A 71633-nucleotide genomic window follows, 5' to 3' on the forward strand; every position below is an offset into this window, starting at 1 on the left:
ATTAAAATATTGCTCTAGTAAAGATGGTGTGACAATTCATATGGCAATCCACGGGTATTTTTATGCTGACGTGACAATATTTATTTTATATGCCACTACATCAACAAATAATTTAAAAAATAAATTAAAAATTAAAAAAATTAAAAAAAAAAGAAAAGAAGAAGAGCACATGCAAAATGTCATGTGAGCTACCATGTTAAAAAATTTAACGTTTTAGTTCACATTTCCGTTAAAAAAACAACAGTTCAATTTTTTTTGAAATTCTGATGGTAAAATTCAACTCATTTTAAAATATTGAGACCCAAATTTAACTTAAAAAATTCTTATCATATCTGTTCTTTTTTATACAATACCTATAACTATCCATAGCTCATCTCCAACCTTTAAATATCCTCACTCAAACCCACATCTTTCTGCACTGAAAATAATATCAATACTAATCGAGATAACCCAATCGACATATAATATTTCTTTTTTACCCATCATAACAATTATAATTAAACATAATTTTCAAATTTAGTTCAATTAAATCATACAAATATTTATAAAATGTTACATTCATAATAAATTACCATAAATTTTATTTTTATTTAAAATTATATTTCATTTATCTCTAACCCCACCATAATCCTTTTGCCCTTTACTATATAATCAATGATTAATCTAAAAGCCTAATGACACACCAACAACTGGGCGATACCTTTAAGCTTTTTATTTGATTCTAAATTATCAATGAAAAGACTACTTACGTGTTTTTTTGGCTAAGAAATAGTAAATTTCACTTTCAAAAATAGGTTTAACTACTAAAAATTAATTCGAAAATCATTTGATTTTTAGTTTAAAAAATGCAATCAATCGAATCCTTAATTCAAATAATAATAATTAATTGGGTTCTCTGAATTATTATTTTCATTAAGACCTCTGACGGACTGTTAAGTGCTTATATGGCGAGTGATATTGAGGTTGAAATAAAAATTTTGATGATGCGATGTCTGACATGAAAAAATGTTGATTTTGGGGACTTAAATTAATTTTTTTTATTATTTTACAAGGGCTTAATAATTTTAATAATTTTTATATAATCGCTAAAAAACAATTAAACCCTCGTAAAATTTAAAAAAAATTAAGCCCTCATGTCAGTTGTTATATTATCAAAATTTTTATGTCATCCGTCGCGTTAGCACTTAATTGTTCATTAGGAGTCTTAACAAAAGTGACGATTCAAAGCGCCCAATTGATTGTAATTTTTAGATTAAGGACCCAATTGATTGCACTTTTCAACTAGGGGCTCAATTGATTTTCGAATTATTTTCAAGATTCATCTATAGGCCTTAAAAATATTTCATGTTTGGATCATGCAATCACATTTTGAGAATATATTATCTTTGAATAAACCTGATTAAGAGCAATCTCATTTAAGTAAACTCGAATATCTGTGTACGATGATAAGGCACATTGCACTCTCAAAGAGAGAATATAAGTTCAAACTTTAAAGATGATATTGTTAAAGAGGTAACCCTAAACCTTAAACATGAATCATAAAACAACATAAAAGATACTAAAAAAACCCAAATTAGTAGGTACCTGGGCCGACTCTCTTTCGAAAGAAATTTTTAAAGTGTTGTCTACCGAGTAGCCAATTAAACCCTTAAATAGTGGGGTTATTATATCCAAATTTTATCGTTTAATTTCGAAAAGAGCTCAAATAGGTACCTACGATACCTTCACCATATAAAAATCTAATCGTTTACTCAACATACGATATTTCAAAAGCTTTTTTCGAGGAAGAATCAATCCCTCAATTAAAAAGAAGCAGCTATTATGAGATTTTATAGTGACAAATGATCATAATAAGCATTGTAAGGTCATAGTGGATGGCTGGGTGCAATCATTAGTAATAGAATTATTCTTTCTTTTTATTATTTTATTATTATCATCATCATCATCATCATCATTATTAAGTTGAAGGTTCTTTTTTCCTTAAAATTATTATTCACAATTTTCAATCAAAGATTAAAATTAAAATTAGTACCAATATTTTTTTATAATTAATAATAATTAATATGTAATTTATTAAACGAAATTAATATAATGAAATATAATTAATAATAAATAAGTGTATGAATTAAACTAAGAAAAGGGATTGTATAAAACTGTAATTCCACGCCATTCTTACATTTTTCTAATAGAAGAATGACAAATCAGATTTAGAAATAAAAATCTAATTTATCATTCTCCTATTAAAAAGGATAAAAATAACGTAAAATCACAGTTTCATATAATTATTTTTCACTAAACTAAAGCTATTTTATGTTATTCCAAAAACAATTTAGAAGTTTTAAATATTATAGTACAAATATAAGAAGGTAAAGGTTGGAAGAAATAAGTCAATTATTCCTTCTTTGAGGCCAGTCTAGTTTCCCATTAAAGGAAGCTTTAATTGTGTCCTCAGTTTCTATTCTCCTTAAATATTTTAATTTTAATTCTTTTGTATTTAATTTTAGGAATTTATAAATTCTCTCTATTTATTTGATTTAATAATTAAATAATTTTTATTTTGAAATAATGTTATATCAACTAGACTTTTGAATACTAAAATGTAATTTTTAAATAAAGAAGCAGATAAACTAAGTTACTAAAAATAAAATAAAAGGAACTAAGGTTATGTTTGGTTTATGAATTTTTTTAATTTAAAAAAATTATTTTTATTTTTATTTTTTAAAATTTTTAACCAAATTTGTTTCCTATGTATTTTCCACTTAAAAAAAAACTAAAATGAAAGTTATCTTTTTTTTTTAACAATCTCATTATAATTCTAATTACATTTGTTTTTTTTGACACAATGTCTAGAACTACTCAAAATCCCTCCCAAACCCATAAGTAGGAGGAAAATGTGCTTCAGTGCACTTAAAACCCACGTCCTCTTACATTAGCATCAATGCCTCTGCTAACTCAATTGGCAAGTCATCTTTTTTTTAAACTAAGTAAATTTTAAAAATTAAAAAAAAAAGTAAAATGATAAATAATCACGGTTCAATTAGCCAAATATACTGAAAAAAAATATTAATTGGAAAATAGGATGATTTTTTCGAATTTTAGAGAAATAGGTTGTTTTTAGAGAGAGTGTGTGAAAGCGTGTCTAGCTTAGCGAGCTTTTTTGCTAACATGTCAGGAAAAACACACCCAATTAGACGTGTTTTATTTGTAATTATAGAAAAGCGCATCTAGTTAGTTGTGTTTTCCTTGACATGTCAGTAAAAAAGCTCGCCCAACTAGATACGTTTTCACACACACTCTAAAAAAACAACATATTTCCCTAAATTTAAAAAAAATTAATTTATTTTATCAATTAATATTTCTTTTTCAAATATACTCAGTCAACAAATACAACTAAAAGAACCTCTAAAAAGTTGAAAACCAGTGAAACAACTCTAGAATAAAATAGAAAAATGGTGGTGATTTTTTTTCCTTGAAGGAAGAAAGCATCAAACTTTCAATTTTCAAACTCAGTGACCTCTCTATTTGTCTTGTTCGTAATGAAATTTGCATAATGACGGCAAATCAGATCAAGACAATTAATTCGTAAAAACTAATATTATTTATTTATTTATTTATTAATTATGTGAAAACGCCAGAAGATTCCCATGTTTAATGTCTCTTTCGACTCTTCCCCATTATTCTTCATCAAGTAAACAATTTCTATATAACTACGACTATGGGTTCCATCTAGGTTTCTCCTCCACTTATTGTTGGTAAAAATATTGTGCGTTAAATTATATTTTGTTTTCTTTATTCGAAAATAAATTAATTAATCTTTGTATATTAGATTTAAAAAGAGATTCATTTTTTCTGTTAAAATTTTTATCTATTTGTACTGTTAAAAATTGGCATAACTAACAAAATAACTAGAGAATGATACGTGACGTACTACGTATACCTCATGTTGATGTACAATAACCAATATTTAACTAAAAAATAGATGAAATTTTTAACTGGAGGGCAAGTTTACTCTTTGATTTAATGTACAATGACAAAATTGTCTGTTCTTTAGTAAATGGAGGCAAAATGCAATTTTACTCTCGGTGAAGCACCAATTTTTAATTGGAGGACAAGTTTATACTTTGATCTAATGTACAACGAAAAATTTGTCCATTTTTAATAGAGGGGGACAAAATACAATCCTACTCCTAGTATAATGTTTTTACCATTGGTTATTTGTTTGTATCAAGTTATAAAGTAAAAATTGAAGTTTAAAATAGAGTCTATGCCCCTTTACATTTTATACATTTGGAATTTAGTCCTCTATTTTATTTTTAGAAACTTAATTACTCTATTTAATGGATTTAAAAATTCAAGTTCAATTGTCATTACTGTTCAAAATTTTCTATTAAATCTATTGATTTGATTTTTAAAATTTTTTTAAAAAATTATTCAGTAATCATGTAACGAAAGAAACGTTGAAAAGATTGATGTGGATTTTTCTTAAAAAAAACCCATTTGAACTCGTCATTATAATTTTTTTTGTTGGAACAATATTTTTAAGATGTCAACATTTTGATCCAAATAATTAACAATATTAATTATTTAGACTAACTAATTACATTATAAAAATAGAAACCAAATTACATCAAGAATTAAAATATATTGATTAATTGTCAAGTTTTTGTATTGTATATATATAAACGCAGTGTTTTAATGACAAAGTTAACTTATTAAATAATTAAGTTAATTAATAATATTTTAAAAATATATGGATGAAATTATGCGAAGAAATAAAATATAGATATTAAATCTTAAATATAAACTTAGATGAAAATTTAATTATTTTTTATATGTAAAAGAAAAAGGAGAATATGATGATACATGTGTCAATACAAAAAAAAAAAACCTTTCGAACTTTCTTTTACACGTAATTATATTATATTTTAATTCATAACATATTTCATATAATTTATTATATTAATTTATTTTAAAATTAACGTATTTATATTTGTTATGTGCTCAAAATATCATAAATTTATATTTCATCTCATTTATTTAAAATTAAATAATATCGCGTGAATTAAGTTTTAGCTCGATTGACATGGGTATTGTTGTTAATGTAGAAGGACGTAGATTCAAGTGGACTGAAGCACATTATCCTCCTACTTATGGGTTGAGGAGAAACTATGGGTAGTTCTAAATATTATATTAAAAAAACATATATAAACAGTACAGTTAAAAAAATTAAATAATGTGATATACATTAATATAATTAATATAAATATTATATTTATATTCAAAATATTCTATTCTAGTTCCATTTAGTATCTTCTTGTATATTGACATGATGCCAAATGGCAAACCAGCATCTGACCTAAATACTTTTTAATTACAATTATTTAGCCACATAGGGGTTAATCACTTGAAAACATAGATTTTATAAAATATTTTTAGTGGGTTTTATAAGATTTAAAATTGTAAATAGTTAATTGCAATGGTAGGTGAAATGCTTACTATTTGAAAAGTGTTTTATACTTTTTAAATTAAGGTTTGAGCTTGAAAAAACAAAAGAAAAGAAAATTCTAAAAAGGAAGATTAAAGTCATTTTTAAAAAAATAATTTTAAAAATATATTGTATACGTCAATTGAGTTTTAGTTAGGTTCACATCAACTTTGTTATATCAGTGTAATAGAACATAATTTACACTCGCTCAAGTATATTTTATCCTACTATTTAAGAGTTAGGGAAATATATATCATATAAAAATTTAAATAAGAATAAAATTTTATGAAAAAAATTAGTTTCATATGAAAATTAGTTACATGAAGTTTAATTTGATGCAATTATATACATGAAAATTTGATTTTAGTTCTATTATATACATAAAATTTTAATCTTGATTCAACTGTGTACGTTTAAAAAGTAAATATATCAATTTATTTTTATGTTGGATAAATATAATAATTTGTATATGCAATATGCAAACGTAAAATAGTACCACGTCGATAACAGTGTTAGTAATTTGCGAAAATTGAATCAGATCAAATATTATGTATACAAAATAAAAGTTTATGTATCATATTGCACATTAATCTAAATTTTATACACAATTTTAAATTTGATCCCTTGAATTATAAAAAAGAACTCCTATTTTTAAAAATTTATCTACACAATAATATTTTTAAAAAGAAAAAGCTACCAACAAGTGGTTGTGTGCAATGATAAGACACATTGCACTCCAAAAGAGAGAACAAAGTCTCAAACCTTGGAGAAGAAAATGTTGGAAGGGATAGCTACAAACCTTAAACATGGATCATGTCACACAAGAGTGTATGTCCTACATGTTAGAAGCAATGGACTACAAAGTATAATCAACAATACTCAAAATATTAATTTAAACATAAAATTTGACAAATAATATACCCTAACCCATTTAATATAAAGAAAAATTCGAAAATCATGGGAGTCAACTTTCTTTCCTATATATACCTTAACCCATTTCCCTTCTCTTCCCATTGAAAATCTTCTCAAACTCTCCACCACATGGTTGGAAAGGTGTCTCAAGCTGTTCCCTTCATCACATGTAACTATAGAAGAGATGGACTAATATGTTAGATTGGATGCTTTTTTTGGTAGGAGGAATGCAGTTGCTAGAGAAGTCTGATAACAAGGTTCATACCATATATCTTCCTTTATTGAAGTCTTTTGAGTTTGTCGGTACATTTAGCTAGGTACAACGACTCTAGTGTATTGGTAAAATGCAAATTGCAAGACAACTCGAGAACCAATCAATGAAATAACAATTGTTGTTTACTTCTACAAACATGGGCATGGATACAAATGCTATAGTCAGTGTTACAAAATTTTTTGTCGAAAACACTTATGGTAGGCACAAGAAGCAATTTCTTAACAAAAAATTAGCATAAATATCTATTTATGGAATACAGATTCTTATTTAAAGAATCTGAGTATATTAACAGCATACCTATAAATTAAGACTCTTCCTTATTTATTATATGTTTCTATTTTCAAGGTTGTAAAACTTTATTTAACAGAGTCGTTACTTTCTTATAATAAAGTGAAAAGAATTTATACTTGTGAGATTTGGGTCTCTCTCTAACGAGTTATAAGGTATCAACTCCCTTTAACAAGTTGAATTCTATACATGATAAGTCACTCAAGAAAAAAGAACAAGGGAGATAATCCCTCTCCTTAATGTAACTTAGTTGTAAACTGTCTAGTGACTCGATTCGTATCCAAGGAACATAACAAATTGGTATCGGAGCCAAGCACCATGGGCAATCAAACATATGAGGAACTAAAGGCTTTGTTCCAAGAAGCGATTACGAACTTTAAAGCTAGAATATGGAAGCTAGAATCCATCAATTGACACAACAATTGGAAGTGGAAATAACGGTGGAGGAATAGTACCACATTTCACCAAGTTAGATTTTCCAACTTATGACAAGTTTGAGGATCATTTGATTTAGCTTCATTGATGTGAATAATTTTTTGCCAAGCAATGAACACTAGAGATAAATCAAGTCAGTCTAGTAGCCTTTCACTTGTTGGGTATCCTACAGTGGTATCACGTTACCCAGCTCCCAAGAAAGACCTTTATTTTTAGATTGTCAATGATATCGCGATATTCGACTCTGGATATCGCGATATCATTGTTGTGAGGGGACAAAAAAAAGACATCAGGTGTTGTCTTTATCCAATTGAAGCACCAATCAAAATTAGACGTCCAGAGGAATTTTGGTCACTAAAACTTAGGTTGTAATCAACTTTAAAAAGCCAAAAGTTGGCTTAAGAAAAGAGAGGTTGTAGTTTAGGTTAGAAAGCTTTGTAGTTTAGGGTTTCTCTCCATCTTTTAGTTTAGGTTTAGGATAGTTTTCTTTTTCATAGTTTAGGGTTTCAATTCTTTGTTTGTTTCTTTATTTTCCTTGTATTTTCTTAGTTAGTTAAGTTAGTTTTTTTACTGTAGTTAAGTGTTATTTGTTTAGTAACCCTTTAAAATTTCTTTTAGATACATTTTAATCTCACTTTAGTGTTATTCAGCCTTTAATTTCTTCTATTAAAAATCATTTTTTTAGCATTTTCGTTTATTGTTCTTGCTTCCATTGTGCTATCCAAGCTTTTGTAAGAAAGCTTGGATTTTTTATTCACCTTTAGTTAAGTTTAAGTTAATGCTTTATTAGCTTGATTATTTGTTGTTTGTATGTTTAGATATGAGTAGGAGTAGCTAAATCTAAGGTGGTTGGTTGATGAAAATGTTGGGTAGTTGATTTTAGGGTTTAAGGACTAAATTGCAAAATTTAGACTAAATTGAATAAACTTCAAAACTTAAGATTGACGTCCTAAGGGAAAATCAAGATAAGTGAGACCGAGAGGTAACATAACTGGCACAAATTTATTAGTCTCGGTTTAGCCGGTGAGATCGAGAGATAAACCAAACTAATTTGTTTAAGTTGGTAAAGTTGAGACCGAGAGGTAAAATGGAACCAATTTATGAGGGTTAGTGATTTAGATCCCTAATTTGAAGATTAATTAACCACATGGAAATCAACCAACCACTGTCTGTTATCGTATTTAGTAGTTTTATATTTTATATTATTTACAATCTAGTCCTTTTCTGTTGTAGGTAGTTAATTAGTTTTAATCAACCTCATTTATGGCCTACCGTAATATAGTGCTTTGCGAGTAGCTAGCTAGACTCTTTTCTTGCATGCATTTTTTAAATAGAAATCACTAAATCCTGACTCCTTTGGATTTGATTCTTGAAATACTCTGGTATTCTATTGTAACACTATAAATATTACAACTGCCCCACCACACTTGCAGACACCGCAAGATAGTATATATTTTGATTTCTTTGTTTGTTGTATTTGTGTTGATTTCCTCCCGTCACTCGCGAGGGCGATCACGATGCCAAAATATTTATGCCTACTAGAGATGAAAAAAGATTAAGAAAACTAAGTGTTGGCTCAATAATTTAAATTTGACATACAAAGAAAGATTAACTAAGAAGGATTTAGACAATATTAGGTAATAATGATAACTAATAAAGGGAGGCTTGATTTTAGTGAAGTAAAATGAATAGAATAACCTTATCTATTTTTAGGATGTTAACTCAAATAAACATTTTTCCATAACCATCTCAAACCTTTAGGTCTCCTATAAAAAGACTCATGTTTTTCATCTTTTTTTCTCTCCATAGTACAATACAAATACAACAAAGTTGACTATTAACTAAGCTTTTCTTACCATATTGTTCAAAGCTCGAAGGCTATAATTGATCTTAAATTTGTTGTCATCTATCTTTTTATTAAAGTTTAGGTCATTCGACTCATATAACTATATAAATCTCAACCTTTTGTTATTAACTAGCATAACAAAAATGGTGTAAACCCTAAATCGATCTAAACTCAACACAACCCTATTCCCTATCCCATCGAACCTCTTTGTAATAAATCTCAACCTTTTGTTATTAACTATCATAACAAAAATGACGTAAACCCTAAATCGATCTAAACTCAACACAACCCTATTCCCTATCCCATCGAACCTCTTTGTAATAAATCCCAACCTTTTGTTATTAACTAGCATAACAAAAATAACATAAACCCTAAATTGATCTAAACTCAACACAACCCTATTCCCTATCCCATCCAACCTCTTTGTAATAAATCCCAATATTTTGTTATTAGCTAGCATAACAAAAATGACGTAAACCCTAAATCGATCTAAACTCAACACAACCTTATTCCCTATCCCATCCAACCTCTTTGTAATAAATCTCAACCTTTTGTTATTAATTAGCATAACGAAAATGACGTAAACCCTAAATTGATTTAAACTAAACACAACCCTATTCCCTAACCCATCCAACCTCTTTGTATATAACTAAATATTGCATACCCAATTAAAAATGTTATAAAGGTTAATAGTATTTTAAATCGAAAATTTATTTTACCCCCCCCCCAAAAAAGTGCTTTAAACTATTGATGATACAAAGATGAGCAAGTAAAGTGAAACACAAATTTTAGAGATTGAGTGTGACCAGTAAAGTGCAATATAATACGTGCAAATTAAGGAGAGGTATAAGGGTTGGGGCAAGTTGCAATTAACCCATTCTTTCTCTTTTGGGTTTTCTTCTCTTTTGCTTTAACCTTTGCATTTCTCTGCCTCCCTTGTTGATGAGGTCACTTTACCCTTAATATATATATTGCTTTATTGTGAAAAATAAATAAATAAAATCTCATCACTCCTCAGTCACCAAGTACCTCTTTTTTATTCAATTCCAAAGGTGATGACAGTCTGTTATGGCCTTTTCTATATCTGCTGATTCCTGAAACTCTTTTATCAGCAGCTTTTTGCTTCTGTTTCTTCTATATCTGCCTTTGCTTTGCTTCCCTAGGTAAAGTTAACAGCTTTTTTTGGCTCTATATTGAGCTTAGACACCTGGTTTTTTTTTTGATTTTTTTGTTTTTTTCCTATCTTGGGTTTTCTCTCTTTTGATACATAGTCAAGTTTGTTCTCTGGGGAGGGGGGTGTATGGAGACTGTGATCTGATACCTCTTCAGATGCTGTATCTAGCACTGTTTTTTTTTTTAAATTTTGATCCATGATCTTGGTTTGGTTTATTTAACTTTCAGGTTACTTAGTTTAGTGCTCAGTGTTTAAAGGATTGGGGGTTTTTCTTTTTTGTGCGTGAAAAATGAGTGGAGCTGTGCTTGTAGCTGTTGCAGCAGCTATTGGTAACTTATTGCAAGGATGGGATAATGCCACCATTGCAGGTAATTCATTTACTTCCTTAAATTGTTATACATATCTAGTTCAACATAAAAAAAATCAGTTTTTTGGACTAAAAATGATAGCTTTCATGGGTCAAAGATCTATGGTGAATTTGAGGTGACTGATGATCTAATTGGATTTATGGGGTTGCTCTTTCCTTAATTATTAATTTATACAGTTCTTCTCTACTTCAGTGTAAAGGGTGTTTTGCTATCTTTCTAGATTGATATCATGTTTGGTTTCATCAACTGCTATATGTAATTCAACATTGAAAATTCCTCTTTTGGACTAAAATGATAGCTTTCATATGTCAAAGATCTATGGTGGTGATGATCTAATTGGATTGATGGTGTTTTTCTTGACTGTATGATTAATATGTACAGTTCTTCTCTACTTAAATGTAGAGGGTGTTTTGCCATCTCTTCACATTGAATAATTAGTTTTTTTTTATCAAATTACATTGAATATTAGTTGATTCAGTCTTGTTGGACCAAAATGATAGATTTCATATGTCAAAGATCTATGGTGAATTTGAGGTGATGATCCAATTGGATTGATGGGGTTTTCCTTCCCTTAATGATTAATATATATAGTTCTTCTCTACTTCAGAGTTACGGGTGTTTTTCCATCTCTTTAGATTGATTAAGATATGTATTGCAACATCGAAAAATTCATACTTTTGGACTAAAATGAAAACTTTCATATGTCAAAGATCTATTTGTAAATTTGAGTTGATCTAATTGGATTGATGGGGTTTACTCGATGATTAACATATGCAGTTATCCTCTTTGGTTTCATGAACTGCTATGTATATGTAGTTCAACATTGAAAATTCAGTTTTTTGTACCAAAATGATAGCTTTCATATGTCAAAAATCTGCGGTGAATTCGAGTTGATGATATAATTGGATGAATGGGGTTTTTCTTCCCTTAATGATTAACATATACAGTTCTTCTCTACGTCAGTATAAAGGGTGTTTTGCCATCTCTTTAGATCAATTGATTAGTTATGCTCTTTGTGTTCCACGTTGCAGGTGCTGTTCTATACATAAAGAGAGAGTTTAGTTTGGAAAGCGAACCAACTATAGAAGGCCTGATTGTAGCCATGTCTCTTATTGGAGCCACCTGCATTACTACCTGCTCGGGAGGCATATCGGACTGGCTAGGCCGCCGTCCAATGCTAATTATCTCGTCTGTTCTTTATTGTGTTAGTGGTCTTGTAATGTTATGGTCTCCTAATGTTTATATCTTACTTTTGGCAAGACTTTTGGATGGTTTTGGGGTTGGTTTGGCAGTAACTCTGGTCCCAGTTTACATATCTGAAACTGCACCACCCGAAATAAGGGGGTTGCTAAATACCCTTCCGCAGTTTACTGGTTCCATCGGAATGTTTTTGTCATATTGCATGGTTTTTGGAATGTCATTATCGGAATTACCGAATTGGAGATTGATGCTTGGAGTTCTTTCTATTCCATCTCTTATATATTTTATATTAACCATTTTCTTCTTGCCTGAGTCTCCAAGATGGCTCGTAAGTAAAGGACGAATGATTGAGGCAAAAAAAGTTTTGCAGAGACTACGTGGCAGGGAAGATGTTGCTGGTTAGTTCATCCTCGGTCTCTTTTAATCTTTCCTCTACCTCTATTTACATTGCGCTTGCCATCTGAAGCTATCCTGCTGATGGTACTAATATTATTTGAAATGAACAGGTGAGATGGCATTGTTAGTGGAGGGACTTGGTGTTGGAGGTGAAACATCGATAGAGGAGTATATAATTGGCCCGGCCAATGAGGACATAGAAGACCAAGATATATCAGATGATAAGGATCAAATCAAGTTATATGGACCTGAAGAAGGTCTTTCCTGGGTGGCCAGACCTGTCACAGGACAGAGTACTCTTGGTATCGTGTCACGGCATGGAAGCATGGCTAGTCAGAGCGCTCTTGGTCTTGTTGATCCTCTTGTCACCCTCTTTGGAAGTGTCCATGAGAAGGTTCCAGAAACGGGAAGTATGCGTAGCGCACTTTTTCCGCACTTTGGTAGCATGTTCAGCGTGGGAGGTAATCAAGCTAGAAATGAAGAGTGGGATGACGATATTGTTCCCAGAGAGGGCGAGGACTACCCATCTGATGGTGGTGGTGGTGATTCTGATGACAATTTACATAGTCCTTTGATCTCAGGACAAACAACCAGTTTGGATAAGGACATAGTTCCAACTAACCACGGAAGCCTTACGAGCTTAAGACACGGTAGTCTAATGCAATCAACTACCGGAGAACAAGTTGGTAGCATGGGTATTGGTGGTGGTTGGCAGATTGCATGGCAATTGTCTGAAAAAGTAGGCCCAGATGGAAAAAAGGAAGGGGGCTTTAAAAGAATTTATTTGCACCAAGAGGGTGTACCCGGCTCGAGGCGTGGATCACTGGTTTCTCTTCCCGGTAATGATGCCCCTGTAGACAGTGAGTATGTCCAGGCTGCTGCCTTGGTGAGTCAGCCAGCCCTCTATGCCAGTGAGCTTATGAAACAGCATCCGGTTGGACCGGCTATGATTCATCCAGCTGAAACTCCAAAGGGACCAAGTTGGAAAGATATCTTTGAACCAGGAGTCAAGCATGCTTTAGTAGTAGGGATCGGAATTCAAATACTTCAGCAGGTAACTCAGAGAACCTAACCACAATTATCTTTCTAGCAAATGGCTCGAATAGCCTTTTTTGCTTGTTATCTTCATGTTTCTCATCTTAAAATCACTTCTTTACGGCTCTGCATTACATCCTGCTTTACTGTTTCAGGAATCAGTCGGGTTCGATGTAGTACACACACACACATGTATATATATATTGCCTTGATTGCACAAATGTGTGGTAATGGTGTACACGGGATAGTACATTTGCAATACTGTTTTCCGGCTTTGCATTATTGGCTTATTGAGGACTGTTCTTTATTCTTTCCTTTTTACATGCAGTTTTCTGGTATAAATGGAGTTCTATACTACACTCCACAAATTCTCGAGCAGGCGGGAGTTGGAGTTCTTCTTTCGAACTTGGGGATCAGTTCATCTTCTGCCTCATTGCTTATCAGTGGTATTACAACCTTGCTGATGCTTCCAAGTATAGCGGTTGCTATGCGGCTTATGGATATTGCTGGTAGAAGGTATGTTTTTTTGTCCTTTTCGGGCTCCTTTGAAATTATAAGAAAGCTCACCTGGAAACACTCAATATCTGTTGGCACTCAGAATTTAAAGATTTAGTTTTGAGCGGAAATTGCTCAACCTTTATTCGTGTGCCTTTCTGTTGGCATACTTGCGGTTATTGTCTCTAATTTTCTGATATTATGATGGTGGATTTTGTTGATTACCAATGTCTTCCCCCGTTGCAGGAGTTTGCTACTCTCCACACTCCCGGTCCTGATAATATCCCTTCTCGTCTTAGTCATCGGAAGTGTGGTAAAAATGGGGAATGTTGTGCACGCAGCGATCTCAACCGTTAGTGTTGTTCTCTACTTCTGTTTCTTCGTCATGGGATTTGGGCCAATCCCAAACATACTCTGTGCTGAGATCTTCCCGACACGGGTTCGTGGCATATGCATTGCTATGTGCGCCCTTACATTCTGGATTTGCGACATCATCGTCACGTATTCACTCCCAGTGCTGCTCAAATCAGTCGGTTTAGCCGGTGTTTTCGGGATGTACGCGGTCGTGTGTGTTATATCGTGGGTGTTTGTGTTCTTAAAAGTACCCGAAACCAAAGGCATGCCTCTCGAAGTCATTACGGAGTTCTTTTCTGTTGGTGCGAAGCAAGTTGCAGCTGCCAAGAACAACTGAGTTTGGTTACATATATTTGATGGATAGTTTGAAAGTTTTGACGGCTGTTCAAATTTATCTTTTTTTTTTCCTTATCATTTTATTGTCAATTAGGCAGTTCGATTTGTGTAGAAAGATTAAAAAAAGAACAAAAAAACAAACATGATTTTCTATTTGTTACAGTTTTCTAAATGACATTTAAAGTTTTCTTCAAATGCTCTCCTTTGGTTTGAAATTTAAGATTCAAAGTTTTGTTCGAGTTTAATCGACTACGAAGTAAACGTTTTAGCTTAATTCGAGTTGATTGTAGAGTTGTTCTAACTTAACCAATCGATAAATTGGGCTTGTTTCAACAATGGCGGCCGGATATTTTTTTTTCAAATAGTAAAAATAGGGGTTTTCTTAAAATGCTCATGTATGACATTTATATCTTGAACGAGTATGAGATATAACCCATGGATCCTCCAAACACGACAACTTGGAATAAAATAAACATACTCGTATCCGACACTCATATCTAACATAGTCATGAAGAACAGTGGTCCTGTAAAATGGCCAGTCATAAGAAGCAAATTTGTAGAACCACCACGGCCACCACTAGCAGCCACCGCTCATCCACCATCTTCACAACTATACATCAAATTGATTCAAGCACAGGGTTAAGTAGAAACAACAAAAATTTACTAACATCATAGGTAATTATCAGAAGCATGATGTCCCCACTGCATTCATAATAGCAACTTGCTTGGCTTGAGTTCTCATATGCATAAATTTGAAGTGAAATAATCCAGCTAATCTCACTGTTAAATAAAAAATAAACACATAAGCTCTTCATGTTAACAATCAAAAAAATGATTTCTAATACCTACTGGTTTGTGTTGATTGCTTTTTGACCTTCTATACTAATCTGAAATTAAATATATTTGTCCCAGGAAGGGTTTAGATTTCATGACATCAGAGACCTCACCAATCACAACGACCGATTTGCGTATGAAGCCCTTGATGATTTATGGCTATACCAAGTAAAAACTTAGACGTGTGCAGGGCTTATTTCAGTCAAAAATCCTCTCCCCCGTTGAGAATAGCAAGAATATGAAAGAGCTAAATACGCAGAGCAATCCCGGGATGACAAAGACTGTTCTCCAGCTTTCTGGACTAGAAAGATCTGAATATTCAGCTTTAGCAGCTTCGAGAAGCTTTCCAGTCATATCAACCCCAATGATCCCAGCTAGGGTGCCGGCTGTATTAGAGACACCCATTACAATTCCTGCATATTTGGGTGCAATATCCATATGATTCACTGCAAACCCAGCCCTTCCGAGCGCCAAGAAACCAAGAGCCACAGAAGAACAGAAAATGGCTCCAGCTGATGTTCTGAAGATTGGTAGTGTCATCAATGCAAGAGAAGAGACTATAAATCCTACAGTGTTCAAGAACTTCCTAGTTTTAGTCACGGACATTATTCTTTTGGTGATCAAGTAGTCAGCAAGAACCCCACCGATATTTGAGAATATGAACATGTTGAAATACGGCAACATCTTGGAAGAACCCATTTCCTGAAGACTGAGTTGGAGGCCCAGCTCAAAGTATGTTGGCAGCCAGTTCATTAATACATAAAGGGCATAGTGGAATGTGAAATTATTTACCACGATTGCCCAAACTGGCCTGCTGGCTAAAATTCTCTTCCATGGGATTTCGGAAGTTCGGGCTGTAGTTCCTCCATTCTCCACTTTTATCTTCTGACTTGCTTTGGTAGGTAATAAAGATTCTCCAAAACCAGTGGCAGTGGCTTTCTGATGCTCAGATCGAGGGGGGTCAGTTGCATATTTAAACCAAAAGAAAGACCAGATGACACCTAATGCTGCTTCTGCAATAAATACAGATTGGGGACCTCTGAACTTCACCAGGCTAGGAAGGACAAGCATTCCCATAGCTGCACCTAGGTACATCCCCGAAGTTGTAAGCGAAACAGATCTTGACCTCTCATGTGGTGGTACCCACTGTGCTAGGACAGTGTGAATAGAAGGGAAGATGAAACCTTGTGCCACACCAACAAGCAAGCGAGCAACAACCAAGATAGTGACTCTATTGGGATCTAATGGAACCAAAAAACAAGTTGATGACCATAAAACGAATGAGAGAAGAAGAACCTGCCTTCCCCCGATCTTTTGAGCCGCCCATCCCCCAGGTACCTGAGAACAAGCATAACCGTAATAGAATGTTGATAGTATTGTCCCTTTGCTTGATTGGTTAATCCCAGCAGCATCAGCTGCAACTGTGTATGCTATGGAGAAACCCACACGTTCTATATAACATACGCATGTGCTGACAAAGGTTAAAAGGACAATTAAGTATCGCTTTGGGAATTTCATCGACTTCATAATTCACTTTTATATAGGAATCTTTATTTTGTCAACTGTCTTCAAGCAAATCAACTATCTTAGGCTTTCGACCCCAATTAACAAGCATTTCATCAAAGACAGCAGTTTCTTCGTCACTGCCTCAAAGCTTCAATAAACTCCCAAGGCCTGGATGGAAAAAAAATCATTCAAATATTAAAAATGACGGGACAAAGCACCATCAAATCAGCCTGCAACAGCTAAATGTTACGTAGACATAAGTCAAGAAGGAATCCCTGCTTAATTTGCTTTATTTGTGAAAGTTCAAGTGAAAACCTTCACTAACTTGACTTCTTAGGGATGGATGACACATAAAAATGGTCCAAGATATCAGATAAAAAAATTGTTATGACCATGAAAAGAGTTTCCCCAGCATATCTCACCCAAAATATTGAATCCACAGATAGAAAAAGGGATAGAAATGACATCCATATTCAGACATAAGTAAAAGTTTACAAGCTGCAGTGTTTGCAAAAGCCAATCATGAAAATATTGGTCAACAGATTGTTGCAGCACATCAAAATCTTGTTGTAAAAGATTGTTGATATTAGCAAGAAGTAAACTTTGGCCTCTAGCCTTAACAAGTAATGTGATAAGAGAAGTTTCCAACCTAACTTAAGTGTTAAAAAATCATATAAAAGGAAAAAGAAAATGGGGGAAGCAAATGTTTTAGTCGTTCACATCTGAGCCTAAGAATCAAAAGAAGTTTATAAGAAGAAACTCATTAACAGACATTACAAACAATAGGCTAAAAACAAACAGATCTGATAATATGGGTCAAACCATCTAGCCAATGGAACTGATTGGTCAAGAAATTTACATTAGACGTTTCTAACTTTATGAAATTTGAACAATGGATGAGGACCAGCATTTGCAACTCCATGACACCATGATATTTTACCATTAAAAATGGGGTTTAAAATTTTAATCAATATCTTGCGAAGTGTATTGATTCAATTATGTTAACCATTATATCAAATATCTACTACATGAATGAACTAATCCACCCAGTACTAACAAATTCAAGAACAAAACAAACATTTTCAAGCCCAGTCCAAATACAGGAGGAAATGATCACTTCGGATCTCATCATATGAAACGGGGATCAAATAATCAAAGCGCTGAGCTTCAGTTAAAATTCGTTTTCTTTCCCTGAACGAACGAGAAAAACAAGAACCCAAAAAATCTTAGTAACAAACAACCCCACATTTCTTAAGAAAAAAGAAGAAGCAAGAAATGGAATTAATTGGGGAATTTCAACAAACAGAAGGAGAGCAAAATAAAACAAGGAGAGAAAGGAAGATTGAAACAAGAAAAGAAGAAAGACCCGAAAGCAGGAAGACGTTAAAAACATACCTTGTAAAATTTGGGTGTCATTGGGAATCCATGGAAGAAGCTAAATCCAAGAAAGAAAAGCACATTGGTAAGAAAGAAAAACCCTAAGACAGAAAGAGGGAGAGGGAGAGGGGAGGAAGTCAACGTGGTGAAAGTGCTTGTCCTACTGAAGAAAACTACTAAATTTCTAAAATTCACGTGTTCGTTTGCTTCTTCTCTATCGCTGGTTGCAATGCGATGTGATGCCCCCACCCATCTCATTCCAATTTTCTAGTTTTTTTCCTTCGTATTTTTTTTTGTTTGGATTCAAAGAAAAAGATGGAAATGGAAACTTGTTTCTAATTTAACCAATTTAAGATTTAAAAAAAAAACAAATCCAATCACATTTTAAGTTAAATTTTCTAATTTATCAAGTCGAATAAAAAAATGAGAACTGATTGTATAAAATTGTAATTTTAAGTCATTCTCTTTTTGTAATTTTATCAAGTCGAACCATTCCTATTTCTTTCATGAAGTAAAAAGTTAAAAATGGGAAGGAAAAATCTAATTTGTCATTCTCTTATTGGAAAAGGATTGGAATAACGTGAAATGACAGTTACATATAACTCTTTCTCATACTCAAATAGATTCAATTCATAACATAAGAATCTTGAAGCGCATTATCCTCCTGTTTCATGTTTTATTCATATAAATTATGCATGTCAAATTTGAAGTAAATTAAAAATGTCTAACTATCTGTTTTATATATAAAAAAACTTTCAATAATAAAATATATATTAACGTGGTAAATATATCATATTGATTCGAATAATTATATTGATAAATTTAACGATTAAAATATTAAAATATTAGTCGAAATATAATAAAAAAATATGAAACTACCTAATTTTATACCAATGTAAGATACTTTTTTTGAGAAAAATTATTTAATTTAAAGCCAGCACCTAATTTATGTTAAAATTTGAATTTGAGTAACGTTATGGTATTGGTCAAATTCAAGTTTTCATCCTTATATTATATTTAAAATTACAGATTAATCTTTATACTATTTTTTATTAGGCATATTTTTTTCCTCCTTACTATTATTAATATTATGTCTTAGTCCAAATTACTAATCCCTCGAAATTTCAATTTATTGGTTGATGTGATTTTTTTCATGAACATGAAACTCGAATTTTTATTATGTAATTTAAAAAATGAAATTTTATTACAAAAATTATTTTTTAATTAATTTATTTTTAAAAATATTTTAGAGCTCAACCTCATTTTGATTTTTTAAAAAAATTCAGATTAACCGACTAAAGTAATTTTATATCAGTATACTGATTTGGAATATAATTATTTTTTATAAATTAGTACTTAAATTATACTCTTTTTTTCATTTGGGTATCTAAACTTTCTTTTTGTCTCAAGTGGTATTTTAATTTTTTTTTTAAATTAGTACACTTGTTAGTCAAACTATTAAGTCTATTTTAAAAAAAATGCTAAACATACAAATTGGTGCCTAAACTATGTCATTTTTCTCATTTTGGTCTCAAAATATTTTTTTTATCACAAGTGGTACCTAAACTATTTTCCCCCTAAGTTGGTACCTAAACTATTTTTTCCCCCAAGTTGGAACCTTTGTCGTTAGTCAAACCGTTAAGTCTATTTAAAAAAAGATAACCAATTAAAGATTACCATGTAGCAAAAAAATATTATTTTCTTTGTATATTTATTAAAAAAACATAAAAAATATTTTTAAAATAAAAAATTGTTTGTAACCTCTCTAACCCGGCCTAGATGTTAGACCCAAATTCGGAAGATTACATCAGCCATCGAGATGGCCTAGCAGGGTTATCGGAGTTTTGAAAACAACCATCTTAAAACATTTGTTTGATTTAGTAGAAAATCTAGTTACACATCGTTTTATTTATTAGAATAACAGTCTAACTGTCTTAGTTAGCGTATGGTATAATGCAGTTACTAAGTAGTTGTAATCAGCTGCTGTATAAATATGTACGAACAATATATGAGTGAATTTCTCAATTCTTGAGATTTCAACATGGTATCAGAGTGTATTTCTTTTTGTTGATTGTTAAGTTGAGTTCACAATGGAGTCGGCTGAAAACTTTCTTAATTCGTTTGCCTTTGCATCTCAGAAGGTGGCAATACTTGTTGACGATGGAAATTTCTTAGCCTGGAAGCAGCATGTTTTATTAATGATTAAGACGCATAGGTTACAATCATTTGCCGATGTAACTATTGCTATACCACCACGAGTAGTGGTTGATGATGAGGGTGTGTCCAGTGAGAATCCGACGTTTATTCAATACGAGCAGTAGGATTCGGCGTTGGTAGCATGGCTTCTCTCAACTGTAAGTGCTTCTCTTCATAGCCAATTAGTTGGGAGTTCTGGCTCTGCTTTTGAGTTATGTGAAGCACTCATGCATTTATTTGGTAGTCATTCAACTATTAAAGCTATGCACTATATGTTTTTGCTCCATAGTCTTAAAAAGAATGATCTTTCAATGTCTGTCTATCTCGCCAAGGTTAAACATCTTTGTGACTCTTTAGCGGGTGTGGTCAGAGTATGCCTCTGGAGGAGCAACAATCAGCCATTCTCAACGGCCTTCCATCGGAGTTCGATCACGTGGTTTTGATTATAACCACAAGTAGGATTCCAATTGATCTTCAGGGTATTTAGACGACTCTTTTGGATGCTGAAGCCTGACAACAAGGGTATCTATCTCAGAATTCTTTTTTTTTTGCAAATCTTAATGTGTCAAACAAATCTAAGTCATCGGCGGCGATTGTTTCTTCATATGCTGGACAACCACCATTGCAGATGTTTCGCTCCTTTTGTGCGTTGGGTTTTTCTCGCCCTGGACATGGTCGGGGTCAGCATGGTGGCGGTGCTAGGCCGTAGTGTTAGATCTGTAACAAGATTGGTCATATTGCTTGGTGATGTTTCTACCGTTATGATTCAGCTTGAAATGACGGTGAGGCTGACAACCCTAAAATAAGGTTTGATAAGAGGAACTCTAATTGGGGTGAGCCTAAGAACTCAACTTGGGGAGAGACTTCTTATCATATGGGCCACAAGCCTTTTTGGTGTATGTTGATGATATTATAGTAACAGGTGATGCTGGTGTTGAGTTAGATGATGTGATTTGTTGTCTTGATCGAAAGTTCTCCCTTAAAGACTTGGGTGAGCTGAATTATTTTCTTGGACTTGAAATTTTGAGACATAATGGTTGTATGCATATTTCTCAACAAAAGTATGCTCGAGAATTGTTAGAGCGCGCCAATATGTCAAATGCTAAACCAGTAGACACTCTTATGGTGAGTTATCCCACTCTTACATCATTAATCGGGTCTCCACTTTCCTATGGAACACTCTATCAACAAGTTGTGGAGAGCCTGCAATAGTTGTGTTTGACCAGGCTTTACTTGTCATTTGTTGTCGATAAAGTCAGTCAATATCTGCATCAACCACATAATTTGCACTGGCTAGCAATGAAGCTTATTCTTCAGTATGTTAGGGGCACAATTGTTTATGGGTTGTTATTTCAAAAGTCAAGTATGAGCTTACCTGGGTTTTGTGATGCTAACTGGACTAGTTCTTTAGAAGATCGCAAGTCTACCTCCGGGTTTTGTTTGTATCTTGGTGATAATCTTATTGGTTGGATGTCGAAAAAATAAAGTGTTGTATCTCAGTTTACTTCTGAGTTGGAATATTGGAGTTTAGCAAATGCCACATCTGAGTTGATGTGGTTTCGCTCCCTAATGGATGAGATCGGTGTCAAGCTGAGTAGTACACCAGTCATTTGGTGTGATAATGCTAGCACTATCTCCTTAGCTACAAATTTAGTTCTACATTCTAAAGTCAAGCATGTTGAATTAGATATGCATTTTGTTTGTGAAAAGGTTCTTAGTGATCAGCTTCATGTGTGTTTTGTACCTGGTTGTGAACAGGTTGCTGATGTTTTTACTAAACCATTAACGGTGGGTGTTTTTTCTCATTGTTGCTGACGTATGCATGTTGTTGCTGCGGGTGTTCTTTCTCAAGATGCTGAAGGGGGAATATTAGAATAACAGCCTAACTGTTTTAGTTAGCGTCTAATATAATGCATTTAGTAAGTAGTTGTAATAAGTTATTGTATAAATATGTATACTATATATGAACAATATATGAATGAATTTCTCAATTCTTGAGATTTCAACATTATTACTCCTCCAAATCTTAATTTTAATTTAGCAGCAGAAAAATAATTTGTTTGCTTTTAATAAAAACCGGGGTTCATGTATACTTAATCAATAATCATAACATAATCTTCGAATAATTTAAATCAAATGTCATGCAAAATAAAAACAAACTTAAATCCTAAGTCTCATGTCATAGTTTGAAATAGAATAAAACAAACTTTAAAAATAGAGTAAATAAATTAACAAGTCTTAATAAATCGAAAAATAAAGACCGAGCTGAGACCTTTCGGGTGTCACGTCTACGTCCTAACCTGGTGGGTTATCTGTAAGGGTAAAAATTTAAGGGGGAGTGAGTTATAACGCTCTATGTAAGTTCATTCACAAGAAAGTTAGTGCAAACAGTTGGTAAGACACATTAAATAATATCGCATAAAATAATCACAATCAGGCACAGATCAGAGTATCTGTTTTTCAATGCAACCATCATTAATATATCAGAACACACAATAATAGTCCTTAGAATAACCAATTTTCATATTTGCCCACAATATACATATATTAACACATATATTGATATCATAACAGAATTTTCATATTTGTATGCACATGATTTTTAAATATGCAATACAATTTTAGTTTTTAACAGAATAGATCATACCCACCACTACACACCACAATGTGAGTTCCCCTGAATGTCCTTCTCCAACACATCGGGATATGGATAAATCACTACTGGTTTGCAGATAATAACTGTCAATTGGCTGTAAATTACACAACATAATCCCACAGTTGGAATCTGCCTTTGGCTATGGATACATAGCAGTACTTGTAGATGGAATCTACCTTTGGCTATGTGTAACACCCCTTACGCAAGACCGTTGCCGGAGTCGAGCACGAGGCATTACCTGACTTAACTTACTAGTTCGGAGCATAAAAATTTGCTTTTAAAATTAATTCACTCACGTTCATTCAATATGTCCCTCAAAGGAAACCTCAAGACCCTAAATCATGCAATAAAAATGGTTCGGGTCCAAACCGAAAACATTAAAAATTTTCCAAATACTTAATCAAATTAAAACAATTTATTTCACTATTCACAATAAAACTATCCACCTGCGCAATAGTCACTAATTTAATTATAACTCGAGTTGAAAAACTCAAAATTTAGATCCTTAAATTTTCCCTAAAACTAGACTCATATATCTTCTTACCATAAACTTTTCAAAATTTTTGGTTCAGCCAATTAGTACAGTTTATTCTTTAAAGTTTCCCCTGTTTCACTATTCAACAGCTCTGACTCCTCTTCACTAAAAATTAATTATATCAATGTACAGAATTTGGATAACATTCTCGTTTGTTTCTATTGAAAATAGACTCACTAAGGAATCTAAACATATAAATTATAACTCCAAATTATTTTTGTACAATTTTTAATGATTTTCTATAGTCATAACAAGGGATTTCAAAAGCTATTCTAATCCTGTCTCACTAAAATTCAAATATCTAAAAATATACAACTCTTTTGCTTACTCTATTTCTTTCATATGAAAATAGACTCATTCAGATTTAATTCTATATCTTATTCACTCTCTAATTAAATTTCCACCATTTTTTGTGATTTTTTAAAGTCACATCAATGCTGCTGTTCAAAAACTGTCCCATTGCAAATTTTTACTCTTGTATAATTTCTTTGTATTAACTATCATTTAAGCATACACAACACCAAATCACGTTCTTATATAGCCATTTCAATAGTTAATCATTATCAAATATTTACTTGCTACTTATTAGCCATATCACAAGGATACACACAAAATGACCAAGTCCCTATACATGCCATATAAATTAAAAAGTTGTTTAACAAAATCTACCGGAGTAAATCTGGATAGTGTGATCGTTGATGTAGATCTGATCCTCCGAACATATATATATCAATCTACAAGAAACAATAAACACACACAAGTAAGCTTACAGAAAGCTTAGTAAGTTCATAGGCTCATAATAAAATCTTACCGTAATTTCACTAACAATATTAATAAACAAATAAAAAATTCAACATTTCCTGCCAACCACAATCTCAAACAGTGAATCTATCCAATCGAGCTCAATATCAGATGTCATCTTATATTCCGACATTTAGCTTCAATTGCACTTACAAATACCTGTCAAATTAAGGATCGTCTTACGGATTTGAGTACATCGTTTGCCCGGTGCCACGATTTGCTTTAATATTTCACATTACTATAACTCAGTATGGTTTTCTACACTGAAACACCATACCTACTTTTCACAACTCAGTATGGTTTTCTTCACTGAAATACCATACCTACTTTTCACAACTCAATATGGTTTTCTTTATCGAAATAACATACCTGCTTTTCACACTTTGCCATGGATCCACCATGGACTTATCCGTCAATTCATCACTGGTTACCGAACGTATGTACTCAATCCTGCGTATCCCTTAACTTAAATTAACAATCTCATTTTATTCTCATTTTTACTATAATCATAATTCAACAACAATATACGAATTTATAAATTATATCATACTCACATTAACAATTAATCATAAAATTTCAGCCATATGAACGTACCTGGGCTAATTTGCAGGAGTTATAAAAGTTCAGAAACTAGTTCGATACTTTCTCTTTTCCGCGTTTATCTTCGGATTCCTGATCTATAATATAAAATTTTTCATTCATTAGCATCTAATTCAATACTAATTTACTTCAAATTTTATGCCTTTCAATTTTTAAAATTACACTTTTACCCACAAAATTTACAATTTTTACAATTTGGTCCCTACTCAATTAAACCTTCAATTGATCTAATTTTTCTCAATTAACACCTTGTCCAACCATTTTGGACTACTATATTGCCTTTGATATTCAAAACCACAACACCAAACCCTAATTCTAAACTTTTTCACAATTAGGTCCTTAAAATCAATTTCTATAACAGCCTAATTTTCAGTGGTGTCGGAAATAGTGATTCGAGATCACTAAATCCGACCAGTGAGTTTTAAAATTTAATAAATTAATAACTATGGGTCAAGTGTGAATTTAGAAGAATTTTTGAATTAGTGAATTTTGTGATTTAAGAAGAATTTAATAGGTAAATTGGGTCTAAAATGAGTTATCGATACCTCGCATTCATAAACCGAGCCATAAATATTTTTATAAATATTTATGGAGTGTCATTGAGTTAGTATAAAAGTTTCATTAGAAAATTTTAACGTTTGGATAGTCAATTAATTAAAAAGGACTAAATTGAAAATAGTACAAAATTTTTTAAATTGTGATTAAATAGCTTAAGTGATAAATAAGGTGGGACTTAAGGCAAAAATATGCCAATAAGAGATAGTTGATGCGGCATAAGAAAAGAAAAATCTGGAAAAGTGATGTAATAAGGGCAAAATTGGAAATTTTGTAAAAGTTAACAAATAAAAATCTTAATTAAAAGAGTTTCTAGGCAATTCTTCATATTTTTCAGCCAAAAACGCCATTGAAGAGTCCCTCCAAGCTGGTTTTTCATATATTTGAACCATGTAAGTTTAATTCTTGAGGTGCTACACTGTTTAAACTAGTTTGATCATTTTTTAGCTCAATTGAACTAACTTATATTGATTTGTGAGTCAACCTGTTCAACCTCTAGACCAATTCCTGATCTAACCAATCGATCCAATCCAGTTTTGGAAACACTGATTTTGATCAATGAAAGAATTTTTCGATCCTGTCAGGTTGAGCAAGTAGGCAACGAAGTACAAAAATATAGAATTAATTGCTAACATCTCAACCTCGAGAGGGTCAATTTTGAGCATTATTGCCATTGTTAGACATTATAAAGGAAGATGAAAAAAAAAAAGAAAAAAAACAAAGAGGTAGAAATAATGTAAAAGAAAAAAAATAAAAAAAATAACTATTTTTAAAAAGTTTATCTAACGTGACAAATTATTATTAGTTGAATTTTTTTTAATGGAGACTACATTTTAGTGTAAAATGGGTAATGGGAGAATAGTTTAGGTATCAATTTGAAAAAAAAGAATATTATTTAGGAACCAATTTATGGATTAAGTCTTAATAATAGCAAGAGGCATAAATTATATAAATTAAAGTAAAATGAATAAATACTCAATTTAAATTTAGTACAAAAATGAAAAGTATAGCTTACTGGTGTAGTATAAATCATATTTAAAGTATATATTTTTATAGCAATATTTAAAATACTATATATTATGATAATAATTAATAAATTATGTTGTTTCAAAAAAAAATTTGTTTTATAAAATTAAATATAGTTTTGGATATTTACTAATTTATAATGTTGAAAAAATTAATATCACGAGTGAATTAGAGATTAATTTAATTGAAAATTGATTAAAAGAATTTTTATTTAAAGAAAAATAAATATTATTACGAGGATTTTTATGTCTTTTTAATATTTTTATATAAATATAATAAAATACAATTTAAACCTAAAATAAAATCTACAATTAGTGAACTTTAAACTTTAGGGTATCAAAAACTCTAAAACACCACTTTTGTCATTTCAACCAAAGCTTTTATTAAAAAAAATTATAGGTCTTTATTTTTTACATATTTTTTTTATAAATATATATTTTTTCATATTCTAGCTAATATTATATTTATATTTTAAATTATTTTCTAATATTCAACTCATTACCAATTATGCCTAATATTATAACATCAACAATCATCCAATTATGTGTAAGTTTTCGTTTTAGTATTTTAAATAAAAATAAGTTACAACTTGATTACCAATGTTTTCAAGTGATCGTTAATCACAGTTAAGTGACCAAAGAAAAAATCTCAAAACAATTGTGACCAAATTGTATTTTTTTTAATTAAGTGATTAAAATGGAAACTTATACATAGTTGAATCCCAATAGTTTTAACTTATAAATTTTTATTTTTTTAAAAAACCATTATTTTCATAACTGAATCAAATTGATCCTTTAAAATATCGATTTGAAATAAAATATTTAATCGATTGATGTGCAAATTGATATTAACGATCATTAAATCAAACTAAAAAACCTATTAAATATTTTTTAATTTTAATAATTTATTCAATTCAAGCGATTTAACCACATCTAAATAAGGTATTTATCCCGTTTTTTTATTTGGCCTTTTAGGTCTTTTTTTGAAAATTAAGAAATAGGCCAATTTTGGAGAGAGAGTATGAAAGCGCGTCCAGTTGGGCACGCTTTCACACACTCTCTCCTAAGGTTAGAGTTCTTTAATTTTGTTAGGGTTAGGGTTTGTGTTTTTAGGGTTTAAGGTTATAGTTTTAGGGGTGAAACTGAGAAAGTTTATAGGTAGATTTAAAGGGTCGGGGATGCAATAATGCGCCTCAGAAGACATACATTTCATATGTCATGCCGAGATAGGACCATTACCTCAGAAACCCATCCTATGGAAGTGAGATTTTGGGGTGCCAGTGCTTGATACGATCACAGGTCGAAGTCTAAGTAGAGGTCCCGGTTGTCCACTGTGATGCGGTCACTAGTTCGAGTATAACTAGAGGCCAGTTGACGGTCGTTATGCGGTCACGAGTTTAAGCTTTTTGGATACTTGCAAATGCTTTTTGGATACTTGCAAATGATGTCTTATATATATTATACATAAGATTGATGTCATAATTATAAGGAAAAATAGAGGGTTTTCCTGTGTAATCAAAGTAATTTTTTCTCTATTTCCAGGCAACTAGTATTTTTAACATTTCATTCTTATATGAAGGCTGACACCAAGGTGGATACAAGAGGGCTCCCAGGCAGAGAGCGGATGTTTCGATGGAAGTAAAGGTCAAACTTGAGTCGACGCGATAATGATTGTAGTTATTAACGGGTTGTTTAATAATGACAACCATTGTCACCCCGAAAGGAGCATCAACTTTACTCCACCAAAACAGCCACTGCTCGCCTAAGAATCCTCCTGCATCCACTAAGATGTCGATCTTTAGATAAGAAGAAATTTTAAAGATACTAACTGCCTGGAAATTGAGAAAAAAATTACGCCGATTATAACGAGAGGCCCCACAGTTTTTCCCTATGATTATACCTTCAAATTTCTATATGGTATTTATAAGGCAACATTTTCGGGTATCCAAAAAGTTTGAGCTCGTGGCCATATAACGACTGTCAACTGGCTCCCCCGTTATACTTTGATCCATGACTGCATAATGGTCGTCGATTGAGACATCTACGTAGACTTATACAGAATAGGTTTCGGAGGTAATGGTATCAGCTCGGCAGAATATATGAAATGTGTGCGATTCGAAGCAATATCGCATTACCGATGACTCAAGAATACCTCAAACTGAAAAATATATTAGCAACGTAAATTTTTAACACTGAAGCGGGGGAGAAAATAGGGAGAGAAATATTGTAAAGTGGAGGGATGAAGGCCGAGAGAGATGATATTTTTGAGATGATGGAGTATGAAGGGAATTTTGTTATGTATGAAATTTTATTTTACATATCATTGCATAATTATTATAGGTTTGAACAAATAAGTAACTAACATCAGCTTTCGAGCATTGATCTAACAACAAAAGGATATCTTCGACCTGCTCGAGTAGTCCCATGTAACTAGGTCAATGATTCCACCTATACAAGCAATATTTTAATTCAAACATATAATAAATAAACAACATTTACTATACAAACTACATATTTATTAAGAAAGGATTTCTACCTTGCCATGAATGAGAACATATATGGGTCGTTCACTCGGGGATGTAAAAATGGTAGTTACCACTAGGCCCATTATTGTAGCAAGAGAAGACAACCATCGATTGACATCTTATCTGGTTTTGTCGCCCAACACAACTCCCGGTACAATGTGGCCAACACATATGATCCCCAACTCATTCATCTGCTTTTTTGAAGTCGACCAGGTGCAGTAGCCACTTATATTTACCAAATTTTGAGATTTATCACGTATTAGAATCCCCCCGATTAACCTTAAGATGATTGCTTGGGTGTATTGTTCTTTGATGATGTCGGGTGCGTTCAGAGGAAGATATTTGAGATTGGTTTCCAATCACTTCATATATATTCCGCCACCGTAAAACTTATTTGATGCATTCCCCAAAACTGTCTCGCAAAGGTCCTCTTTACCGAGAATGACCGCTGACCCCGTGACTACTGGCCCATCTACCGATAAATCGAGTTGTAAAGTTACGTCCTTGAGTGTGATTGTACACTTGTCGTATGGAAGATAGAAAGTGTGACTCAAGCCTCCATCTTTCCACCAACGCACTGATAAGTGTAGGATCGAGTTTGCAACCATTAAGCATACGAGACTCATACAAGAATCTCGTGTCTTGCAAGTAACCACGAATTTCTATAACTAGGCTCCTTGATAGGTTATGTATGAACCCCTCCAAAACACGATCATCCGGCTATTTATATTGACAAAAAAATTATTTTAAAATATTTTAAAAATAAAATACTTCAAATTTAACTTAATTGAAAATAATAAAATTTAAAATTTTGTCTTACCATTATGGCTTGAGCGGCAAAAATGTACTTGTCGTCAAAATGAATCAGAAAGATTGTCATTCATGAAAATTTAATGGAAACGAATAATATACGAAATAATTAAATAAAACTATAATATTTTTAAACAAGCGTATCGAAAAATTTAAAACAAAACTTGAGAAAATTGAGAGAGTTGAGAATTTAGAAATAATTGAGAAAGTTGGATTTGAGTAGAGGTGTTCATGCGCCGGGCCGGGCCGGGTTCGGGCCATAAAAAATTTCGGCCTGAGTCCTAGGGCCGGGCCTGGCCCGTCCCGAAATATGAGCCTGGAATTTTATCCAGGCCCGGCCCGGGGGAAAATTCCTAAGCTCGGGCCCGACCCATTTTTTAAATAAACACCAAAAAAAATTTTAGAAAATTAAAAAAAGTATTTTAAAAATAAAAAAAGTATTTTAAAATATTTTTAAAAAAAATATATTTATTATATTCAGGCCGGGCCGGGCCCGGGCCAAAAAAGTGGTGCCCGGGGCCCGGCCCGTTTTCTAAACGGGCCTTATTTTTTTTCCCAAGCCCATATTTCGGGCCTATATTTTTACCCAAAGGGCCTATTTCCTTAATTTTAAAAAACGACTTAAAAAACTCGAAAAAGGTTTTAATTGACAAAATTGGCCATTAACGTTTACTGTTTTTTCAAAATAACCCTAATTGTTTTTTAGCCTTTTTTTAAATTACTTTTTTTAACAAATTTGATTTGAAAGGCCATTCGTTTACATGTTTTTTCAAAATAACCCTAATTGTATTTTTTAGCCTTTTTTTAAATTACTTTTTTTAACAAATTTGATTAAAGTACCGTTAAAAAAGTCAACGGGATTATGTGAAATTTTATATGTGAAATATTTTTAATGAGATATAATTTATTATTTAGTTAACCCAATAAAATAATTACAAGTGGAAAATAATAAAATAAATAAATAATTCATAAAATTTAAAAATTAACTCTTAATTTAAAGAAAATAAACATAATTATCTAAAAAAATTCAAAATGAATGCACACATTCAGTATTTTCGGTTTGATTTATTATATATCTTTTTGAAACCTCTCAATAAAAATAAACGAATTCATTCATTTTCAAATATTTTTTTAGATAATTATGTTTATTTTTTTAAATTAAGATTTATTTTTTTTAATTTCATGTATGATTTATTTATTTAATTATTTTCATATGTAGTCATTTTATTAGGTTACCTAAATAATAAATTACATCTCATCAAAAAATATTTTACATCATCCCGCTAATTTTTGTAATGTTAATTTCATGAAATCTGTTAAAAAAACAATTTAAAAAAATGAATAAAAATGGATAGAAAAAAATTCAAAAATATAATTAGGACTATTTTGACAAAATATATAAATGGTAGGGACCAAATTTATCATTAACAACCTAATTTAGCCTTTAACCACGACTAGTTAGAAAAAGCAGCCGATGATTTGAGCGATTGAAGGGGAAAATAAAAGAGTGCGCACCCACACGCTGCAGCTCAGCAGCTGTCTCCAGCCCATTTCCCTCGCTTTCGCGCGACCCCATTCCCCTCTTTATATACACCCGAAATCCCCCCATTTCTCTATACCTCCTCCTCCTCCACCGCCATCGCCGCCACCACCACCACCACCACCACCACCACCACCACCAACCCATTTTCTCTTTCATCTCCACCGCTCAAAATGTCTCTTCACCATTTGCTCTTTCCCATTCTAATACTCGCATTCTCCACTGCTTCTTCATTAGCTGCCACTGCAAAAGACCAAACTTTAAACACTCATCAAGCTGAGTTCTTTAACCCCAAGCTTCCACCCAGAATCCTTTCCTCTTCCAAAAAGTTCGAAGGCTCATCGGACATTGTCGACCTCCGTTACCACATGGGTCCCGTCCTTTCCTCGTCGCCAATCAATATCTACCTCATTTGGTACGGTCGTTGGTCTGTTTCCCAAAAACTCCTCATCAAAGACTTCATAAACTCAATTTCCCCTTCCGCGACGCCGTCGTTTCCGCCGTCTCCTTCCGTTTCCGACTGGTGGAAAACCGTCTCTCTTTACACTGACCAGACTGGAGCCAACGTTTCGCGGACCGTCGTCATTGCTAAAGAACACTCCGATACGGGTTACTCCCACGGTTCTCACCTCACGCGCCTTTCAGTCCAACAAGTTATCGCCACCGCCGTCGAAGCCGCTCCTTTCCCCGTCGACCACCGTAATGGGATCTACTTAATCCTTACCTCCCACGACGTTACCGTTGAAGATTTTTGCCGTGCCGTTTGTGGCTTCCATTACTTCACGTTCCCATCCATGGTGGGTCACACTTTGCCCTACGCTTGGATCGGCAACTCGGGTAAACAATGCCCCGAGGTCTGCGCTTACCCCTTCGCCGTCCCGGGCTACATGGGCGGCGGCGGTCCGGGTTCGTTGGCCCCACCGAACGGAGACGTCGGGTTGGACGGCATGATCAGTGTGATCGCCCACGAGTTAGCCGAGCTCTCCACAAACCCACTGGTGAACGCATGGTACGCCGGAGAGGACCCCACCGCACCGACGGAGATAGGAGACCTCTGTGAAGGGTTGTACGGTACCGGCGGCGGCGGAGGGTACATCGGTCAAGTCATGAGAGACCAGAAAGGGAAAACGTATAACATGAACGGCAACAAAGGAAGGAAATTCATGGTGCAATGGATTTGGAGCCCTGTTTTGAAAGCTTGTGCTGGTCCCAATGCTTTGGATTAAATTTAATATTATTTTTCTGGGTTTTTTTTTCCATTGAAATCATCAGATTCATTTCCATGGAATCTTGATTTTTGCATGTCAATTTAGGGTTTGAGATAGTTATATGTATTGTAGAGTTGTATAAACAGGTTGATGATAAAGTGCAAATTTAATGCTTTGGGTTTTAGAAGAATCCTGGTAAAAAAAAATGCGAAACAGTGCATAGTCTGAGCTTTACAGTGAGTGTGTTCCCCTTTTCACTCTCTTTGCTTTCTATTATGCTTGTTAAAGTGTTATGACACTTGCCACTTTCAATTTTGATGTCATTAAATTACCACCAAATTTATATTTTAGTCATTCAATTTCAAAAGTTATAATATTATTATTAAATTATTCAAAAAGTTTCATTTAAGTTATTAAATTATTTGAAAATTTTCATTTAAGTTACTAGATAGTTAAGGTTTTTTGTGTGTGTTTTTTTAATTTAAATCCAACTAATGAGCTCTAAGTGGCGATTTGACAAATCAATATGATGGATCAACACCCATCTACGAGTAGAAGAACATTCCTTAGATTCAAGTTGATGATGATTAATGTTGTAGATTAAAGAATAAAACTGTTTGGATTTTGGTTCATATATTCATTACATTCAAATTTGGTTCAAGAAAAATAATAAATTGTAGAAGAGAAGAGAAATGAGAACTTTCGGTTGGTGCAGACGATGCAAACAGGGAAGGTCATGCAACAATAATTTTAACAACCTAGTGACTTAAATTAAAACTTCCAAACAACTTAATGATCATTTTATAATTTTTTAAAATTGAATGATTAAAACTTAAACTTATTAATAGTTTAGTGACCTTAGATGTAGTTTGCCTAATTTTGGAATTTTGATTTGCTTTGTATAGATAACATTCATTGATCGATTTTTTATTTAGTTGCGAAATGATAAAAAAAAAAATTATTTATATAAAATTTTGAGGCATTTTTGTAGTGTATACTTTTATATAAAATCTAAAAAAGATTTAATTTTAAAACATTATGATAACCTTATGTTAAATCAAAAAGTAAATTGGTTCTTTCCGTTAAAATTTTAATCTATTTGTACTGTTAAAAACTTGTGTGGTTGACGGAATAATCATACAGTGATATGTGGTGTATCACATACTGATATATAAAGGCCAATTTGTAATTATAGAAATAGATAAAAAAAATTTAACAAAAAGATTATATACAAAAATTAATTTATCTATTTATCAAATAGAAAGTGTAAAATACAATTCACTAAGACATTAATAACTTTTACCCATTAATGTATGAATTTGAAAATGGTCTATTTTTTAAAAAATTTGATATTATATTTTGTTTTATATTATTTCTTTTTTATTATGTTGTGTTTGATATTGAAAGTGACTCAAGATAGGCACATGGGTCTCCACTCTCCATCATTGTTTCCTTTATTACTGAATTTGAAAAAAGTAAAATGAAAAAATAAAATCTTTATAGTTAAATTATCTCTTAGATGGACGTTTATTTTCAGTGTAGTGTGTTTAATTTTTTATTTTATTTTTACATTAACAGTAAGAAAACGTATCACTTATCTAAAAGAACCTTAAAATTATAGAAATAATCTCGTATTATGTTAAAATAAATAAATTATAGAAGTAATTGTTGTGGTTTGAGTTGAGAGGGTAGTGGCAGTGATTGGTAAGAGAGACCTCCCAAAACTTTAATTGGAACATTTGTGATTCACAGCTAATATTGGGACCCATAAATTTGCTTTTATTTATTTTTATTAAAATTTGAGTTAGATAAATGAGAATATACTATTTTTTCCATTAAAAAAAATTAAGATTTTATTTTATTTTATTTATAAATTAAGTTTAAATTAAAATAATTTTATTAATTAAACAAGAATTGACTCAAAATATTAAAATTATATTAGGCTGAAATTTGATATTTAATTTATATACTTAATTTTTAATATTATATAATTATTTATTTTTATAATGTTTTTAATTAATTTAAACAGTTAATATTAATAATTAATCAAAATTCTCGTGTTAGGTCTTTTTAAGAACATCGTCCCAACAAAAAAAAACTATTATAATAACGTACATCAAGATTTTGAACATTATTTTTATTATCACGTGACTATTAAATGAATAATTTTTTAAATTTTGAAATAGGATATTAGTTAAAAGAATTTTAATAATAATAATAAAATTTTTAAATTTTAAAAAATAAAAAACTAAATTCTAAATGTTCCAAATATATAAATATTGAACCTTTAAATTTTTACTTAATAATTTCCCAACAAGTAATCAACGCAGGGGATAGGTATTTTGGCTTTGGGACAAGTGCCCATACAAATAAGATGATGCATTATAGATCGGTCCATATTTCGAGGGCCTACTTAGGAATTTCTTCATCTTATTCGGGTCCATACCTACCTTGTTCGTACTGTCTCTCCCATAAATATCAGTAATAACTTCACGTTTTGCTTTGGGATATTTCAATATTTAGTCTTTAAATTTTGTAATTTTTCAATTTAGTTCATAAACTTTTCCTGTACATTAGCAAGTTATTGGGACCCATAAAATTATTTTATTTAAACCTCTCACTTTTACTTAGTAAATTTTTTTCCAATTGAGAAAATTGAGAAACTTGTTAAGTTCCAAGGCTAATGTGACAAAAAAAAATTTAGAGACTAAATTAAAAAAATATGAAATTTAAGGACTAAAATATAACTTTATCCCTTTTCCTATTAAAAAAAATCTTCTTTTACATTACAATAATGCTAAATATCTTTCTTTTTTACCAGACATAATTCTAAATATCTATGCAATGGACAAAAGTACACTGCTTTTTTAAAAACAAGTGAATCCGTACAATAATTTAACAGACAATGTCAAATCACTTTAAATTAGATATGTTTGTAGATGTATTTTTTTTAGGTTAAATTTTAGCTTTGGCCCCTTTATTATATTAAAATTTATGATTTAGTTTTTTATTTATTTTAAAATTGGTACCTTATATTTAGGGTAAACTATATTATTAGTCACTAAGTTATGATTAAGTTTTCGTTTTGGTCATTAAACTATTTAAAAGTTTTCATTTAAGTCACCGAGTTGTTAAAATCTATGCTATATGGCTTTCTCTGTTCGCGTTGCTTGCACTAATTGAAAGCTCTCTTTCCATTTCTCTTTTATTGTTCATTTTTTTTTCGTGAAACAATTTTGGACGTTATGAATCTGCAAACCAAAATTCAAACAACTTTTTTCTCCGATCTCGAATATTCGCCATCAAATTGACTTGGATCTAAGGTATGTTCTTCTACTCGTTGATGGGTATTGATCCACCATACCGATTGTCGAATCATCACTTGGAGCTCACTGGCGGAATTTTAAAAAAAACTTAATAGCCCAGTGACTAAAATAAAAGTTTTTGAATAGTTCAATGATTTAAATAAAAACTTTTGAATAGTTCAGTGATCAAATTGTAAATTTTTTTAGTTAAGTGACAAAAACAAAAACTTACCCATAATTTAGTAACGGTATAATTTACTATATTATTAATTATTCTAAAATTTCAACATTATTAACTATTCTAATTAAAATATTGATGTGATTTAAAAAACATCTTTAAATATTGGATTGACATGTATTTTTAATGAGATTAAACATTTCATTTAAAACCCCATGTGATGGCCTGATAGTCAAGGGTGTTCACTGCCCTAAGTGTGGCCCGGGTTCAAGTAGCACTAGTTGCGTTGTTGGTTGTTTGGGCTTGGCCCTATTATTGTAATTCACCAAAAAAATAACATTTGGTTTATATTTATTTATTCTTGGTACCATTTGACGTATATATTTATTATGCATTATATTATAAAATATCTAGTTGAGTTTTCGGTTTTACTTATCAAACAATGATGAATATCTCACCCATGAATGCTAAAAAGCTTAATGCCCTAAAATAAGGTTTTGAGCTTTAGTTTTGCAGATGAAAAATACAAAACTAAGAGAGCTTACTCTCATCTAGAGATATGGGTCAGTTCAACTTCTATTTTAGTCGGTGTCCAATGTAGTTACCGAACAACGGAGTGTCATACAAATAAAAAAAGGGGGTAAAATACAAAAATGTTTAATCAACTATACAATTCGTTCTATTTTGGTTATCCAACTATTAATTTGTTCATCAAAAAGATTATCTAAATTTTTTAATATTTGAGGGAGATCATTGAGTTTTTATCTAAATTTTATTTTGATTTAAACCCATTATATGTGAAGATCATAAAATATGTACGAATTGTAATTTCATTTGTTAGTATATTATGTGGTTCTACTATAACATTTTTGTCCTTCGAGTTATACATAAGGATGACAGTTTGGATTGCGGATTTAAATATCCGAGAACGCATGATGTTTAACAACTAAAATTGTGGTGCAACAATCCAGGCTAACGCTTAACTTTAATTAAAATTTACACAAACTAATAAATAAATCAGTAAAAATATTTTTTTAAATTTAAATATTTTAATTAATAATAAAGTTAAATATAATAATTAATAATAAATATAATAAATTTAAATATGTAAAAAAAATCAGAAAATATATCTTATTATTTATATACTCTCAAAACCATTTAAACGATTTAGTTTTTGATATTAATAAATTATAAATAATAAACTAAAAAAATAATGTTAATATATATGTGTTTGAAATCCACACTTAAATTAGACTTGTTATGGGAAAAATATAATCACTACAGCTATCTAGAGGTGCTCATGGGTCGGGCCGGGTCGGGTTCGGGCCCATAAAAAATTTCGGCCCGGCCTGAAATATGGGCCTAAGATTTTGCCCAGGCCCGGCCCGAGAAAAAATATAAGCTCGGGACTGGCCCGGCCCATTTTTATTTTAAAAATTTTAAAAAATTAAAAAAAGTATTTTAAAAATATTTTAAAATATTTTAAAATTAAAAAAATTTTAAAAAAGTATTTAAAAAAAATTTAAAATTAAAAAAATTAAAAAAGTATGTAAAAATATTTTAAAATTAAAAAAAATAAATATATTTATTATATCGGGCCGGGCCGGGCCCGGGCCGAAAATGTGGTGCCCGAGGCCCGGCCCATTTTCTAAACGGGCCTCGTTTTTTTGCCCAAGCCCATATTTCGGGCCTATATTTTTACCCAAACCCTCCCATATTTCGGACGGGCCGTCGGGCCGGGCCGGGCCGCCCGGCCTATGAGCACCTCTACAGCTATCCCTCTTTACAAGTTGCTGAGAATTAGAAAAGCATAATAATTTATTTATCCTTAATTTTATAAAAAAATTATTTTATCTCTTTATTTAATTTTTCATCTTTTTTAACCCTTAAAGTTACATTTTTTTTTAGATAACCCACAAAATATATGAAAAAGGTTAACAAATTGGTAACGTGGAATACACGTAGATTGCCGCATAGATGACACACCAACACTTAACTAATTTTTAAATTTAAAAATATTTAAAAAACATATATATATGTTTAATAATTTTAATAATTTTAAAAGTTAAAAAAATTTAAATGCTTATGTATCATCCACGTGTATTCCACGTTAACAAAGTTAAAAACGTTAACTTTTACACTAATTTTAAGATGATTTGACAAAAAGACACAAGTTTAAGAGCTAAGAAAGGTGAAAAGTTAAATAAAGAGCTAAAAATGATTTTTTTTTTAAATTGAAAGACCAAATAAATTATTATACAAATTAAAAGTGCCATGTTTAGAATTATGAATTTATTTAGCTGGACAAAAATTTTAAGGCTAAACCATTTTCACCGATTTCTTGAAAACTTTTTTTGATTAATGCGAACGAATAAGAAAAAAAAAATTAAGAAGCAAATAAAAAAATTACTAAATTCGATAATTAAATAGTCACTCCGATTTTTCTTTTGGTAAGGTAAAGTTTTAATAACAATGCGACTAACGTGATTGGAATTCAAACCATACTTTAGACGGTAAACACTTTAACCATTAAGCCAACACACAAGTTCTAGTCACTCAATAAATTGTATTAATTTTTAATGTATTTATAATGTAATAATTTCATTTTACATTATAATTATTTAAACTATTTATTTATAATTACTCATATTTATATTTTAATTATATTATACTTGTTACACTAAAAATAATACAAATCTAAATTCTTGGAAAAAACACAAATCTAAACAAGAACCAGTCCCCAGTAGATACTTAGTCTAATTAGCCTTAAAGTTTTCTTTTGATACTATAATTCATCCTCAACTTTCAAATAAAAAAATAATACACTTCAACACACTCGAAATTATATTATTCTATATTCACAACAATCTCAATACCAATGGAATTAAAATTTAATCCATACTAACGATGGAAACACTGGAAACACTTATTGACGCATATCATGAAAGTTGAGGTGCAGTTACTCGCAATCAAAATTTCCAAGTATTGTAGCGCCACCAGCACACCAGCTTTGATGATGAGCCATGTTTGACACGTATCGCCATGTGTTGTTCTTCAGTTTTATGCTTTCCGACACTTGGTTTACATGCATGTTTTTCACAACACCCATTTAAACCAAATACAGGGAGACTTCATTTTCTTCACAATCCACAAAAAATAATAAAAAGTAAAAAAGGGAGAAAATAGCTCCAACACAAAAAAAGGACTGAAAAAATGGCGGATGCGAGGGTGAGTGTTAGAGAGGTTGTCGTGTGTAACGACAGGTGTGGTTGTCCTTCCCCTTGTCCCGGTGGCGGGTCTTGCAGGTTCATTTACACTCCCCCCTTCTTTCCTTCATTTTCACCATACATGTTGGATTGATAATGAGAAAATGTCTGAAAAGATTAGGAAGATATAAATAGAATAAAAATTTAACTCTCAGAACTTGGTATTTCGTAAAATTAGTGTTAGGTTTTGATAGCTTACATATTTGCCTTCAAATGTAAGTAAAAAATGTCAAACAAGGTATTTGAATTTTGGAACTCACACATTCAACATTCAAGAACCACGAACACATGCTGCTCTGACATTCCATCCGTGCGCCACATGTGATGTGAGCAGAAGTATCTTTCTCCTTGGATATTTATTTTTCTCTGACAGGACAGACCGACCATTTGACTGTTGCGACTCTCTGTCTCTTGTTTTACTGCTTAAACCGTCGGGACCTAACAACATGCCCACCTCTTTGCTTTTGTTGTCAACTGTCATGACCTACAGGTGCACAACGACGGAGACCACAAGTGGGGCGGACCACAAGCGGTGCTCGTGCGGCGACCACTGCGGTTGCAATCCATGTACATGCAGCAAGGACGATGTGGCTGCAGGTACAGGGAAGCTGTACTGTAAATGCGGGACGGGTTGTACGTGTGCCACTTGTGCTTCTTGAGCAGAGATTTTGGTTTTGGTTTTGGTGTTACGTACGTATGTCAGTTGTTTTGCATGTTTGGTGTTACTATGCGAGTGTTCCTCACTAAATAATCCAATACTCGATTTATGAGATGTTTTAAGTAATTAATATGGCTGATATGTACCATCAATTTATGCTTAATTTTAGTCTTCCCATATTTTGAAATTTCAAAGATTAGGATCAAATTTGAAAATTATAGAAGTTGAATGAATCCAGTTGAAACTTAAAAGAGATAGATTTTAGTTGAATTTACCTCAAATTTTCAAACTTTTTCAGGACTTTCCGAGAACCCCTAGACTCCTTCTCACATGTGCACTGTTTCAGGCCTATTGCCATTGGTGGCCTCTATTCGAACCTAGGCTTCGCACCCTTAGGTGGCTTACTCACGGGCAGACTTATGATATTCTCTCCCACTAGATCAATATATTACCATATGTCGTCTTATGTGCATCCAATTGTAAACTTTACTCACCATGATTAAATCTAATTTCAAATTTATTTTTTTGAATTTTTTTTCATTTTAGGGGCCCATAAAATATGAATTAATATATCATTAATTTATAATAAGACAATATATTATTACTAATGTAAAATAAAAAACGTTGAAGGACTTAAACATAAATACTATTAACTTTATTTAAATATAATTAAATATTAATTATATTCAAATTGTTATATGTAGAATAGCAATCGAAAATGAAAATTTAAAGGAAAAAACTTGTTATTGACTATCATTAGCTTGTTAATCAAACGTAGGTTCAAATGCCTTGAAAATAAACCTCAACCATTGTTGATGGTGCCAAATGATATATATCAATCATGCAAATGATGTTTACTTTGTGGTCATCTCTATTTGGTAAGTTACCGTATTCTCTTTCCACCGATCCTTGTCCAAGTATCTTTCATAAAAGCACACCTCCCCATTTGATTTCACTGTCAATGCCGACTGGTTTCTGGTTCCATAACGTCCCTGCACAATCCCCCACAGAAAAGAAAAACAGCCCTCATCACTGTTCACCAATATTCAACCATAATTTTAAACCTAAGCAATAAATTTTTACCTGGGGACCAGTGGTATCTATGTAAATGGCACTCAAATCATACTCAGTCTCAGGTGAGTATATGTGGGGTAACAAGCTTAAATCATCTTTAGTGGTGTCCATCATTAGTTGGCCAACCATCTCTTTAAGTGGAAGTTCATCTTTGCCATATCTAGCCAATACCTCCTTGAAATTGTGATCCAATCTTTGAGCCTACATAAGATGCAACCATGCAGCTGTAATATAAACTTAAGAGCTAATGTTTTGGACTTGGATTCTGTAAATGTTAGATATAGGTATGGGGTTAAATCTCTATTCGGAACCTAAAATTGGCAATTTTTTGGGACCTGAATTTTTTTTGGTCTAAATTACGCTCTAAACTCGCAATTGTTCCCAGATTGAGGCCTGAACTTCTTTTTATCCAAGTTAAGCCTAAACTTGGCAATCTGGCAATTTTTCCCACATGGAGGCTTGAGTTTTTCTTTGTCAAAATTAGTTTTTAAAAAATCCTAAAGTTCAGGTACCATGTAATAGCAAATGTCAAGTTCAAGGACTAGTTTGGACAAAAAAAGAGTTCAAGCCCTAAAGTGGGAACAGTTGCCTAATTTAGGTCCCATGTAAGAATAATTGTCTAATCCAGGTCTTAATGTGGGAACAATTGTCAAGTTTAGGGCCTAATTTGAACAAAAAAAAAATTCAAACCCCAATGTGAGAAAATTTGCCAAGTTCAAACCCCAAATAATGATTTAACCCTATAGGTATATTCAAAACTTTAAAAGTTTTTCAATGCATGCAGTGCCGGAACGGTATAGGACAATTCCTAAATCATCAAGTGAATATGCATGAAAAATCACAAACATGAAAAACCACCTTACCTTGAGCCAAGGTGAATCTAGGTTTGCATTTGATAGAACATGAATCCCAGGTGAAACCTGTGTGACAAAGTTGCCAGTTTTTTCCGGTCGGTTTGTTAGATAAACCATGGATTTTGAACGAACATCGACTAATATAAGGTTGAACCCATTGTACTGATCTGCCTCCTTCACCACTTCTTCAGCAAATTCAATAGGCTTCTTCTTGCTCTGAAATCATGGAATCCCAACAATGAACTGAGGGTTTCTTAATAAAATTCATCCCTACCAAAAGAAACTTGTACATTTCTAAGTACTTTAAAGTGTACTCATTCAAATATCAAGATTGAACAAGTAATGACACAAGCAGAATGATTATAAGAAGCTATGTTACTCTGAATTGGTTTCCAGTGCCATAGACAAGTGCTAGATTTTCATGTATTCAGAGAGTCCTCGGAGAAGTGTTCCCCATACTCATGTCTAGATATGTGGCAGATATGTGAGTAGCAACACGAGTATGCTAATTTTTTTTCAAGATATCTTTGCATTTGGAAATGATCCCTATACTCAGTGTCCAAATATGTGCCAGATACGTGTCAGACATGTGTAGTACCAGAAAAAACGAAAAGTTCGAACAACATAGATCAAAAGTTTTCCAGATATTGTAGATTTAAAGGTTGGTATCATGCACCCACTTGAACAAAAGTAGCTCAACGTTAATGTTAAAATAGTTCTTAACCCTCATGTGCAACAATGAGACTCAACACAAGGCCATTAAGGCATCCAGGTTCTTCCACCTCCCACCACTTCCCCAAGAAAAGAAATTAAGAGTGCGTGCCAGATATGGGCATGTGTATGATACGAAAATAATCAAATTCTCTAAGTTTTCCATGGATTTGAAGAGTCCTTGGAAGTCATATCCCCATATTTACTGTCTGTCTTGGTGTGCCTAACATTGATTCGTGTCTATCTGATGCTCATAAGTAGACAATAGAGGGACAAAACTAACAAGTGTTAAGGCACATTACATTAAAGAACTCAAGTTCACAACATTGTTGGGAGAAACAGCCATGAATCCCGAAAGAATTACTGTAAAATGAACTTGAATGATACCTTGGTCATACAAAAAATTAGACATAGACGGGGAAAAAGGGGCACAATATGTAGTCTAATGCAGAGCAGTGCCAAGGATTAATCCCCAAAGAATTGCCTAGTGCAGTCCGAGGACAGATTATTCCACAAGAACTGTTTTCTTCATCAACTCCAATTATGACATCCTACTGAGATTTTAACAACTAGTAATATGAAGATCACTCTTTCATGAACCATCCACAAGCAAACAGAACAAGCAAAAATCAATTCAGGAAATGCTTCATAATTGATCAAATACATACTGGAAAAAAAAGGGGTTCTTCAAAATCAATCATGGAAATATGAAAAGAAAAGTTTCAGAGATTGAATAAAAAATTAAAAAAAGAAAACATAACTTTTTACCTGCAAGAAATCAACAGGGAGATTTCCTCTACTTTTAGCTTGAGGAATGGATTGGAGTTCCCTAAAATTGGTGATAAAAGCCAATCTACCATCCCTAGAAGAAGCCAACCATGTCCCACCAGCTTGCGCATCTCTTCCACCAAGAATCTCCTCACCTTCCCACCATATCAATGGCTCAGTTGGCCTTAAAAACAAAAACCCAAAATTCCAAAAATTGAAAATCAACAAAGAGTAAACAAAGAAAGGCACTTGAAAAAGGTGTATATATATATTTACCGTTTGTGATACTCGTCTCTGTTGAGAAATAAAATGAAAGGGTAAAGTGGGTGTGTTTCCCACATAAACACCGCTATGCACATAGTCGAAATCTCCCTACAAGAAAATGGCTCTATGCTATTCACAGCAGTTGACTTCAGTGATAGTCATGGCTGTTAACTTATATGGCTCCAACAAGTGGATAAAGGGAAATTGTCCATCGCAGTGTAATACACCAAAGACATCAGATTTGGGGTTGGCCAAATTGGGCCCTTGCATATGATTATGCATTTGGGGTTCTTTTATAAGTGAATTTATTGCATTCTTTTAGACCATTTTACTTGATGGGCTTAGGTGATTTTTTTTTTGAACCAAGCTTAGGTGAATTTATTGCATTCTAATGAGGCCAAATTTCGATGAAATTTTGCTTATACAACTCAAAAAGATCTTTCTCACTTAACCAATCAACTCTGAGCTCTATTCCCTCCGGTTATAAACACGGTCCTACATTGTTCAGACTTTTCATTTTTTATTCATATGATATCTCCAACATAGTATATAATTTTGGGCTACGTAGTTACAGCAATTCCAGGAACAGACAAAAGTGCATGTGAGTTCATTGTTTGTGATAAGTTGTCTTGCTTTCAACATGTTCCATAAATGCTGCAAAAGAAAACGACATTGGATTGGTTGCCTGTAATGTTAAATATCTCACTTTGCAACTCTTGAACATCTTAACTTTCATTTTCAAAACAAATTTGATATGTTCAGAGAAGATTTTATAATACACATCTTTTCTGGATGGAGGAGTTTCTTAAGGAAATGTTTGTTTCGAGTCCTTCGAGTTGGTCCGATCCCGTCTCACATTGCTGTGATCATGGACGGGAACCGAAGATACGCTAAGAAGAAGAAGATAGACGACATGACGGGGTACGATGCAGGGGCATTGGCACTCTTGCATTTGATCATTTACTGCATGGAGCTTGGTGTTAAATATGTTACGGCGTATGCTTTCAGCATCGACAATTTCAGAAGGCACCCGGAAGAAGTTCAAAAGATCATGGACTTGACGATGGAGAGCGTCATGCTATTAACGTGGATATCAAAACTTCGAACGGTGAGGGTCCATTTCGCGGGGAACCTACAACTATTGAGTGCGGATATTCAGGTTGCGGCCAAGAGACTCATGGAATCCACCGCGGGTTACAATAACTTTGTGTTGACTATATGCATTTGCTACACTTGTTCCGAAGAGATCTTGCATGCGGTCGAAGAATCGTGCAAAGAAAAATGGGATGATGGTATCGGAATCATAGGATATGACAGGGGGAACGACTACGAGCGGCTCATAAAGGTGGTAGACATTGAAAAGCATATGTACATGGCCATTGCGCCAGAACCTGACATTCTGATCCGCACTGGGGGCGAGTACCGGCTAAGCAATTTCCTTGTATGGCAGAGTAGTTGCTGCCATTTGTCTTCGTTGGGGACGGTTTGGCCGGAGTTTGGTGTGTTTCATCTGGTGTGGGTGGTATTGGATTTTCAGCAAAATTATCATTATTTTGCTAAGAAAAAAATGCAGTTATAGACCCTTAGAACTGGTTCATATCTTTGCTTGTATTAGTCCCATTAGGTGCAAAAATAAGGGGAAAAAAACTTAAGAAAGAACTGTGTCACAGGGATGTACCAACTTAAAAGTTGGGTCTGGGTTTTATCATATGCAATTTAAGCATGTATATTTCTTTAGCATATAATTTATAATATTCGAGTGTGTATATTTATACATGCATTATTTTAGTCAATTGAACCTGTGATGTAATAGTCAAGATGAATCTTATTAACCCAAGGATCTAAGACAAATTTGTAAGTATCGAAAATGCATACATCCGTTTATGGTAAATTGTTGTGTTGTTAAAATAAGTGTGGTATATTTGCTGATCGAGTCTTAATTCGATTGGTATGAGTATTATTGTCAATACAGGGGGACGTGGGTTCGAATGTGCTGAAGCGCATTGTCCTCATATTCATGGGTTGAGGAAAGACTATGGATAATTTTAGGTATTGTGTTAAAAAGAGTAACTATAATTAGAACCTATAATGAGATTATTAAAAAAAGAAGAAGGGTATTGTAATAGTTGTATAATGAAACAATTAAGAATAGCAAGGCATTAGTGAAGAAAGAACAATAGAGGAGCTACGAAATTGGTTATGCACTTGGGTTTAAGAACTTCGTTTATGAGACATTACCCGGATAATGAGTCTACTATACAAATTTCCTAATACAACTTTTGATAACTAACCCAATTTACTCAATTGTAGCCTCAAAATTGTGCAGTTTGTATGCACTCTCTCTACACTCAAACTACCTTTTTTCACTCAAAAGTGAAATTATAGAACAATTTACTTAAATAAATGTTCCTTGTCGATAAAATAAAGCTCTCAAAATATACAAAACATGAATGAGGGTTCCAACCCTTTTATAGGCACCCTTGAAATATTTTCAGTGCATCTCGACTTCTTTAAAATTATCCTCCAATAAATAACAAACATTATCTTTTAAATAAATGTCTTATCTATCATATCCCTTTAAATAATCTCTTATCAAGAGTTCTCTAATATTAAAACTCTAATAATGAAACAAGTGATCATAAACTCCCATAACCTAAGGACTCTCCAAATAATTATTTAGTTTCCTTTATACATGATAATTCTAAATTTGTTTGGCCTAATATGGCAATATATCATCAATAATAAAAGATTATAAATAAAAAAAATAATTAACATTTAACACAAAATGAGCATAGTTTTTGTCATATAGCATTGTCAAGCTAGTTGCTGGTTTGACGATCTGCTTTGACATGATGTTCTAACAATTTTCTTCTTTGACATTTTTGACAAAACTCTACTTTTATTGTTCATCTTCATTCTTATGCTTCCCCTTACTCAATTCACCACATTTCAAATTGCATTAGGTTTGTTAAAGGGGACGAGACAAGGGACTCCATCAACAAGCTTGCAAACTGGAGTTGTAACTCGTGAAATGTATTTATTATGATCAACATGGGTAGCAACATTAAGTTTCACTCAAGCATCAATCTATTTTTGATCTTCAAAACAGATTCGTGATTGAACATTCCTCACCTATGCTTGTATTTGCTTGCTCTTCTTAGTTGGTCTAGGTGGAGTTGCAACATGTGATGAAACATAGTTGATTCTTCTAAGATCATTGTGTAATCACTGAATTTTGTCCGGGATTAATTTCGTGTTAAAAAAAAAAGAATTTTTAATTTTTTTTTGCATTTTAACCACTGTACTTTTCAAAATTTACATTTTGACCCCAAACTTTTCTAAAATTTACATTTTGACCCCAAAACTTTCTAAAATTACATTTCAACCCTTAGACTTTCTCAAAATTTCACTTTGACCCCTAAAATCTTACGAAATTACATTTTGGCCCATATTTTTGCTAAAATTACACTTTTTCCCCAGAAGCTTTGCATCCTATGAAATTTAGTCCTTCTGGACTTGTCTGATCGCCGCTGCAGCAGCCGAGCGTACCCCTCCCAGCCGAGCTACTCCAGCAGCCCCCCCTAGGCCATCATGGCTCATCTGCCACCTGCAAACAATGAGAAAGAGGACAAAATTTGGAGCTTTTAAAAGGAAAGGATTGAAGAGAAATGGGGGGGATTCAACAACCAAAAAAAGCAGCAAAAAATTAAAAAAAAGAACAGCAACGAAAGCTCTCAAATCGACCGATCCCACGCTCACCGTAACCGGACCCACGCCACCACGACCGCCGCGCCACGTCCATCGTTGCCCTCCGCCGAAGTCATGCTAAGAAATGTGCAAGGCATAAACAAAAGAAAGGAAAATAGCAGCAAGCAAGCAAAAAAAAAAAAGAGTAAAGAAGAAAGAAGTGAAGAAAGAAGAAAAAGAGAGGAGGGAAAGGAGAACGCCGGCGACCGTCCAACCACCGCACCCAGGAGACACCGACGGCGGTGAAAAAGAAGGGCCAAGGCTTTGAGACAAGAAGAAGAGAAGAAGAGAAGAAGAAAAAAGAAAGAAAAAAAGAGAAAGGAAAAGAGAGAAAAAAAGAAAGAAAAACAGTAATTAAAAAGTAATTAAAAAAATAAAAACAGCAGCCCATTTTTGGTAAGCCACCAGCAGTCCACCACCAATGGACTTGACCCAGTACAGGCCCAATACCCCAGCAGCTCCAGCGGGCCGATTGCAGCAGTGAAGCGGGCCAACTGAGGCCCAAATCGAAAAAAAAGAAAAGGGCCTTTTTAGGTAATTTTTTTCTTTTTAATCTATTTTGTTTTATTTAATGTATTTAAATGTTGTTTTATTTAATTTAAATTAGTATGTTTAAAAATAGTTTTCATAAATATTATTATGTCATTTTAATTGCATATTTTTTTAAAAAAAATAATAATAATATTTTAATGCATAAGGCAACGAACCGATTTAGCATCGAGTCATCGAATTCATCGCTATGTTGGGTGGATATCGATAGCTCGTGTTAAATTCGGGACGCCCTTTTAAAAATAAAAATATTCAAAAATCCTCGTATTTTAATAAAAATTCTCGTGTTTTATTAGAATCCCAATTAAATATTAAATTGAATTGAGTTAACATTAGTTCGATGGTTTCATCGCCATATCGGGATGAATATCATCGATTCGTGTTAAATACGGTATTTGTTAAAGAAAAATCGTGTTTCAAAAATTCTCGTGAATAAAAAAAATTCGTGTTTTCAAAAATTCCCGTGTTTCAAAAAAAATGTCGTGTTTTAAAAATTTTCGTGTTTCTGAAATTTCCCTGTTTTAAAAATTCCCGTGTTTCAAAAAAATGTCATGTTTTAAAAATTTTCATGTTTCTAAAATTTTCGTGTTTACAAATTCTCGTGTTTTCAAAAATTCTCGTGTTAAAAAAAACTTTCGTTTAAAAAAAAGAAATACTGCGCTTCAAAATTCTCGTGTTTTTTTTTAAAAAAAGAGGTTCTCATATTTCAATCGGATCACGACTAAATATTAAATGGAACTCGTATTTTTGAAAATTAAGACAACATGCGTTTAACGAGATACCAATTTTGGGCGTCGCGAGGGTGCTAATACCTTCCTCGCGCGTAACCGACTCCCGGACCCTAATTTTCTCTGGATTTTGACGTGGACCTTAAATTGCCTCTTTCTTTAGAAAAGTTAAAAAAAAATTCTTCTAGAAAAAAGATTTTATTAGGTGTCCGATCACACCTAGAAAAAAAGATCGGTGGCGACTCCTTTTCGAATAAAATCGAGACACTATTTTTAAATTTTCAATAATCACTTCAATTAGCGCCCGTGCCCAAATTTTTAGGTTGCAACAGCTGGCGACTCCACTGGGGACATTTTTTTTGAGAGTCGAGTCTGATGTTAAACGCGTGTTGTCAAAATTTTTAAAATTTCTTGTTCAATTTAATTTTTAATCGTGATCCTTGAATTTTGTTTTGAAAAATCATGCATCTGCATCCGGTTTTGAAATTAATATTTTTCTAACATGTTTTATTTTCGTGTTTTTTTTTCAGCTTTAAGTTTTATGGTTTTAGTTTGTTTTTTTAGTAAAAATAAAAATAAAAAGGTTTGTGAGTTTCTCCCCACACACCGTGCACTTGCATTCTTGCATAACATGAACTCTCTACCCGGGCTCCATCCGTTTAAGTGGAAGTAAACGCTATGCCTTCGTGAGTTAACTCGTCCCTTCGCACAGGCTAGTGAAATACTTCCGGGTTACATATGACTTATGTTTTCGTGAGTTAACTCGTCCCTCCGCATATGCATAAGTAAATGTAATCCCTCGAATTAAGCTCGCAAGCCCATGACGGGCGATAACCGAGACTTCGTACTAACCTTAGTAAGTGACAGTATGGACAATTCGAGTACCTTTCTAGAACCAAAGCCACATATAGTGAACCGTACGAGCCACCCAATTAGAGTCATGCCGAACCTCTGTCCGTTTGATAGTTACCAAAATAAGTACACGGGAGAAGCGCCTCTTACCTTTTATTCCTTTTACATTTACACTTATTTGCAAATGAATTAAGTCTGTTTAATAAATTGGGTCAGGTAGATTGTCTGATGGTATGTGGAGTAGGTTCTTGTAAAGCATGTTGGGGCAAAAAAAAATGCGGGTCCGTTCCACCAAATTGCATGATTGAATAGCTTAATTTGTTAAATTTTCCATAGTCTTTATTTTTGTTTTTTCTTCTGTTTATATATGTTGTGATCTCTAACCAAGATTATTTGTTCTTCATTTTATTTTTCATCATGCATTGTAGACATCTCATTAGGAAGGTGTTGATTAGAGATTGGTTGCCAAAAACGGGTTTCTGATGGAGGAGTCAAATTACACAGGTAATCAAGAAAAATGTCGTAGTCAGAGACTGGTCTTTGAGGGCCGAGAAAACTAAAAGGGGATAGTTTAAAAGAAAGATATATCTCTGATCTTCCTGAGCATGCAACTTCGAATTCTTGACAGAATAACCTCGAAGACTTGACTAGGATCGGGAAACAATGAGACTTAGACACTAGGGGCATTTTCATTGGCAAAATATTTTGTAATGGACTCTTTTGATTAATGAAACGCCAAAATATGGGGCTGTCTTGAAATCAACACCTATTTTTGCATATTTACGCATGATTAACATTCATTAGATACTCATTCATTTATTCATTGCATGCTCATATCTCCCTAATCATTCGCTAAGGTTAAAACCATCTAATCCACAGTTACCACATCACGAGTCTGGAATCACGTCACTCTTATAGGACGCGCTTGAGAGCTAGAGCTATGGATGCCGAACTCAATGAAAGGATGGAAAGGATGGAAAGAACCCAAAGAGAGTTGCAGGAGCAACTGGCCAAGTCGCAGCATGAGGCAAGAGATTTGATGGTGAGATCTCGAGAGGAATCGCTCGAGCAAAGGGATCAAATGAATAAAATGATGGAAATGATGACGACCTTGGTCAAAGGAAAGGGACCTATGCAGAGTCCTGATATCGTAGAGCCGCCTCAGTCAAGAGCTAATCAAGATCCACTTTATCCCCCGGGATTTACTCCACCTTATGTCCACGCAATGTCAAGAGGATACCCCCAAAGAGAACCGACAGGCCTGGGACAACATCCTGCTCTATCCGCTCAGTTAGGACAAGGAATGTTTGTATCGAACCCTGGGGCTAATCCTTCAGATCCAATTGTTCCAGACCTGGATGATCCTGTAGAAGTAGCAAGGCTGAGAATGGATGACAATAACGCTCAGGATAAGTATAGGATCCTAGAAGAGAGGATCAAGACGGTAGAGGGTGCCGAAGTTTTCTCTACTTTGAGCGCCAAAGAACTCAATTTGGTACCTGATCTGGTCCTACCCCCAAAATTTAATGCACCTGATTTTGAGAAGTACGACGAAACAAGATGTCTAAAGACGCATCTAATCATGTTTTGCCGAAAGATAACTGGTTATGTAAACGATGATAAATTGTTGGTGCATTGCTTTCAAGATAGTTTGGTTGGCTCAGCCCTTCGATGGTATAATCAGCTCAACAGAGAGAGAATCTGATCATGGAAGGATTTAGCATCAGCATTTTGTGAGCAATATAAGCATGTATCGGATATGGTGCCTGATCGTTTAACTTTACAAATGATGGAAAAGAAGCCGACGGAGACTTTTCGGCAATATGCACAAAGATGGAGGGATATCTCTGCTCAGGTGGAGCCTCCGTTAACAAAGACAGAGATAACGGTCCTCTTCATTAATACGCTCAAAGCGCCGTTTTATGATAAATTGGTAGGAAGTGCCACAAAGGACTTTGCGGATATTGTAATATCCGGGGAACTTATTGAAAACACCGTCAAGAGTGGGAGAATGGAAGGCTCCGAGAGTTCGAAGAGGGCAGTACCTGTAAAAAAAAAGGAGGCAGAGGCCCATATGGTTGGAACCGAGAGCCACTGTGCTCCCATTTCGTACCCCGCCCAATCACGACCTCATTACCGCCCACCTTCAAACTTCTACTTTCCTCCTCAAGGTCCTTACTATCAAGCACCTCCGTCTTACCCCGTTTATGCTGTGAATAACCAAAGACCATTCACCGTGTTCCCACCAAACACCATGCCTGCACAAAGCCAACCCAAAAATGAACCAAGACCAGCGAGACCAAATCCTGAAAGACCTCAGTTTACTCCAATTCCTGTATCATATGGAGAATTATACCCGAAGCTGTTGGAAAAACAATTAATATCCCCACATTACATGGCACCTCTGAAGCCTCCATACCCGAAGTGGTATGATCCTAACGCTAACTGCATGTATCACGCTGGGAATCAGGGACACTCTACAGAAAACTGCCTTGCTTTTAAAAAGAGGGTTCAAGATCTTATTGATGCCGACGTTTTACGATTCGATAGTGTTAGCAATGTGACAGGAAATCCTCTTCCTAACTATACTGGCGGGAGTGTAAATGCAGTGACAGATGAAGACAGTTGGCAAGCCAAAGGTGATGTTAATGAAGTAAGGACACCTTTGAAGATTCTCAAAGAAGAAAGTACAAAAGACCAGAGTTTCTGTGATTTTCATGGCGTCCAAGGGCATGACATCCAATCTTGTAAGGAATTTAGGAAATTACTTCAGGACATGATGGATAACAAAGAGGTCAAAGTCTTTGATAGGGTGGAGGGGGCCGAAAAAGGAGAATTATGTGCCTCTGATAATCAATCGATGGCTTTCCCTTATAGCATCGATAGACCCTTGGTGATTTATTACGAGGCAAAAAAGGAAGAGGTTAGTCGAGAAGTTAAACCGAGTTTGATAATCGAAGTACCTGTTCCTTTCTCTTACAAGGACAACAAAGCAGTGCCGTGGAAATATGATGTCAATATCATTGCGCCTGAAGGTGAAAAGTCAAAGGTTATGATTGAATATGTCAGTGAAGTAGGACATTTTACTCGCAGCGGAAGGTGTTATTCTCCCGATACGGTTGAACCAAAGAAGAAGGTTGCTGGCCCGAGCCAAAAAGGAAAAGCACCAATGTATGAGGTTGAGGATGATGTTGAAACGCAACTTGAGCAGGAAGTTAAAAGGGCTGTGAACGAGGAGGAAGCACACGAGTTCTTAAAGTTTATTAAGCACAGTGAATATAGCGTCGTAGAACAATTAAACAAGCAGCCAGCCCGAATCTCGGTACTGTCTCTATTGTTGAACTCGGAGCCACATCGAAATGCCTTATTAAAAGTCTTAAATCAAGCTTATGTGGCGTACAATATATCTGTGAAAAAGCTTGATAGGTGGGCAAATAATCTAAATGCAGATAATTTCATCTCTTTTAGTGATGACGAAATACCGCCAAATGGTAGGGGCTCCGTAAAAGCATTGCACATCACAACCAATTGCAAAGGTTACATATTACCAAATGTACTCATCGACAATGGATCTGCACTCAATGTTATGCCTTTGGCCACGCTTTTTAGGATGCCGGTTGATATGTCCTATCTGAGGCCTTGTCATTCTATAGTAAGGGCATTTGATGGGACACGGCGAGAAGTCATGGGAAAGATCGAAATTCCTTTAAAAGTGGGGCCATGTGTATATGATATCGAGTTCCAGGTCATGGATATCACGCCTTCATACAGTTGCCTCTTAGGAAGACCTTGGATCCATTCTGCTGGGGCGGTTCCTTCATCTCTCCATCAAAAAGTAAAGTTCATCATAGATAGTCGCTTGATTACTGTTGATGGTGAGGAAGACATCGTCGCATCTATCTCTACTGATACACCCTACATCGAAATAAGTGAAGATGCCGTAGAATGTTCTTTCCGCTCCTTGGAATTTATCAATGCTACATTTGTTGCTGAAGGGAATAAGATCCCCATTCCCAAACTGTCAAGGAATACCAGGATGAGAATTAAGCTGACTGTGGGAAAAAGAGCTCGAGCGAGGAAAGGTTTGGCAAAATATCAACAAAGGATGGTTAGAGCCTTGAAACCAACGCACCACAAGGGTCGGTACGGTTTGGGGTTCAAGCCAGATATACATCAAAGAAGAAAACAGTTGCAGAAAGATCGAGAGAGAAAAATCGCAAGGGCTTCAGGCCAGGATTTGGGATGGGATCCGTTAGTGTATCCTCCTTTATCAAGAACATTTACATCAGCAGGAGTGATGTACCCAGGGCAGAACAACTCGCAAGTCACATTATTGATTGAAAAGAGTCTTCAAAATATCAGCCTAAATGCTATTGACAATGAGAATGATGAAAATAAGATTGCTTCAATGATACGCCATTGTCCTCCAGGATATGTTTTGAACAACTGGACTGCTGTGGACCTCCTTGTAGTTTTTAAGTCCCCTTCAGAGTAATGCTCAATGTTAACCCTTCATTTTGTGTGTCTTTAAACAGTAGGGTTCCTTTTGTAAGGGCTTATGTTGCTCTTTATCATTTCAATGATCATTAATGAAGATGCATTTTGTTATATTGTCATGTTCTTTTCATTTCCATTAACTTCACGACTACTCATTCTATTCATTTCCTTTTCCAGCATATGTCTCATATCATCTCATATCATCGTGTGTTGATTCCAATACCTCAATGCTCTTCTATAGCTTTTTCCATTCACCTTTCAGGTGCTCAGATATCAATGGCATGAATAATCCCATTATGAATCCTGAAATCAATTTTGAGAAGGCTGTTTGTTTAGGAGAATTCGAAGCCGACGAAAATGCTGAAGACTGTGTCTCGTCTCCTGACTTACTAAGAATGGTGGAATAAAAGGAGAAACAGATCCTACCCCATCAAGAATCTGTTGAGGTAGTGAACTTGGGGAATGAAGAAAAGAAACGAGAAGTGAAGATTAGGACTTTCATTTTAGAAAACACCAGGCGTGATTTGATCGCATTGCTCCATGAGTACAAGGATGTGTTTGCCTGGTCTTATCAGGATATGCCAGGGTTGAGCACAGATATTGTGGTCCATAAGCTCCCACTGAAACCAGAGTGCAAGCCCGCTCAGCAGAAATTAAGAAGGATGAGACCCGAAATACTGTTAAAGATAAAAGAAGAAGCCAAGAAACAATTTGACGCTGGCTTCCTACAAGTCTCCAAGTATCCAGAATGGGTAGCTAATATAGTCCCAGTGCCGAAGAAAGATGGCAAGGTGCGAATGTGCGTAGATTATCGTGATCTGAATCAAGCAAGCCCCAAGGATAACTTTCCTCTACCACACATCGATACTTTGGTGGATAATACGGCAAAACATTCTCTGTTTTCATTCATGGATGGCTTCTCAAGTTATAATCAGATAAAGATGGCTCCCGAGGACATGGAAAAAACTACATTCATAACAATGTGGGGAACATTTTGTTACAAGGTAATGCCATTCGGATTAAAGAATGCTGGGGCAACATATCAGAGAGCCATGGTGATGTTGTTCCATGATATGATGCACAAAGAAATAGAAGTTTATGTTGATGATATGATTGCCAAATCTCGGAAAGAAAAAGAGCATGTTGGAAATCTCAAGAAGTTGTTCAAAAGGCTAAGAAAGTTCCAGTTGAAGCTTAACCCAGCCAAGTGTACGTTTGGAGCTACCTCGGGAAAGCTGCTAGGTTTCATTGTTAGTGAAAAAGGTATCGAGGTTGATCCGGACAAGATAAAAGCTATACAAGAATTGCCTCCCCCGCGCACACAAAAAGAAGTCAGAGGATTTTTAGGAAGGTTGAATTACATTGCTCGATTTATTGCCCAACTTACGAATCAGTGTGATCCAATTTTTCGACTCCTTCGAAAGCATAACCCGGGAGAATGGAACGAAGAGTGCCAAATGGCCTTCGATAAAATAAAACGGTATTTGTCTAATCCTCCTGTGCTAGTACCGCCGACCCCTAGAAAACCCTTAATATTGTACCTGACCATGTTTGAGAACTCAATGGGTTGCGTACTGGGGCAACATGATGAGTCAGGGAGAAGAGAAAAGACAATTTACTACCTCAGCAAGAAGTTCACAGAATATGAGACAAAGTACCCTTCAATTGAGAAGTTTTGTTGTGCTTTGATTTGGACGGTTCGAAGGCTCAGGCAATACATGCTGTATCACACGACATGGTTAATTTCAAAACTGGACCCAATAAAGTACATGATGGAGTCACCTGTACTCTCAGGGAGGATGGCCCGATGGCAGATCCTATTGACTGAGTATGACATTGTATATGTGAGCCAAAAGTCGATAAAGGGAAGCGCGATAGCTGACTTCTTGGCAAGTCGAACAACAGAGGAATACGAACCTTTGAGATTTGATTTCCCAGATGAAGATTTGATGAGCATTTCAGAAAAAGAGGGCGAGTCATCAAAAGAGAAATCATGGAAGATGAGCTTTGATGGTGCATCAAATGCATTGGGGCATGGGATCGGAGCAGTCTTAGTGTCACCTGAAGGGGACCATTACCCACTCACTGCCAGATTGAATTTCTTCTGTACAAATAATATAGCTGAATATGAAGCTTGCATCATGGGACTTCGTGCAGCTATCGAGAGGAGAATCAAAATCTTAGAGGTACACGGGGACTCAGCATTAGTCATTTATCAAATCCGTGGAGATTGGGAAGTGAGGGATTTGAAATTAGTCAAGTACCACGATCTCATTGCGAAATTGGTCAAAAAATTCAGAGAAGTGACTTTTAACTACTTTCCACGAGAAGAGAACCAATTGGCTGATGCCCTAGCCACCTTGGCTTTGATGTTCAAGGCAAACAGAGAAACTGAGATAATGCCCATCCAAATGAGTATATATGAGACCCCCGCACATTGTTTTAGTATTAAGGAGTCAGATGGACGGCCATGGTTCCATGATATCTTGGAGTATATCAAGAATCAAAAGTACCCCGAGCAAGCAAACGAGAATGACAAAAGAACAATCAGGAAATTGGCGGTTGGATTTGTTCTTGACGGGGATATTCTATACAAAAGAGGGAAAGATCAAGTGCTCCTGAGGTGCGTGGACGCTGTTGAAGCTAAAAAGATACTTGAAGAGGTCCATGAAGGGATTTGTGGAACGCATGCCAGTGGTTTCACCATGGCTAGGCAAATTATGAGACTTGGTTATTATTGGCTGACGATGGAAAAGGATTGCATTGGTTACGCACGAAAGTGCCACAAATGTCAAATTTATGGCGATAAAATTCATGCAGCTCCATCGCCCCTCCATGTCATGATTTCTCCGTGGCCTTTTTCTATGTGGGGCATGGATGTTATAGGGCCAATTTCCCTGAAAGCTTCCAATGGACATCGATTCATCTTTGTGGTTATAGACTACTTCACAAAGTGGGTAGAAGCCACTTCGTTTGCTAATGTGACAAAGGCTGCAGTCTGTAGGTTCTTAAAAAAGGAGATTATATGTCGATATGGTCTGCCTGAAAGAATCATTTCAGATAATGCTTTAAATTTGAACAACAAGATGATGAAAGAAGTATGTGAGCAATTTCAGATAAAGCATCATAATTCTTCACCCTATCGTCCGAAGATGAACGGAGCAGTAGAAGCGGCTAACAAGAACATTAAGAGGATTATCGGGAAGATGACTGAGACATACAAAGACTGGCACGAGAAGCTACCATTTGCTTTGTACGCATACCACACCTCTGTGCGAACATCTACGGGGGCAACTCCTTTTTCTCTAGTCTACGGAATGGAAGCTGTTCTGCCCATCGAAGTGGAGATCCCATGCTGTGATCACGAGCCATAGATCAGTAAACCTTATGAAGAAACGCTGAAGTAATGTCATGAAATGTACAAAAGAATGATCACGGCCCATGATAAAAAGTGCGGCTAAGAGAATTCCGCGAAGGGGAACTGGTGCTAAGGAAGATCCTCCCGATACAAAAAGACTTTCGAGAAAAATGGTCGCCAAATTGGGAAGGGTCATACATTGTAAAAAGGGCATTCTCAGGAGGGGCTCTGATTCTCACTGAGATGAATGGGAAAGAATTGCCTAATCCAGTGAATTCAGATGCTGTGAAGAAATATTATGCCTAAAAACAGAAAAAAACAAAAAAAACAAAAACAAAAAAAAACAAAACAAAAAAAGAAGAAAAAATCAAATCAAGATGAAAACCCGAAAAGGGCGTCTTGATAAACAAATAGGATTAGGATGAAAACCCAAAAGGGCGTCCTAATGAAATGGGCTCGAGCTTAAGGAGCAGGATGACTTGAGCAGTGAGTTGAATGACGAAGTTGCAATATTTGAAGCATTCTCAGAAGCTCGAAACCTTCTACACAAGAAGCCGTGCTTGAATTGATCTAGGACAAAGAAACGTGGAGAAGTTCATGCGTTGGATATTTAAAGCATTTGTAGCCTTTGAATTCGCTTTCCTTTCTTTGTGATGCTTTCTTTATTGAACTATTCCTTGTCACTTTTCTTTGTTGCTTTTGAAAAATTTGAATATGAGGTATTTCTCTCATGCCTACTTTGCCCTTTTTTCATGCATCTTGTGTTTGATTCATTTAAATGATAAATGGTAAGATGACATACTCTAAACGAAAGGAATGTTGAGCATTACCTGGATGAGAATTTGATAAATACAAGGACCTTGAAGCAAGAACAAAGTTCAACAAGGGCGCAAGAGAGTGATATACGAAGAAATGTGGATTACTCACAGAACTTAAGGATGACTACAAAACTGGAGAGAAAAGTCAAGAATTGAGGAAATGAATGCGGACCTTCACGAAAATCAAAAGTGGGGCACGTAATAAACAGCCCAGGGTGCATGGCATGATCATGTAGCCACGAAAGCATTTAGGGCAAACACGTGCATATCATAATAACATCATACATGACATATACATGTATACCAGTAGAGCAAGGAATACTGGGAGAAAGCTGCACAGAATCAATGAAAAAGAAGGCTTTTAGTTTCGCCTGATGTTTTTTTTGAAACCCTGTTTCTTTCAAGAAATATTTTTCAATTTATGTTTTTTTTTCAAAAATTAACTCATAATACAGAGGTGAGTTGAGCCTCGGTTCATGCCGAGGTATTTCTTTTAAATTTCCGTTTTTCAAAAATCAACTCATAATACAGAGGTGAGTTGAGCCTCGGGTCATGCCGAGGTATTTCTTTTAAATTTTCGTTTTTCAAAAATCAACTCATAATACAGAGGTGAGTTGAGCCTCGGGTCATGCCGAGGTATTTCTTTTAAATTTTCGTTTTTCAAAAATCAACTCATAATACAGAGGTGAGTTGAGCCTCGGGTCATGCCAAGGTATTTCTTTTAAATTTCCGTTTTTCAAAAATCAACTCATAATGCGAGAGGTGAGTTGAGCCTCGGGTCACGCTGAGGTATTTTTTTAATTTCTGTTTTTTTTCAAAAAATCAACTCATAATACAGAAGTGAGTTGAGCCTCGGGTCACGCTGAGGTATTTTTTTAAATTTCTGCTTTTTTTCAAAAAATCAACTCATAATACAGAGGTGAGTTGAGCCTCGGGTCATGCCGAGGTATTTCTTTTAAATTTCCGTTTTTCAAAAATCAACTCATAATACAGAGGTGAGTTGAGCCTCGGGTCATGACGAGGTATTTCTTTTAAATTTCCGTTTTTCAAAAATCAACTCATAATACAGAGGTGAGTTGAGCCTCGGGTCATGCCGAGGTATTTCTTTTAAATTTTTGTTTTTCAAAAAAAAAATCAACTCATAATGCGAGAGGTGAGTTGAGCTTCGGGTCACGCTGAGGTATTTTTTAATTTCTGTTTTTTTTTTTCAAAAAATTAACTCATAATACAGAGGTGAGTTGAGCCTCGGGTCACGCTGAGGTATTTTTTTAAATTTCTGCTTTTTTTTAAAAAATCAACTCATAATACAGAGGTGAGTTGAGCCTCGGGTCACGCTGAGGTATTTTTTTAATTTCTGTTTTTTTCAAAAAATCAACTCATAATACAGAGGTGAGTTGAGGCTCGGGTCACGCTGAGGTATTTTTTTAAATTTCTGCTTTTTTCAAAAAAATCAACTCATAATACAGATGTGAGTTGAGCCTCGGGTCATGCCGAGGTATTTCTTTTAAATTTCCGTTTTTCAAAAATCAACTCATAATACAGAGGTGAGTTGAGCCTTGGGTCATGCCGAGGTATTTCTTTTAAATTTCCGTTTTTCAAAAATCAACTCATAATACAGAGGTGAGTTGAGCCTCGGGTCATGCCGAGTTATTTCTTTTAAATTTTCGTTTTTCAAAAATCAACTCATAATACAGAGGTGAGTTGAGCCTCGGGTCATGCCGAGGTATTAGGTGAGTTGAGCCTCGGGTCATGCCGAGGTATTAGGTGAGTTGAGCCTCGGGTCATGCCGAGGTATTTCTTTTAAATTTCCGTTTTTCAAAAATCAACTCATAATACAGAGGTGAGTTGAGCCTCGGGTCATGCCGAGTTATTTCTTTTAAATTTCCGTTTTTCAAAAATCAACTCATAATATAGAGGTGAGTTGAGCCTCGGGTCATGCCGAGGTATTTCTTTTAAATTTCTGTTTTTCAAAAATCAACTCATAATATAGAGGTGAGTTGAGCCTCGGGTCATGCCGAGGTATTTCTTTTAAATTTCTGTTTTTCAAAAATCAACTCATATTGCGATAGGTGAGTTGAGCCTTGGACCATGCCGAGGTATTTCTTTTAAATTTCTGTTTTTCAAAAATCAACTCATAATGCGAGAGATGAGTTGAGCCTCGGGTCACGCCGAGGTATTTTTCAATTCATGTTTTTCAAAAATCAACTCATATTGTGAGAGGTGAGTTAAGCCTCGGGGCACATGCCGAGGTATTTTCGATTTTTGTTTTTCGAAGATCAACTCATAATCCAAGAGGTGAGTTGAGTCTCGGGTCGCATGCCGAGCTGTTCTCAATTTCTGCTTTTCAAATAAAGAGGAAAATTTTGGATGGTCGAACAAAATTCAGTGCTTTTTAGTCTTTGCTCTATCCCTATTTCACAGCGATGAGCAAAGAGGGGCAGCTGTAATCACTGAATTTTGTCCGGGATTAATTTCGTGTTAAAAAAAAGAATTTTTAATTTTTTTTTGCATTTTAACCCCTATACTTTTCAAAATTTACATTTTGACCCCAAACTTTTCTAAAATTTACATTTTGACCCCAAAACTTTCTAAAATTACATTTCAACCCTTAGACTTTCTCAAAATTTCACTTTGACCCCTAAACTCTTAAGAAATTACATTTTGGCCTATATTTTTACTAAAATTACACTTTTGCCCCAGAAGCTTTGCATCCTATGCAATTTAGTCCTTCTGGACTTGTCTAATCGCCGCTGCAGCAGCCAAGCGTACCCCTCCCAGCCGAGCTACTCCAGCAGCCTCCCCTAGGCCATCATGGCTCATCTGCCACCTGCAAACAATGAGAAAGAGGACAAAATTTGGAGCTTTTAAAAGGAAAGGATTGAAGAGAAATGGGGGGGAGGATTCAACAACCAAAAAAAGCAGCAAAAAATTAAAAAAAGAACGGCAACGAAAGCTCTCAAATCGGCCGATCCCACACTCACCGTAACTGGACCCACGCCACCACGACCGCCGCGCCACGTCCATCGTTGCCCTCCGCCGAAGTCATGCTAAGAAATGTGCAAGGCATAAACAAAAGAAAGGAAAATAGTAGCAAGCAAGCAAAAAAAAAAAGAGTAAAGAAGAAAGAAGTGAAGAAAGAAGAAGAAGAGAGGAGGGAAAGGAGAACGCCGGCGACCGTCCAACCACCGCACCCAGGAGACACCGACGGCGGTGAAAAAGAAGGGCCAAGGCTTTGAGACAAGAAGAAGAGAAGAAGAAAAAAGAAAGAAAAAAAGAAAATAAAAAGTAATTAAAAAAATAAAAACAGCAGCCCATTTTTGGTAAGCCACCAGCAGTCCACCACCAATGGACTTGACCCAGTGCAGGCCCAATACCCCAGCAGCTCCAGCGGGCCGATTGCAGCAGTGAAGCGGGCCAACTGAGGCCCAAACCGAAAAAAAAGAAAAGGGCCTTTTGGGTAATTTTTTTCTTTTTAATCTATTTTGTTTTATTTAATGTATTTAAATGTTGTTTTATTTAATTTAAATTAGTATGTTTAAAAATAGTTTTCATAAATATTATTATGTCATTTTAATTGCATATTTTTTTAAAAAAATAATAATAATATTTTAATGCATAAGGCAACGAACCGATTTAGCATCGAGTCATCGAATTCATCGCTATGTTGGGTGGATATCGATAGCTCGTGTTAAATTCGGGACGCCCTTTTAAAAATAAAAATATTCAAAAATTCTCGTATTTTAATAAAAATTCTCGTGTTTTATTAGAATCCCAATTAAATATTAAATTGAATTGAGTTAACACTAGTTCGATGGTTTCATCGCCATATCGGGATGAATATCATCGATTTGTGTTAAATACGGTATTTGTTAAAGAAAAATCGTGTTTCAAAAATTCTCGTGAATAAAAAAAAATTCGTGTTTTCAAAAATTCCCGTGTTTCAAAAAAAGTCATGTTTTAAAAATTTTCGTGTTTCTAAAATTTCCCTGTTTTAAAAATTCCCGTGTTTCAAAAAAAATGTCGTGTTTTAAAAATTTTCGTGTTTCTAAAATTTTCGTGTTTACAAATTCTCGTGTTTTCAAAAATACTCATGTTAAAAAAAAACTTTCGTTTTAAAAAAAGAAATACTGCGCTTCAAAATTCTCGTGTTTTTTTAAAAAAAAAGAGGTTCTCATATTTCAATCGGATCACGACTAAATATTAAATGGAACTCGTATTTTTGAAAATTAAGACAACATGCGTTTAACGAGATACCAATTTTGGGCGTCGCGAGGGTGCTAATACCTTCCTCGCGCGTAACCGACTCCCGGACCCTAATTTTCTCTGGATTTTGACGTGGACCTAAAATTGCCTCTTTTTTTAGAAAAGTTAAAAAAAAATTCTTCTAGAAAAAAGATTTTATTAGGTGTCCGATCACACCTAGAAAAAAAGATCGGTGGCGACTCCTTTTCGAATAAAATCGAGACACTATTTTTAAATTTTCAATAATCACTTCAATTAGCGCCCGTGCCCAAATTTTTAGGTCGCAACACATTGAGTAGCTTAAAGCATCTTGGTTTGATGTGTCCAATTACTCCACAAGAGTGACACACAGGTCTACGCTCTTGCTTGTGTTGAATTTTCTAGAGCCCCAATTTTCTTGGCATTGACAACAATAATAAATAAGGAAGTTGAAACATGTTTTGTAACATGTCTGGAGTTACTTCTTTTCAAATCATCAATCATCAAATCATTAATCATCCTAACACTAAGGTCTAATATGGCCAATCACTTCACAATAATAATAGATATGCTTTTGAAAATTTTCCTCTAACTTGGAATCAACAAAAGTTTCTTTAGTTTTAATAAAAATAGTAAGGGAAGAGGTTTTCTTACCATTATCAATATAGCCTAGGCCTTTTTAATTGGTTTTTGTTTTTCCAACAACTAGTATTTCATCAAGCTTATCACTTATGTATCCAACATAAGAATCTCTTGATCAAATAACTAAATCTTTTTTTTTTAGTAAAGCTTTCAATTCAAACTCACGATAAGCAAAAAGTACCTTTTCCCTTGATTTCTTAAGCTAATCTCTGATGGCCTTTCTTCAAAGTGGAGTTTTCAATTATGAGGTTTTCATTATCTTTATATACTATGTTATAATGTTCCAACAACTTGTAAATTTCTTATAGCTCATCAATACATATATCAACATCAATGTTACTATCCTCTTTTGAAATTGTCTCAATAGTTTCTACAACACTAGAAGTAATAGAATGAGTTTTTACTACAAAAGTAAGTAGTTTGAAATTGTCTCAATAGTTTCTACAACACTAGAAGTAATAGAATGAGTTTTTACTACAAAAGTATGTAGTTGTTTCCTTGACCATCTTCTTCTTCACAAGCAGTACTATCCTCATCACTCCAAGTAACACGGAAGGACTTATTTCCCTCTTGAATGTGTTTATACATCCAGCATGTATCTGTCCAAAGCCTTGGCATTCATGGATTTGGATTTTTCTTCTTAAGCTCTTCAACAACCATTCTTTTTCTGTTGATAGAAAATTGATTCATATTTGAATTTTTACCATCCTTAGAGAACAACTTGAAAAATTTATTAAAAATTTTGGCAAAAAGTCTAAGATGTTTTAAAGAACTAGATGTTGGTTCAATTGTTACAACATTTGATGTGACAGTGAAAGCAATATTCTTCTCAAACTTGAATTTTTATCTTTTACTTTGGTCTTGAATGTTTGTAATGAACCAATCAACTCATTTATTTGCATGGTGTTGATATCTTTTGCAATTGTTGTAGCTTTGATGGTGAACCTTTCTACAATTATCACAACATATTTCAAACTAATTTAACATTAAAGTATTCCTCATTAAGAACAGAAGCTTCATTAGTAATACCACATAATTTAGTAGAAAAACTCAACCAAGTTTCATCACCAAACATTCTAAGGTTTTTAAAACCAGTTGTTAGCATTTGAAGTTTTGACAATTTCACTCTAAGAGAACTTTTATGAGTTGTTTTCAGAATACTCCAAGGTTTTTTTTTGATAGAAACACATTTTGGAATTGTGATTTGTAATCTTATCTCCCTCTGTAGTTCACATTACTATTGATTTTAATTCTCAACATCCATATGCTTTTATATTGTATGGTGGCTTCCAACTAATCAAACAACCTTCCATGTTTTTTCAACAATGGGCTTGATGAATGCTTTCAAAATTTCCAACAGATGTAGTTAGACCAAGTAGAGAAGGTCGTGTCGAGCTTCCTTTTTTTTTCATAAAGTTGACGACTATCAATTAAAAACAAGGATCACACCAAATAAGTTAGGTGGCACCAATGCACATGTTTGGGTATAATCAACTATTTTTTATTGAGTTGTTGAAACAATGTTGCAATGTTTGTTCCGACAGTTAAATGAAATAGTTAAAAAGTAATAAAACATAAGTAAAGAAGGAATAATAGAGGAGCCACAAAATTGGTTACGCAATTCAATTCAATAACCTATGTTGTGGGGCCTTGCCCAGAATGAATCTATTATATAGACTTTCTATTACAACTTTTAATTACCAAGTCTATCCAAACTTATCAAATATAATTGTAGCCTTACCGTTACATAACTTTAATGCATTGACACTCACTCTTTACTCAAATCACCCTTCCACTAGAAGGAAATAATCATTATATTAGAAAGTGAAATTACAAAGCAGTTATACTTAAATAAAATTTTCCTATCGAATAAGTAAAACTTTCAAAATATACGTCAACATGAAAGAGTATTCCAAGCCTTTAATAGGCAACCTTGATGTAGCTTCAATGCATCACAACTTCTTTGAAATTTTCTACCAACAAGTAGAAGATATTATCTTCTTAATAAAACCCACCTTTGCTATCATATCCCTATAAATAATCTCTTATCAAGTTTTTAAAGTCGACCGACTATCACTTTTAAAAGTTCTCTAAAATTAAAATCCCAACAAAGAGGCAAGTGATAAACTCTCATAATATGCAAACAAAACATTTTTAAGTTTGGGGTGTGACACTTTTCCTTGTTTTTCTTTCTCCCTTTTAGACTTTGGTTGGGATTAGGTTTTTTGTTGATGGCTTAAGTGATGGATCCTTTTGTTGACTTATTCTCTAACGACCTCTATGCTGCTTTACTATTGTTTTTTTTTATTCTTGGTGGGCATTTTTGTGGGGTAGTGTGCTTAATTGAAATATTATTGTGGTTAAATTTAATGAACTTTGGACATGGTTTCTACTAGTTTTGGTACTTTATTAGTAAGTTTTCTGTAGTGTAATATATGTTCTAAGAGTTGGAAAACAAGTTGAAATGTGAATTGCATGGAAAATTTGGCATGGGAGCAAAAGTAGCTTACATTTTTTTTTTAGATTTTAAGATTATTTTATTTTAATATTTATTTTTATTTGGAAAGATATCTTGTAAGGAGATCGATTAGGATTAATTTTTTTATAAGGATCAAGTAAAGGCTTTTTGTTTGATTTTCTATTTATTTTTAATTGCCTTGTTTTGGAATGTGGTGTCAGGCCTTATTTTATGTTTTAATATATATATCGGTGTAAAACTAATATGGTTTTATAGTCTTAACTTTTTCTACTAGTGATATTTTGACAATCCAACCATTGAATTTATCAATATAATAGTACTTGTCACACATGTAAAGTTTAGAATTGGTTCGATATCTCTATCATACTGATCTAAAATATTGTCTATATAATTGATATATATTTAATGGTTGAAAGATTTTTTTACATAAAATAAATAGTAAAAAAAAGTTTATTTCAAACTTAATATGCATAATCTACATGAATAAAATATGAAATTCAATGGTTGAATTGTTAAATATTAATAGTAGAAAAAGATATAAAAATGTGTAAAATCATGTTAGTTTTACATTAGTGTAAGTGAATATATATATACAATGCCTTTGGTGTTGGTAGGGGTAGGACGACTGTCATTGTTTTGCTATTCTACTTTCATACATTTATATAGTATTATATAAAATTTTATCTGATAGTTTTGCTATTTGAATATATCGTTAAGTACAAGTGATTGTTCGTAAAGTCAGACAATTTTAGGAAATGAGATATCTGGACTCGTTTCTATAAATCGAGCTTGTAAATATTTTTGTTAAATATTTACAGAGTGATTATATAGGTGTATTAAAATTTGGTTAGGAAATTTTAATGTTTAGATACTTAATTAATTAAAAATGACTTAATTGTGAAAATGCTAAAGTCAATTGTTATAGTTAATTAATTTAATTGAATTCAAAGAATAAAATGATGGATTTATAAGGAAATTTAGCCATATTTTTGTTAATGGTCGTTTATCGTTTAGCTTTGTTATTAAATGCATGTTTATTTTAAATAGAAATGAAATGATTAAAATAATAAAAAAGAAACTAAAGTGGAGGCATCATCTTCTTTCTTTGTTTCTTCACCAAAAGTTGAGAGAAGAACTCCATTAAAGGAGCTTAAAATTCGGCTAGACAAAAGCTTGTGCATGTAAGCATTTTCTTAACTTGTTTTTCATGAAATTGGTATTTTGTGATTGTTATTTTGATGTCTAGCTACATTATGGGTTAATTTGTGAAATTATCAAATTAGAGAAAATATGCCATTGATGATTTTAAATGGTTTTGATGTTAATTGGTAGAATATGAACTTTGGTTGTTAAATAAACATATTTTGTTAGGTAAATTTTTTTATGATTTTAAGGTTTAGGGATTTATTGATAAAAATGGTAAAATTTAAGGAAAATATTATAAATTGATGATAAATGTGGGCTGTTATAAGGCTAGGTAAAAATCGGTAACATGAATTTTAATTAAAAGTGGTTAAATTACAAGTTTCAGATTTATGGACTAAATTGCAAAAATGTAAAATTTGAGGGTAATTTTATAAATTTTTATTGTTAAGAGTTATAAGCTAAATTAATTATTTTTAAATGCTGGAATGAGATTAATTGAATAAACATAACTATCTAGATTAAGAAATGACTCGATCAGACACAAATCGCAGAAAAATTAAAGTAGCGAATTAGTCGTTGGATCACGTTAGGGAATTGTTTGGTACATATAAGTTCGTAGTCCTTAATCTCGAACTTTATTTACTTACTTAAATTAAATTGATTATTATTTTGATGTCTAATTACAACTTTATAAATATAATTGACTAGAAGTTAAATGAAGAGTTATGGAGTTACAGATGTAGTTATGGAATAGATTAAAGGATTAATTATAGTCATTGATGTAATGGTTGAATTATGAAATGAGGAATTGTGGAATTATATATATATATGATAATTCTATATGAAATATACCATGGAAGTACAATGGAAAGTGAATTGGAGTAATTGAATGATTGAGAAAATAGTTTTAAATGGTTGGTTATGGATAAATGATTTATGTGTACATTTATGAGTTGTATATTGAAATGAATAAGTTGATGGTGAGCAATATTGGTAAACTTAAGAAGTTTAGTTATGATATGATGGAATTGAAATGATTTGATCTTGTGTTGGAAGTGCAGGACGTATTATACACATTTAATATCGTCAGTTTATCTGACTAGTGCTGGGCGTAAATCTTTGTCGATTTATTCGACTAGTGCAGGGCACATTTACTGTTAGTTTATCCAACTAGCGCTGGGAGCAAATCTACTATTGATTTATCCGATTAGCGCTGGGCACAAATCTTTGTCTGTTAATTCGACTAGTGCTAGGCACACATTTAATATCATCGATTTATCCGACTAGCGTTGGGCGCAAATCTTTGTCGATTTATTCGACTAGTGTAGGACACATCAACTGTCGGTTTACCCGACTAGCGCTAGGCACAAATATTTATCGATTTATTTGACTAGTGCAGGGCACATCTACTGTCGGTTTACCTGACTAGTGCTGGGCGCAAATTTTTATCGATTTATTTAACTAGTGCAAGGCACATCTACTGTCGGTTTACCCGACTAGCACTAAGCACAAAACTTTGTTACAGTTTATCCACCAAACAGCGGGTGCCAATAACATGTTGGCCAACTTTAATAATGTTTAACCGATCCTTTGAAGATGGTTGGTAAATGAGAGATAGCTTAAATTGTATATGAAAAATTCATAAGGAACTTATGCTACACTATGTGGTAATAACTGTTACAAGTTACATATTTAAATTGATGGATTATTAAACACATATGTAGTTCTTTTGGTTAGTGAAATTACTCAATATTTGATCATTCTTTTGTGTACAAGTTAGATAGCTATATTTTGACTATTGACTTAGCATCCAACGATAATCCCGAACTCAACGTTGGTGACGTATTTCTTTTTGTGTCTTGGCATGTACCTAGAATAATGATATTTTGAGTAATAGTCTTTTGGTCTATGGTTGAACCTAGTGTAAGTTGCTTATATTGAATGTCATATAGAACTTTTGAGTTATGTTTTTCCTTGAAACAAATGCCTTTATATAGTTATGAGTGAAATAAGCATGTTTGATAAGCTTGACTCTTTTGGATGTGTATAATTGTTAATGTGAATTGATAAATCTTATGTGCAATGGAAACTTGGTGAGAATGGTTATATTTGGCTATTTTGGTGGATGTTTGAGTATAAAAATGTGGTTAATGTCATATGCTCTTTAACTTGGTTATTTGAATGATTAATCTTTGTTGAGGTGCCTTTGAATGGCATATTGGTTAGGTATAGGATGGATGAAATTTTGGCTTGTAATTGATGATTTAAATGTGGTGTCAATGAGGGCAAATTGGTTAGGCACTTAGGTAGTGTGAAATTGACATATTTTGAGTTGTTTTAAAGTGTATTTGATGTTGTTTATAAAATGATTTTAGGCTTGACATAATAACCAAGTTAGGTGTGGTGATTGCCTTGTTTTAGGAGCAAATTATGGTACACATGGCCTGGGACACAGGCTGCCACACGATCGTGTGTCACACACGATCTATCAACATGACCTATCACATGCAACACGGCCGTGTTTCTTAAAACAGTTTGTCACACGGGCAGACACACGACCAGTGACACGACCGTGTGACCTCAATTCGAATGTACACACGGACGGACACATGGGTTGGAATATGGTTGTGTGTCTGGACTTCAAATGTCCACACAGCCGTGTATCCCCTGTTTTTAAAATTTTCAACTTTTTACTAATTTCTTTATTTTGTTTCGAATTGATCCCAGAATGTTCTTAAACTATTTTTAGGGCCCCGTAAACTCCGTTTAAGTCCCGTAAGTGTATGTTTGTTATACATGGAATGTGATTTTATGACTTGTAATTATAATTGAATATTTTTAAGTTAGTAAAGTTTAAATGTTTAAAATGTTATTGTAATATTCCGTGACCCCAACCTGGCGACAAGGACGGGTTAGGGGTGTTACAGCTTCTACTAATTCCTCTCTTCAAATAGGTTTTATTTTTGTAAATCTTGAAAGCCTAAAAAAGGGTATAATCTAACTCTGACTTTAAATTAAATCAAAATAAATACAAAAAATGGCACATAAAAAAAACAACTTTTTAACCTTCATAAGAATATAATAAATACATCCAAATTGTAAGCTTCATAAAGAAATACTAAATTAGTTTCTAAGCTTCTACTTAACTATAAAAATGTATATCTGCTTAAAAGAATTTGATGTTTTTTAAGTTCTTAAGTTTAAATCTTGTAGATAAACAAAATTACGATGAAAAAACCTTTATTTATGAGTCTGACCTAACTTGATTTCGAATTTAATCAAATCTCAAATTAAAAAAATAGGTAACTTTTAGCCTTCATAAGAATGTAATAAATGCATCCAAATTCTAAGAAATAGAAAAAATTGCATGCAACTTGGGTGTTAACTTATAAGTTGTTCACACTTCCAACATGGTCAAGAAATGTTAAAGAAAATTCACCATTGAATCCGTTGTTTTACCTATTGTTTCAAGGATTCATGAAAATGGCATGCATTTCCCCCTTTTTAAGTACTTCATTCTTTAACACCCACAATCGAGGTTCGCATTCTCGACCTGATCAATTTGAATCATGGACAAAGAATATTTTTTAACCAAAGTCTTGTCCTATTGGTCAAGTTTGATACGAAAAGTAGTGTTCTGTGTTCTTCGAGTCGGTCCGATCCCCACGCATATCGCAGTGATTATGGATGGAAACCGAAGATACGCCAAAAGAAAGCTATTAGAGGAAGGCGCCGGCCACGATGCGGGTGCTATGGCGCTGTTGAATTTGATCATTTACTGCTATGAACTCGGAGTGAAATACATTACTGCTTATGCTTTTGCCATCGATAATTTTCGAAGAAAGCCAAGTGAAGTGCAAAAAATAATGGATTTGTTAAAGGAATGTATGACGGTGTTGGCCAAGATTGCGAAGCATCATCCAATCAGAGTTAATTTTTCTGGAAACCTTGAGCTTTTAAACGCAGAACTTAGGGATGAAGCTCGTAAACTCATGGGAGCGACCGCCGAGTATTCCAAATTCGTCGTCACGATTTGTGTATGCTATTGTTGCACCGACGATATCGTTCATTCCGTCGAAAAATCATGTCGAGAAAAACACTATTATCATAGTTATATCGAAGATAGCCATGATGATGATAAAGACGATGCTGACAAAGATGATGAGAGGCATATGATAAAGTTGGTAGACATTGAAAAAATATGTATATGGCGGTTACACCAGATCCTGACATTTTGATACGCACCGGCGACGAGCATCGGCTAAGCAATTTCCTTCAATGGCAAACTTGTTATTCCCTTTTGGCATCATTGTCTACAGATTGGCCGGAGATTGGTGTATGGCATTTAGTGAAAGTGGTTTTAGATTTTCAGCAAAACTATGATTATTTCGTCAGAAAAAAGTTGCAACGATTATAAATATACATATAATATTCATTATTTACATTAGTTAGTTCTTAGGTTGTATTAGTGGAGAATCTTATGGTTTTAATAGAATGTGTGATTGATAATAATGCAATTGTTTGAAAAGTTATTCTAAAATTACAAACTATTTTTTTTAAAATGCATTAAATATTTTATTTATTTTAATAAATTATATAATTTATATCACGTAAAAATTAATTTTATGAGCTTTTCAAGTAAACACACATTTAGAGATACAAATGTATTCTTGAGGATTGTACCATTGAATATTGCATTTAGAGCTTTGGAATTATATCTCTTAAGCTTAGATTTGTGCTATTTGCATTAGT

At 33.7% G+C, this 71633-nt stretch overlaps 7 protein-coding genes and 1 pseudogene across 11 annotated transcripts; 6 read left to right on the forward strand and 2 right to left on the reverse strand.

Annotated features, from left to right (window-relative positions):
- Positions 1–9987: 9987 nt before the first annotated feature.
- Positions 9988–14793, forward strand: LOC107898905 (monosaccharide-sensing protein 2). The gene is made up of 6 exons (XM_016824477.2): positions 9988–10403; positions 10642–10782; positions 11814–12380; positions 12489–13432; positions 13742–13929; positions 14155–14793. The coding sequence occupies exons 2-6, from the start codon at positions 10704–10706 to the stop codon at positions 14597–14599; spliced, it is 2223 nt and encodes a 740-aa protein (XP_016679966.1). The 5' UTR covers positions 9988–10403; positions 10642–10703; the 3' UTR covers positions 14600–14793.
- Positions 14794–15107: 314 nt separating this feature from the next.
- Positions 15108–18621, reverse strand: LOC107898906 (probable anion transporter 5). 5 transcript variants are annotated; one of them, XR_001684519.2, is made up of 3 exons: positions 18334–18621; positions 15546–16770; positions 15108–15208 (listed from the first exon to the last, which is right to left on the reverse strand). XR_001684519.2 is itself a non-coding variant. In XM_016824478.2 (2 exons), the coding sequence occupies exons 1-2, from the start codon at positions 18571–18573 to the stop codon at positions 15631–15633; spliced, it is 1380 nt and encodes a 459-aa protein (XP_016679967.1). In that variant the 5' UTR covers positions 18574–18621; the 3' UTR covers positions 15278–15630. The 5 variants fall into 5 exon arrangements, 3 of the variants coding, with proteins under 3 accessions (XP_016679967.1, XP_016679968.1, XP_040946834.1); XR_001684518.2 differs by lacking the exon at positions 15108–15208 and adding an exon at positions 15278–15378; XM_016824478.2 differs by lacking the exon at positions 15108–15208 and having other exon boundaries at positions 15278–16770.
- A 12752-nt stretch (positions 18622–31373) lies between these two features.
- LOC107898907 (protein EXORDIUM-like 5) lies at positions 31374–33078 on the forward strand. Its single transcript, XM_016824480.2, has one exon. It carries the CDS (start codon positions 31732–31734, stop codon positions 32782–32784), a length of 1053 nt encoding a protein of 350 aa, XP_016679969.1. The 5' UTR covers positions 31374–31731; the 3' UTR covers positions 32785–33078.
- Positions 33079–39377: 6299 nt separating this feature from the next.
- Positions 39378–40299, forward strand: LOC107898909 (metallothionein-like protein 4B). The gene is made up of 2 exons (XM_016824481.2): positions 39378–39554; positions 40006–40299. The coding sequence occupies exons 1-2, from the start codon at positions 39463–39465 to the stop codon at positions 40172–40174; spliced, it is 261 nt and encodes an 86-aa protein (XP_016679970.1). The 5' UTR covers positions 39378–39462; the 3' UTR covers positions 40175–40299.
- Positions 40300–40806: 507 nt separating this feature from the next.
- LOC107898908 (transport and Golgi organization protein 2 homolog) lies at positions 40807–44107 on the reverse strand. The gene is made up of 5 exons (XM_041090901.1): positions 43857–44107; positions 43581–43764; positions 42111–42317; positions 41257–41448; positions 40807–41165 (listed from the first exon to the last, which is right to left on the reverse strand). The coding sequence occupies exons 1-5, from the start codon at positions 43937–43939 to the stop codon at positions 41028–41030; spliced, it is 804 nt and encodes a 267-aa protein (XP_040946835.1). The 5' UTR covers positions 43940–44107; the 3' UTR covers positions 40807–41027.
- Positions 44108–44565: 458 nt separating this feature from the next.
- LOC107898353 (dehydrodolichyl diphosphate synthase CPT3) lies at positions 44566–45637 on the forward strand. The gene has a single exon (XM_016823861.2). It carries the CDS (start codon positions 44599–44601, stop codon positions 45421–45423), a length of 825 nt encoding a protein of 274 aa, XP_016679350.1. The 5' UTR covers positions 44566–44598; the 3' UTR covers positions 45424–45637.
- Positions 45638–51509: 5872 nt separating this feature from the next.
- Positions 51510–54215, forward strand: LOC107944475 (uncharacterized). Its single transcript, XM_016823633.2, has one exon. It carries the CDS (start codon positions 51510–51512, stop codon positions 54213–54215), a length of 2706 nt encoding a protein of 901 aa, XP_016679122.2.
- A 16188-nt stretch (positions 54216–70403) lies between these two features.
- LOC107898354 (dehydrodolichyl diphosphate synthase CPT3-like) lies at positions 70404–71393 on the forward strand (annotated as a pseudogene).
- The last annotated feature ends 240 nt before the right edge of the window (positions 71394–71633 follow it).

The sequence above is a fragment of the Gossypium hirsutum genome, chromosome D04 (assembly GCF_007990345.1).
Source record: "Gossypium hirsutum isolate 1008001.06 chromosome D04, Gossypium_hirsutum_v2.1, whole genome shotgun sequence".
In the NCBI taxonomy this organism is placed as follows: domain Eukaryota; kingdom Viridiplantae; phylum Streptophyta; class Magnoliopsida; order Malvales; family Malvaceae; genus Gossypium; species Gossypium hirsutum.

Bases quoted from the DNA above. Each gene is read 5' to 3' on its own strand.
- LOC107898905 (XM_016824477.2), top strand. From the start codon at position 10,704: ATGAGTGGAGCTGTGCTTGTAGCTGTTGCAGCAGCTATTGGTAACTTA. The intron at 12,381-12,488 runs GTTAGTTCATCC...TGAAATGAACAG, and splicing joins TGGCAGGGAAGATGTTGCTG to GTGAGATGGCATTGTTAGTG. The intron at 13,433-13,741 runs GTAACTCAGAGA...TTTTACATGCAG, and splicing joins GAATTCAAATACTTCAGCAG to TTTTCTGGTATAAATGGAGT.
- LOC107898906 (XM_016824478.2), bottom strand. From the start codon at position 18,573: ATGAGATGGGTGGGGGCATCACATCGCATTGCAACCAGCGATAGAGAA. The intron at 16,771-18,333 runs GTATGTTTTTAA...GCTTGTTCTCAG, and splicing joins TGACACCCAAATTTTACAAG to GTACCTGGGGGATGGGCGGC.
- LOC107898907 (XM_016824480.2), top strand. From the start codon at position 31,732: ATGTCTCTTCACCATTTGCTCTTTCCCATTCTAATACTCGCATTCTCC.
- LOC107898909 (XM_016824481.2), top strand. From the start codon at position 39,463: ATGGCGGATGCGAGGGTGAGTGTTAGAGAGGTTGTCGTGTGTAACGAC. The intron at 39,555-40,005 runs GTTCATTTACAC...CATGACCTACAG, and splicing joins CCCGGTGGCGGGTCTTGCAG to GTGCACAACGACGGAGACCA.
- LOC107898908 (XM_041090901.1), bottom strand. From the start codon at position 43,939: ATGTGCATAGCGGTGTTTATGTGGGAAACACACCCACTTTACCCTTTC. The intron at 43,765-43,856 runs GTAAATATATAT...TTTGTTTTTAAG, and splicing joins AGAGACGAGTATCACAAACG to GCCAACTGAGCCATTGATAT. The intron at 41,166-41,256 runs GTAAAAATTTAT...GGGATTGTGCAG, and splicing joins TAGATACCACTGGTCCCCAG to GGACGTTATGGAACCAGAAA.
- LOC107898353 (XM_016823861.2), top strand. From the start codon at position 44,599: ATGTTCAGAGAAGATTTTATAATACACATCTTTTCTGGATGGAGGAGT.
- LOC107944475 (XM_016823633.2), top strand. From the start codon at position 51,510: ATGGAAAAGAAGCCGACGGAGACTTTTCGGCAATATGCACAAAGATGG.